Here is a 53,479-nt window from a genome sequence, read left to right on the forward strand (position 1 = left end):
TTTGCTCCAAAACGTCCCGGGACGCCTGAAAACGCCTGGAACATTGCCCCGAAAGGCGTTCTAGAGAGAGAAAGAGGGTGTGGCGTTAAAAAGTTGAAGCTCCATTTGAAGAAGAAAAAAGCAGTTGGAAATGTGGCCACCTGCAAAAAGTACTCCTTTTATCTTTACTCACCTGCAACAAGTACTCCTTTTGTTTACTTTTTTGTCCTATTTAATATATAATATTATATTTATAAGTAAGGAACACCTATAAGAAATAGAAGTCTTTGCTCCGTTGAAAAGTGAGAAACTCCTTTTAACCACGTATCACTAGGAAAAGTAAAAAACGATTCATAAGAAGAGCTTGCTCCAGAAAGCCTGAAACCACTTCAACTAACTCAATAGTATTAAAATCAAAATCTTGTATTCATAAGAAAAAATCATTAGTCGGTCAAAAAAGAAATGGCTGATAAGGCTCCAACAGGCCGTTCATCTATATTTTGCTTAAAATGGCCATGGGATTCAAACCAAAACCCTAACACCAATTCATCTCCATGTTCATCAGGAGGACCTCCTTGGCTATTCAAATCCTTCCAAACCATCACTTCACTCGCTTCATCCCTCGTCTTAAACCCCCAACCCAAAATCAACCTTTTGAGTTCACAAGACCAAGGGGAGTTAGAACAAAGGGCGTTGGCTTGTGCTCTATCCAATGGAAAAGACGCCACAGTCATCGAATTCTATTCACCCAAATGTAGTCTTTGTAATTCCATGGTGGAGTTTGTTAATCATTTTGAGAATAAGAATTCTGATTGGCTTAATGTTGTTATGGCTGATGCCGAAAATGATAAATGGTTGCCCGAGGTATATATGCACTCTACCTGTTTGATGAATTGTCTGTGATGAATACTTCTTTACTAATTTGGATTTTGATTTATATCTTTTTTTGCAGCTTCTACATTATGATATAAAGTATGTTCCGTGTTTTGTATTGTTGGACAAGGATGGAAATGCTCTTGCTAAGACCGGCGTTCCAAGTAGCCGGCTTCATGTTGTTGCAGGCGTTTCTCATCTTCTTAAGATGAAGCGTTCACCTCAAAGATAAACCGTTTACAATGCTTGTTGAGTTTTTCTGTTTTGTAGATTTTTTTAGTGTTACTCGAATGTGTGAAATTGAATTACAAGACATATTGTTGACGATAATCTCTTTTTTCATACTTCAAATTACTTGATCATTGGGTTCAATATACATATTGTAATTTGTTTTTCTATATACATTGCCTATTGGAATATATAGATATACCCTGATCCAAAACTTTGCACATTAAACATGTCAAAAAGAGCTTAAGAGTTCTTGAAGGATGCTTCTTGCTTCATTCAAGGTATCCATATGAGAAACTTCGGATGCCCATATGTTTTGCATTTGCGGCATTGTCATGTCCAACCTTCGTAAGCGTCCATCTATCTGTCTCGCAGTTTCTGAATCCAACATGGTACCAACAACGTTCTGCAAATAGAGATATAAAGATTTGTTGTCAGATACTAGTTTTAACTTAGAATTTTAGGCTTTACATATATAATAGTTCACAAACCCAAGTGTTGATGGAGCAAGCTTGGAGTGCTAAGGACTTGAGAAACTGCTCATCTGATCCGCTGACAAAACTGTCTGGATTGCTCGAGAGTGCTATATCTAGACATGAATAATCAGACACAGATCCATTGTTCTTCATTACAACTGTGCCATGTTGTTTTAAAATTTTGCTAATGCGAGACATACTGTCTATATCCTTGTTTGATTTATGTAAACTTTTCCTGGGACGTTTATGTGGCAACGATTCATGTAACCCCAATAAAGTCAACGCTCTCTCATTATCAGTCCAGCAACAGCATGAAGATGATCCATCGTCTATACCGAATAAAAACTCATAAATATGAGTGTATGACAGTGGACTGATGATATATAAACTTCAGTAGGCAGATCAAATATGATCTATATATATAACATAAACAAAAGCATACCGATTATGAAGCCGGCAACTGGGATTTTCACAGAATGTATTTCTGAGTTAACTGCAGAGAAGGATCGTAGGTGTGTATCGTTCTTTTCAACTACCAGCATATAAACTGCCTCAACCTGCAACAAAAATGTTACTGGATTATACATTGTATATTGTATAAGTTTCCCCTAGGCAATTAGAGAGAACATTTACTAAAAGACCATGTCATGACCTACCTTGCAATGGAGTCGCATCTGTTTATGGTCTGGGAGCCGCTTAACTTCGGAAATTAAAGCTGCTGGACCAGTTGCTAACGAAATAGCAGTCCCGGCAACTGGTTTATCAAACATAACATCCCACTCATTGCTACACTGCTTGTCATCAGCAACTATGGAATTGATTTCGATGAAAGATACTGGTGTTAACTTTAGCACATCCCCTTCACTATATTACATGATATAGAAAACATCAAAGATAAGAAACACATATCAGATAGAAACATGTTAGTTGCTAGAAAATGGCATACGCTGTTAAAAGAACACGGTGAAAGCTTGCATTGACTCCAGGTCCAAATCCAATTGGATAACTGTATTCACTTAAGCTGCTATATATCTTCACCTGAAATAACCAAAACTATTAGAAAACAATGTTAAGAACCCATAAAGAGAATAAATGAAAAGAAGAAAGTAGACCTTACAAGGTTATGGTTGACTAAAATATGAATACACACACTGTTTGTCACTCCAGGAACAATATGATGATGATAATGCTCATGACAAACTCGATGGCCTAAACGGGTAGCAAGATGACTCTGATCAGACCTATGAACTGCCTCCACATGTCCTTGCACGGATAACAAATTCCCTGCAGGCAAATTTACACCAATGTCCCCAGATGGTGATGATTCATGCATCATGGTTCGTGGACGCCAGGAATCGTTCAGTAATCCTTTGATCGTGTCTCTTGGCTGGATAAGATCTTGTTTTAGTTCTCTGAGTTTGACCTCTAAGAAGCTTAAATGGTCATCTGAAAGATGTAAATTAATATCTGGGCATATCTCACAGCATCTATCAACGGATCCAGCATTGGTGAGACCAGCCTTATCAGCAATGAAGGAGACATTCCAGAAATTTAATTTAGAATTCACAAGGGCAGTAGAGTTCTTTGCAGTACATACAAGATCTTTATCATGATGCTTTAGCAAACAATGACTACCAATTCTCAATGACTGCAATAAAATTCGTATCAGAAGTCATCTTGGACAAAAATATTTTCCCTAAATAGACAAGTATAATGGATATGAATGACTCACCTCATACTTCCAAAAGCTATCAGACTTGAACTCCAGGAGCAACTTCCTTGCAGCTTTTTTGTAGGAAGAATCTTCCTGCATATTGGCTACTGTGCAATTTAACTCATGAAGATGATCTACCTCGCACCATTTTTCATTGCAAAGATGTGAGCTATCACTATTTGAGCATTTCAAGTGGTCAGATAGATTACAATCTGCAGCATGAAAGCCTGAGCTGAGAACTAAAGTCGATGCTTCTTGTTTTGTACACTTTCTTAAGATTGCACTATCCTGAATAGCTACCCCAGCAGATGCCTCGACCGTATGTCCCGTTTTATTGTGAATAACTAAACTCCATGGAAGAACAATGACCTCTGCATATATGCTTGAATTGTTTGCAACAGCATGATTACCTGACAGCTGAGAAAAAATTGAGCTTATATGATACAAGAAAACTCATTAGTGGTTGATTTCATCCCATTTCACTAAACTCCTATTAGATAAGAAGACGGGTGGGTTAGACAGGTTAGATACTAGTTAAAGCAGGTTGTGATGGACCATTTGTTGGTACAGGTCAAATGAACAGGGTCACATTGACCTTTAACACTTTTTTGTCCAATTTTAAATGTATATAAATGTGTTTAATAAGATACAAAATACATAATTATTACTACAACAATTTAGGAGGTCATATAGAACTAAAATACTAAACTGTATGACAATTAATCCATTTGACCCCTTCCTTTCAGCTATTATTTTTTTTGGCTGTTTAAGATGATAACACCCAAATCGAATCGTGCCGTAATTTGTGCTATAAAACACACCTTTTGTTGTACTGGGAATTTGTGCACTACAGTAAGTAGGTGGAATCTTCCGTGTTCAAGTTCCTTGAAGTTCTCCTTCATATCCATGCTAGGGCATAAGATATGATTTCTTGATTTCACATCTTTCATGTAGAAATGAGCATAAATGCTGATCCTTTTCTTCCCTGCTAAATGAAAATGGTTGAAAATATGTTCACATGAAAACGGTTCCTCATTGAGTAATTCCAAATGTTCAAGTTGTCGAGGGAATCCTTCCATTACAACACTGAAGTCGTTTATCTATACAAATGAGAGAAAACAGAACTGTATATAATGACACAAAATAACACATGGATACATGAAAACAGCCATCTAGATACGAAAGCAGCCATCTGGAAAATATAGAACAGATCATAAGAAAGTATACTACCTCATATATGTCCTTGACACTCCAAACAGATGGAAGATCGGGTATAACAACATCAATGCTGCCAGTTGCATCAACGAATTGCAACCTTCCAGAGTATTTGCAAATCTATATACAAATACACTACCATAATTACAAATGTGAACGGAGCAGGTCACTAAAGATGGAGAAATCATATTTCCCTCATTGGATAAACTACCTAGAATTTAATTAGCTACACGAGATTTGTTACTTTACTAACCTTTAAATTTCCGAGTAAAACAGCATTTAGATCTTTACTTTTCAAGATTTTCCTAATCGGCTGATCATGAGACTTCCCTCCACAAATTAAACTACTGCATTGATGGTTCATATCAATATCTGTCTTACTTGCATATAAACTTTCTATGCACATGGACTCACATTGACTGATGAGATTAATAACGGGCACAACCTAAAAGAATCAGAATCATTTCATTACTACAGACCGGTTAAATACAATAAAAATACAAGAGATCTATAATTGCCAAATTATACCAAATTTGGAGGATTGTACTCTGGTTCTTTGCCACAGCCCGATAACTCATGCAGACAATATTCTAAGAGAACTCCATGCTGCCAAACCAAATATGCTATTAAACATTGATACATATTAATTACATATTTACATCTAGGATGTTTCCCATGACAGAATTCGAAATGGCGATACCCGGAATCGGAACACTGATAAAGGCAAACATGAACTGGAATACCTTTGAACTAATCCTTCCACCTACAAAACAAAATAAATGCTGGTTTCAGCATAGCACAAATCTGAAGTAATAAATCTCATAGCAGTGTATTATTGAATAACTCGCAATAGATTACATGTTTTGATCCTAAGATCTCCATCTCGGATAATATTCCAGTGAACTTTTTCCTTAATGATGAAACTACAAGTAGCACCCTAAGATAAAAGCTTATGAGTAAAAAATCACATACGAAATGCTAAGAAAGCCATATAAACAATAATGCTAAAATCTCATGATGTTACTACCATAATCTGGCTGAAAGTGTGAGTGACTCAATAAACTTCCTAAGAAGACTTCGAGATTGTAAGGCTTGGTAGCATCTACAGCAAAGTAGACAATACATCTGTTAAATACACAAGATTTCTAAATAGCTGCAACAATAGTATTACAAAGTAATATACTTTAGCAGCAATAACCTGCTTTCCATTGGAGAAAATACATTAACACGGATGCTAGTCTTATAGCACACTCCAAATACTTTGACTTTAGCCCAAGCAAATTTCGGATCCCCCACATGAAAATTTCTCACAGTTATCTATAGCAGCAAACAAAAATCCATATATTAGAAAACTAAAACCTCCATATGCACAAAAATAAGCTACTTTACATACAAGTGCACCGATTCTAAGGCTATGCGGCATTGAAATCTGATGATCAGTAAGCAACAGCAACACGTTTTTATCCAACTCAATCACCATTCCCTGCATATAAACCGCGGTAATACTTCCAGTATAAACATTGCATTCCCCTTTCCTTCTAATAACAGCTCTATTACTCGTACACGCTGGAAAATGAATAACAGATTTCTCTGTAGTCACGTACATCATCAACGACTTCCCTTCTTCAAGAAAAACCATCTTTTTCTTCATACCCGAAATCGTCACAACACCTCCCACCATCCTAGAAACCGCAGGATACCAAACCGAAGCAGACCCACAAAAATAAACAATCACAGATTTTGTAAAACAATGATCATTATTCTGTACATCTCCTATTATATTTTCTAACAACATTACCTTATTTTTACAGCGACACAATTTACACTCGCAGACAATAATCTCAGCAAGAAACCCATCAATATTTTTCGTTCCATCTTTATTAGCAGTACAGGGGACATTCGTAACAGGACTAACCGATACCAAGAACCCGGAAACTAAATACTTATAAACTAAACTTTCTGAACAAACATTAACTACGGAATTTAAATAATACCCATTATAATTCTTTACCAAAAGATGCAAACTTTGATCATTTTGATCAAAATTATCAAAACCCCATTTGATAATTTCAAGAAACCCGGTGTTCGGGTTAAGCGGGATAAAATTCCAGGCAAAAACATTGAGTCTCCGGCAAATGATTCGGATATCGAAATCGAGTATATCGCAACAAATAGTGGCGGTGTGATCGGTGAATTGGAGGCAAGCTGGGTTTGAGCAAGATTTTGATTGTGGGGCTAGGGTTACGGTTCCGGTGAGGAAAGAAGGGTGGTTTAAGGGTTTTAGGATTTTGGTGGGGTTTTGTGTGGTGGGTAGTTGGGAGTGGTTAGTGGGTGGTGTGGTGGGACTGTGGATTGTGGTGGTGGTGGTTGAGAGAGATGATGCGCCGGCGGTGAAGTGGCGACGGTGGAGTAGGTCAGAAAGTGAAATGGGTTTGATTGAAGGTTCAGCTTCCATTTGGGAGAAGGAGCGGGAAAACAAAAATGTAGTTCTTATTTCTTAACCTTTATTTCCATATGGTTTGAAAGTCATTTATGATGTTCAAAATTCAAATCACTTTCTATCGGAAAATAATGTTTGGTCAGTAATCAAATCCAAAGAAATGTTCATAATGAAAGATAAGAGTGTTTCTAATGATGTTTGTGTGGATAAGGTAGAAAACTTATGTTTCGGAATTGTTAAAGTCGTTCATTACAAGAATTGGTATGTATACGAGTTAGATGGTGGTGATGTGGTTAATTAATTAATTTATTTTGTTTTTTATTAGTTGTTATAATATTGTAAGGTATAGTTTTTGGGGTTATTGTTATGAAAGTTGTGTTGTTGTGGTGGAGTGATTATGTGGCATTATCACCTTAGGGCGTTGGCATCGGACGCAATAAGGACAAGTGGTGGCTGCGGCACTACCACTCAACACTGCCGCCAACATACAAAAAATGAGTGGTGGTATGAAATGCGTGGTGTGACCACGTGGTCGACCATCCGTTTTCTTCCAATCATTATCATGTGATTTGACTTTTTTTTTGTTTTTAAGTTACTTTTTTTAAATAGTAGTGAGTGGTCGGATGCCAACAAAATTTGGATGAGTGGTGAGTGAGTGGTGGAGTTGAGGTGATCTAAGGTGATTGGTTAGAAGTGAGTAGTGGGAAAAAAAATGGGAAATGGGATGCCATCCCCCTTAGTGTGGTAACATCATTATTAATGCTCTAAAGTAACCAATGAATAATTGAAGATGGGAGAAAAAAAATATGTGTAACCATGTGTAAAGATTTGAAATGGAATATGCATATTTTAGTTATGGTAATTAAGCTTTATATTTAACTTGTTTGGAAAAAAAAAACAAGGTTTTATTCTTGGTCGTGCTCGGGTGTCTGAATTCACGTTTTTAATAAGACAATACAAGAAGTGTGTAACGGCTGATGTGGGGAGAAGTGGAGGATAGGGGAAGAAAGGGTTATCATTGGGAGAGGGAGTCCTTAGGTTTGTAAGAGAAAAACTGATGTGACAATTAAGAGAACGTCATAATAGAGAAAGACCTAACAGTGTACAAAAATCCATATATCAAACAATACGCATATATAATTAGGTTTAACTCAAATAAAACAAGTATTAAAGTAAAATAAATAAAACAATAGGGTTTTTCATCATTGAAAATCACCATACATCATGAAAATCATCGTGCATTAATTGCTTTGTGAATCTTCGTGCATCAATTTAATCATCATCTAAAAGTCAAGATCTTGTCCTATTTATTTCATTTTAATATACGTTGTAATTTTAAAAAACTTGCCAGTTATTACTAAAGCCAGATAATTACTGTACAAAATAGTTTGCGTAAAAAACTAATCCAAATAGGCAAATGTATTAGACTTAATAATCCTGATGATTATGTTCAAACTTCAAAGACTAAATGGATCAATTGGGTAGGAAGTGGCACGAAACGTATTCAGAACTTACGAAATACTGAATTCATATAATGAATTTGCATAGTACATTATGATTAAACTAAAAATTTATGTGCAGAGCAACAAAGAGGAGAAACGAGTCAATAAAATTCAAACTTTATTGCAATCCAAATTACATCCTAATTTGAATTTACTATTTAACCAAAGTTAAAATATCAAATAATTTAACGTATCTGTAGTTCAACATAGTTGTAAATAACCAAAACATACTCAAACTTGACTCAACTGGATTCAACAATCAAAATCAAACATATCAAAGTTTTAACGATATACCTATAACCCAAGTTTATACCATTCAGACTAATGAAAAACATTATAGCAGAAAATCTACATCGGCTACTTATAAAAGTAACAAGAATGAATGACTTCATCCAAAGATCCTGCCATCTTTTTGGTGAAACTCAGTTGGCAGGTGCAGGAGTACCACCTAGACCCATCTTTTGTCCCAGCAGAGCAAGCTGGTCAACGAACTCACCACCTGTAAGGATTTCTGTTGATCCATATATTATATGCTTAGCTGGTTGTAGACGTTGTGCAAGCTCTTGTAAGCTTCCATACTCCACATAATTTCCACCACCAATCATAAACACAATAGCTTCTTTAAACGGCCCTTTCATATGACTGCCAGTTGCTCCAGAGCTTGACTTTGGAGCACGCGGGTCAAACATGAGGTAAGATTCAATCTCGGGGTTAGGTTTTCCTTCCATTAGAGCTTCAACTGTTCTTGAAATTGCTAACTGATGATCACTGGACAACAAATTCTTCACACCTGCAGTTACAGCACTGATAGATTGACCATAAAGTTTTTCGGCCCAATCAACAATGTTGCTTCTGCTAGCCGAATTTGCTGATGCTAACGATACATTCAATAATGATTTTATCTTTTTAACATACTGAAACGCACTTGGGTCCACCTCAGCTTCTCTTAAGGCACTTTCAACTGTTTCAACTTCTAACTGTGGAATGGTTTCGTTCGAAATCAAGAACATGATAGCAAACCGAAGCTTATCCATTTTAGTACCCTTTCCTTTTAGAACAGCAAGAAGTTCACCACGATCAATCCCACCTCTTATCATCATTTCATATTCTTTTTTAGCAAATGAATCAAGAGACCGATTCTTAATTTCACCAAGCAAAACAGTTGCAATGTTTGTGTGTTTATCAATCACTTTTTTTCGTTCAGTCAACTCAGGTAATGAGTTGACTGCATTCATCAAATGCTTTGTGTTGCCAATTAGATCGGTTCCATCGAATTCAGCTCCATCATTACCACCAGTTCGTCTATTCACTTCATCTACGTCTTTTTTATATTTGTTTAACTGTGTCTCTATCTCAACAGCAACTTCAGGGAACTCCAAAGACCCATTAGCTACCCAGAAAGGATCTAAACCGTCCAATTCATATGATATCATCCCACCTTTCTCTCCTTGTACATTAAGTCTATTCAGTCTCAACCCAAGTACATCATGAACAAGTGGTCGATATCTAAAGTCATGCTGAATAGCAACCGATAACTCGAGATTCCTATCAAACAAACATAAAACAGGCCTTTGAAACGAACTAGTAAAGTTACCACTTTCTGAAAACAAGTTATTCTTAACCAGTAAGTGATCACGTAACCGCTGATCCAACAACGATGCAACCATCTCAGCTGGGCCCCCACGTGGGCACCTAATGATTGGAACTACGGCTAGTGTAGCCAACACACAAAATAACCCGCTCACTATCTTTTCAATTATCTCTTCAATCTCACGGTCTGTTGCTTTAGGATCATTTAGTTGCACATAACAAGACTTGTCTGCTAAAGTAAACAGGTTATCCTCCAGGGTTACAAACTCCAAATACTGATCATGCACCTTATTAATCCGTTGAATAGAGTCGGAATTCAGGGTCCCGGATGCAAGATCTTCAAGAAGAGGACGGGGTATCGATGATGAGAAGTTTAAGTGGAAATAATCATAGAGGGAATTAGATACATCGGATATAATCCTTTTAATATTGTGATGAGTCGGTTTCACAAAGTAAACAGCAGGAACATCAGCAACAGGCTCGCGGTTTTTATCAATAAGATAATAGAGGGTTACACCATGCTTACGAAGATCCTTAACATGGGCCAAAGGGGATAAAATGTCTTGACAGAACTTGTCGTAAATCAGTATCTTGTAAACTTCTTCGTTTGCAGTTCCACTAGCATTTATAGGCTGATTCAGATTCAGCATCCGAGCTATGCACTCTGAAAGTATAACAAATTTTCATAATGAAGTATCAAACTTTTTAATAAATTAGCTAAATGGCTATACAGTGGTTCGAATATCCCATTACTCCATATCACTACTATCTATCTGTACTTATATATAAAGCAAAATGCCGACCCCTCATTTTAAGTTTAAGATTGAGCAACACCATTAAGAAACGCCACATCACCTGTTTTCCGAATCCAATGAAAACAAACACCGGATCACCAATTCTCAAACACAATAAACAGAAAAACGACACGTAAGCTCTCTCCTTACACCATCAGAAGCTGGTTGCCTCCACTACGAACAGAATTTTTATCTTTTTAACTGCCTAAAACTATCTATTGGCACTGCATCGCACGGACACTATTCTAGTTACAAAAGGCAACTACTTTGGGGTTCAATATCCTTGTAATCAAACATCTCCTTAACAAACACAACCCACAAAAGTTTTATTCTTTCTACTTCATTGCACAGTACAATCCTAGGGTTATATATATATATACTTCAATATGCAGATAACTATCAATATACAAAAATAAATTCAAACTCACATAACTAATAATCTTAATAAATCACAGACATGTAATTGTGAGGCAATATGTTTAAACGTTTAATTAAGTATAAGAAAAATAAAAGGCATTGATTTACATGATAAAGATTCAAACCCACACCAATTGTGAGATCTAATTTCGCAAAGATTAATTATTGGGAATAAAAATAAAAATAAGAGTTACTGAATAAATCTCGATTGGAATAATAATACATGAAATTGAATTGGGGGAAACATAACGAAATGGAGTTTAATTACCTGTTTGTTTTTGACGAAGATTTAGCGCCATTGATAATATTAATCTGAGATCTACAAAGAAAGATCGAACTTCAAATCAAATGAAATAAAAAAGAATTGAGAAAATAAATATATAGATATGTTCCATGCGTCTTATATACAGGGTTAAAGCCATTTTGTTTAAGGTTTGGGCTGAGGCTGTAGTTAACGGTTTGGGCTGGAATTTAACGTTGGGGTTAGGGGTTTAGGTTTTTTTTTTTTTAACTCTCTTATTACGAGCTTTTATTTTAAAGACCTTTTGCGGTTTTTAGGAGTTTTTTGGGTTTGAGGCTTTTGATTCCTAATGTATTGTCAAACAGGGTTATAATTTTCAAATTAGCTTATTTTTAAAAGCTAAGGGCTTTTAAGCCCTTAAAAACCCTTAAAATACCCTTGCCAAACAGTCTCTTTATTTAAAATAAAAAATCTCCTGTTAAAAAAAAAAAAACAAATTAAATTTCTATTATACTCATAAACAAACAAATTAAAGGATTTTAATTAGAGTATTGCTTTTTCGGACATCCATTAGTGAGTGTTTTAATGAACTCTGAGTTTCACACTAACTAATGTCTCAAACTAATATCTCAAGGCACTAGTTAGCAAATCCTTTTAAACTATTAGTTTATCACTAATCATTGTATGCACGCATTGTCACGGGCTCAAGAAATATAATTTTTATGTAACCAAATATGCAGTGGCGGATCCAGGAATTTGGAAGGATGGGGGCAAAAATTTTACGTTGGAAACAACAGAACTATCACACTTGCCAAACATCTATCGAACAATTTTTTACTACTAAATATTTACCCAGAGCCAATCCTGAGTTTTAATGCCCATGACGAAAGAAAAATATACACTATTAAATTTATAGACAAACAAGATATGTATTAAGATGTTATAATTTATTAAAACTAGCTGCCCTATCGTGATCATGATTTTTCATGTAAAACAAGACTTACAAACCTCATCTATTTTTATTTTTATCTAAAAACAATAAGAAAAAAACATATCCCAAATTCCTTATAAGAATATAATTAATTAGGACTCAAAATATTAGACTTTGAGGGTTTTTGTTTTTTGTTTTTAATAAATGAAGCGTTATTTAAACATAGTAAATAAATAACTTAGATCATCCTTTAAAGTTTAAACTTTAAAAGTCCGTGACTCCCTTCCATATCAAAAAGACTAGGCCCACTTTACTACAAAGAAATGTTATTTGTCTACTTCCCAATTGAATTTTACAAGTAAAAAATACCGAAACCAGAGGGTATAATATATATTTTCAGAAACTATCGGGGGTAAATAACAAATTGTACAAAACATGTTATCATCTTCTAGAAAAAACCTGCAATTTTCTTTCTTCCATTGAAATCTACAAAAACTTTTGCTACACTATAACACACGAGAGATTGTTTTTGAACATTGCTAAATTTTTCGCGAGTTGGGTTCTTTTCCATTTATCGGTTGGGTTCTTTTTATGTTTAAGGTCTTAAATCTAAATAAATACACTATTAAATTGTCTATGATGTGCTAACTTGGATGGGGTCGGTCTCCCCCTCCCTAATGCTTTGCATCCGCCCTGCAAATATGTATGAATAACAATAAAAAAAAAATAACAGAGTAATAACATATATAAAAACAAAAACAATAACTATATTAATACTTTAAATGTGACATGAAAGTAAGACGCAACGATAATGAAAATGATCATATATTAAAATGCTATATATCTATGAACGGATGAAAGTAATCAAAACCGAATGTTTATAAGTAAAAGTGTAAACTGTAACTATGTGAAAGTTGTTTAATATAAACATGATAACTAAAAAGTTTAGTGTCAAGAATATGAAAACGAAAACCTTGATGTGGGACAAAAGTTAAAAGATAAAAACTGTGAGGGTTAAAATAAAAATTGGTAAAAACTATTACGAGTTATAAGAACATATACATTTCATGCATAAATAAATTATAAATTTATATAGGTTTATATATATATAATATAATGAGTAATATATTAATTTGATTTTTTTTTTCAATAGAATATTATCCTGGATATTTTACAAGAAACTTTTAAAAAAGTTTTCATGAAAGTGTTTCAATTGGTTCGATAAATGTAATTAAGATTTGGATTATAATATTGTACTAGATTTTAGACCCGTGTCCAACACTGGACACAAGGTTTACGATATTATCAATATTAGATTTTCATACATTTAAGTCATAAAAGCTTATAATTTTGAAGATATAGGGTTCTAAGCGTTATACTTTGCAACTTGTAGTACAATAATCATATGTTCGTCACTGTTATTATTAGCTGACACATATTGATAAAATTGTTCGTCGTATTCATTCCACAAGGCACATGTTATAATAATCTCTCTATTATATAACTTTTTGAAACTGATATTATTATGAAAGATAATTAAAAATTAAAATATAAACATACATTTGATTATGTATTTGACATTCAAGTATATGTATTTGATTATGGTGCGGACCCATAACACGTATAGGTTTATTTTCAATCACCTGTCCCATGATAATTAGATAACAATTAGGATTGTTTTCATATTCTTTGATAATAATCGGGACTCTTGATTTGAGTGACAATTGTAACTTTAAACATTAATACGCAAACCTAATATACATAAAAAGAGAAAATTATGTACCTTTTTGATTTGAGAGATATAATGAATCTTGAATAGAGTTCATATTGACTTCGATTTAGTATTCAAGTAACCCTCTATTGTAAATCGTGTTTTTTTCTTTGACCGTCTAATGTTTTGTGATTCTTATTGTGTTTAGGATAAAGATGTTGTATATCGTCATTTGTTATTATGTTTTGGATATGTATCTAGAGTTCAAATTGTAAGTAAGTAACTGCTCAGAGCCGCCTTCTGCGGGTTTTGAGCCCCAATACCTCGACGGTGTATGGGAGAGGTTAAGATGTAGGCAGACCTTACCTCTACCTAAGTATAGAGGTTGCTTTCAGTTTCTACCTAAATGGTAGAAAAGGCCCTCCAACCTTTGCATAGGATGAGGATCGAACTCATGACCTCTGTCTCCAGAGGCAAGGGTGCTTACCACTGATCCAACCTTTGAATTTTTAGAGTTCAAATTGTGTTTATATTAAATATTAAACTAAATATTAATATTTATAGTTTATAAAAATCTAATCTTATATTTGTTAATATGTCATTAGGTTTTGAAATAATTTTTTGTAGACAATATTTAATATATTGAGATTTTTTTAAACTAATTAAATGATTATAAATTTTAAAAAAAATTCTCAAGTTCATGACTAAAAATAAATATAAATTAAGTAACCAGGGCTAAAAAGTGTAAATTATTGATGAAAAATAAAAAAGTGTAAATTAATGAGGCTTTTTTTATAAAATAATATAAATACTAATTTAATAATACATTTGGCTAATTATTATTAGGATTTTTAATTTGTATTTAATCTAAAAGATGACATAAGTGAAAATCAATTTGATGAAATTGAGCGATTTGATTGATTAATAAATCATTAGTTGAACTGACGTATAGTATATACTAGATTTTAGACCCGTGTCCAACACTGGACACGGGGTTTACAATGTTATTAATATTAGATCTTCATACATTAAACTAATAAAAGTTTATAATTTTAAAGGTGAAGATATACATAAAAATTAACTATTCAATTCAAATGTAAAGAAGGTTATGAAATAAAAACAAAATAATATAATAAACAAACAGTCGTACCAACAAACTGGGTGGTTGTTTCAATCTCAGTAATTGAACTTTTTCCCCAAACAACATAATAAATATGATATTTTTTTAAGTTCTATAAAAAATAATAGTTACTCTTAAAATATTAATATACTTACATTAAATTTTATTTATTTTTAGTTAATTAATTTTATATCTATAAGATAGAACATTTTTGGGGTTTGCTAAATATAGCCCTAAGGGGCTATATTTAGCAAAAAACTTGTACCTTCCGTATTAAAAGTCTGCCCCCTGATTTTCATTGTAAATGTACAAACAATCTATGCACTCTAAACACAGCCCTAAGGGCTGTATTTAGCAAACCCCAAAAATCTATAATAAGTTGTAGATATTTTGTGAAATAGGAAAGTTCAATTTTAGGTAAATTGAGTATAAATTAAAAATTTTAAGCTGTTTAAAATTCAATTTTAAGTAAGTTGAGTTCAAATTAACTTTGATAATTGTAAAGATTCTTAAATTGATTTTTTTTTATAGGTAAATGAAGTTTTTATAAGTTCCCTAAAAAAATTTAAAACTTACTAGCATTGTACCCGCGCGATGCGGCGATGGTCGTGAAGACGACGGTGTGGTGGTGGAGGCGAGTGTTGTTGGTGGATGCGACGTCGAGTGCCGTAGATAATTCATATAAAAGTAATTGATTTAAAAGCTTAATGAAGATATTTTAGAAAAATAAAGGATTGATAGTGTAATTTAATTATTAATGTTAAGAGAATAGTGTATGTGAAAAATTTTTAAAAGGTTGTAGCCTTGTAGGTGAAAATTTTACATAGGAGGACATTTTAGATATTTAACCCCATGTAACTTTCAACATGAGGGTATTTTCTTTAATATAGAGTATAGATTTAATTAAATGAACTTACAAAATGATTCTATTTTTTTTAATTATACATTAATTAAATTAACATATTTTTAACAAACCAAAATATGGAGTAGATTGTTACCAAAAAATTATGTCACCAAGCAAATTATAGTCGGTAGGCTAATTATATATAAACGAATTAAAATATATATGATTTTAAAAAGGAAAAGATTTACGAGATCGATATATATATATATATAACCGATAGATCTCTCGCATAAGTAAATTTTTTTGTTACTAGAAGAGTACCCGTGCGTTGCAGCGGTGTCTCGAAAAACGCTGGTTGTTAAATGTGGCGGTACCTTTCTGTTGCGTGAATTTACAAACAAACTCATGGGTTGTATGTAACATGATACACACGCGATGTAACGAAATCATACAAAAACAATTTCACAATCTTAACAATGTAGTATTCAACAATGGTAGCAAATACATAACACAATTTTTGTTGGAGGAAAAAGAAAACCGACATTGCAAGTTGACCCACAAAAAGAACGACTATTTACTCAATTTTTGTCGGAGGAAAAAGAAAACCGATATTGCAAGTTGACTCACAAAAAGAAGAACGACTATTTACTGACGGTTTTCCATCTATAATAGGCTCTTCTTGTTGTCTCCCCACAAACCGCTGCAACCATACACCCTGCCCAGGTCATGCTTGCACATCAGTCAAATTACCAGTTGCATCATGGTTTGTAGCTATGAAAATTGCCTCTTGGATTGTCACGAATGCAAGGAGTTCCATGCATGATAACACATTTTTCACAAGTTCAATTTGTGAGTATTTCAAACTGAAGCAAAAATCACTTAAATAGTACCTATAAGAGTAGATCAAAAATCACTTAAATAGTACCTATAAGAGTAGATCAAGTAGGATATGTCACTCTGGTATTATGATATGCCACTGTAGTTGTAGTAATTAATATACGATCAATTCTAAACAAAACCGCTCCAACCTACCATTATAAATTAAAACGCTAGCATTCACCAATATTAAGCAAGAAAAAGTATTAAAAAATATGCAAACAAACACGTTACATTACATGCTTATCCTGCTCGAGAAGACTTAATGACCTGTTCCTAGGACCACAGAAAAGTCTAGTCCCTCATACACTCCAGTCCATCCTCGGATCCTCCAACATGTTAGTCTGGACACATATTAGCCACTTAAAATTGCTTCTTGAAGAACGAAAAAACGAAACGTTTTAATCAATATTTAAGCATCTTAATTTGGAACCTGGCTCTCAAGTACCATGGTGTCTTAACCATGAGATTGAGTTTAACCAGCTCAATGAAGTCCGGGTGACAGTACTCAGTACAACCGAATCTGTGTCACCACTTTGTTATAACATGAGATCCCTATAGTTTTTAGATATCTATAATGCATATGCTACATATGGAGTTGTCAAGATTAGCGGGTCGGGTGGGTTATGTAACATGTGAATTTTGGTATGCGTCGAAACAGATAAACCCAGGTTGACCCGAACCACCTTTTATTGAAAAACTTTATTTTTTAAATCAATGGATGTAAGAGGTTTAGTCCATGAGTCTTTTCCTTTTAGTTGATTTTGTGACATGTCTGACCCATTGACGACAGAACATTACGTACTCGAGTGGTCCCATTCATAAGCAAACGGGCCAAAACCGATATGTCTAGTTACAATTTTACAGTGAAAGCAATCTACTTTTTTAAAATGCTTGACCCATTAAAGAGAAAACACTACTCGAATCATTCCATTCATAAGCAAACGGTCGAAACAGAGACCTCCTGTTACAATTAAATACTCGTAAAATAAAGTAATTTACCTAAACATCTATAATCGATAACCATTCTTGATTACTTTCCTGTACGTTGTTAACATTGAAAACTGCAGTCCTTGAGAAGTTCATCACTGCAAAAACAATCAAGAAGTAAATCTTGTTAACATCGCATAATTCTTGCAAATCAAACCTCAAACCATAATCTATACAAATCTTTAACAATTAGGGATGTATACTCATTTCTTTAATAGCCTTGCTATGTTGGAGTGCTAATCTCACAATAATAACGAAACAAAACTTGGTAACTTGGAGTGAGGTATCTTGGCAAATCTTCCTTTACTTTTACATGTCGAGCATTCAGCAACCATATCTACATTTTCTGTGTGATAAGAAAGAAAATTGATGAAGTCGAAAGAAAGATGACAATGTCTAAAGGTGCAAAGCTATGACAACTCATGTTACATGGTTTCAAGACTTGAGCTGTTGTCCAAATCTCTTATAAAAACTCTTCAAGAACTCAAAGATTCATTGCATCATCATAGTTCCTATTGTAACAAAGAGAAACATAAAAACGATAATTACATAATATAAAGCTAATAGTAATCAAACATCTCTAAAACAACATAATACATCTATCTATATTACTATATATGTATCCAAGAAATGTTTAAATTGCACCTGCCTTTCTTAAATTCAACGCTTTCCACTTTCCCCACCTTAATGACAAAGGAAACACCTACACAAAATGTGATATATAATTCATCAGGGGCATTTATTCAAAAATTGACCTCATATAAAACTAAGCACTTAATTGAACCACTCGTATATTAGGTGTTAAAAAATAACTACATAATGGAACATCATAGTACAATGTCGTCTAGGCCTCTAGAATAACCAACATTCAGATGTTAAAAAATAAATGTTTTTTAACTTTAAAAGAGGCTAAAACACTCATCGTCATAAATTGAACCCAATGTCGTCAATGACCACATGATCTCCAAATGATTTGTTGGATCATCAAATAGAAGGTTAGCAGAAACAGGTGCTGGGTAGGCAACAGGGGAAGAATAACATAAGGGATTGAGATAGCAGGATAGTTCATAAAGAAAGAACATTTACCACAAGCACCACAAATTTATTTAAAGAGTTAAACAAAAAGAGGATTAATAATGGCAACAGCAATATATACATTGATAAAACGATGCTTCTATTCGAAAGTTCAAGGTATGATGAAGTGGTTCCTACATCAGTTATGTTATGGCAAAAAAATAAAATAAAAAAGTAAATGTATATTCATCATACTGAAAATTATAACCTGTTTATAATTACATCTGTCCTCGCCCCATCTTTAGGATCTGGTTATATATGTATCTCCACTCCCTAATAATCATGAATATAAGACTAATTTTCAGAAAAGGAAGATTGAAGTAGACTAATGCGAAAAAAACTAAATATATCATAAAATAAGAAGAAATCAAAACAAACCCATAATTTATGCATTTAGGTTTAGGGTGGTGATGATAGGCGGATGGTGATGACAGAAGTTGTTGTTGGTGGTGATGATGATAGGCGGATCTAGTGGTGGTGATAATGGGCGGATTTGGTGGTGGTAATGATAGGAGGGTCCGGTGGTGGTGATGATAGGCGAATCTGGTGGTGGTGGTGATGAATTGGGCAACGATTATAAAAAAAAGAAAACCATAAATCCGGCAAGGTGATAAACGTTGCAGCAGATCAATAATTTAGTAGATGGATGGCGATTTGGTTCCAAGGTGCGTGTTGGTTGTTGGCCGCAATTTGATTTTATGCGAGATGCTTGCCGACGGGGAGAAGGCTGTGGTGGTGGTGATGATTATTGCGGCGCTTCATGGCGGTGGATGATGCTGAGAGAATAGACGGGTTAAACAATAGTGTGTGTGTGTGTTTGGTTTAGGGGGAGGAGAATTTGGTTTAAGGGCATGTATGGTATTTTGGTGTGCATTGTATGTAAGCAGTATAGAAAGTCCAAGGATAATTACGGTATATTAAAGACAGAATGTCTAAAAATAAAAAGAGAGCTTTTGGGTTATAAGGTAGTAGAGATATAATAAATTAACCCCTAGGATACGGAAACATATATTGGTTCCCTAAGAAGATGGCCGGAGAACGCAACAATGAATCAGTAGAATATCGAGAAAAGCTTATCTCCAGTAGCACCTTATTATCATCCAAAACCAACACCGTATGTAACCGAGTTCTATATATATTAATTTATTTACGCAGCATGCTGATTTCCTTTTTTCTTTTACTGTATTTATCATTCAATTTATACATGATAATAATTAAGGGGGAATTTTATGAACTGTATGCAGGTTGCCACAAGAATTTTACTTGATGACGCCCGCAACGGTTTCAAGCATGGGAATTTTGTTTGTTCGCCGTTTTCACTTGAGACCGTGCTGGGAATGCTTGCTGCTGGAGCCCAAGGCAAAACTTTGAAACAATTGTTGGAGTTCCTTGGACATGAAACTATTGACCAACTTCTTTCCGAGACGCCAAGTGCCAAACTTGTTGTACAGCTTTTATCAAACCAAGGCTGTGGCGGAAAAGGTCCTGATATCGGTCTAGCAAATGGTATTTGGTTGGACAAGAAACTGATCGATCGTGTTCAATCTGGTTACAAAGAGGTTCTGCAAGGTGTTTACAAAACAGAACCCAGTTTTGTAGACTTTGAAAACAAGGTACGTACATGCTTTTACGTTCAAAACTTGAAGTTATTAACTTTATATATATATATATATATATATATGCAGTTGTATATTTATATTAAGTATTATATTCATTGAACTTGTTTTATGTGTGAAGACCGATCAATCAGCAGGAATAATAAATTCGTGGGTAAACGAGAAAACTAGAGGTTTGATCCCTACTTTTGTTGGTGGCGGAGATTTGAAAGATTCGGTGATTGCCCTTGTGAATGCCTTGTATTTTAAAGGATTGTGGTCTAAACCGTGACAAAGGAGAAAGACTTTCATCTCATGAATGGGGAGACTGTTTCGGTCCCCTTTATGACCAGCTTAAAGAGATTCAACTATGGTTGTTTTGAAGGTTGCAAGATCCTCCAAGTTCCATACAAAAGTAAAGGCCGCATATCGAACAGATACTCCATGTATATTTTCCTCCCTGATAGAAAAGATGGATTGAAGGAACTACTACAAGTTTTCCATTCTGATCCTGCTTTATTCCATGAGGATTTTTACCTTGAACCACGGTTTCTGGAAGAGCTATGGATACCCAAGTTCAAGATATCTTTTAAATTTGAGGCTGATAATGTTGTGAAACAAATGGGACTGACATTGCCTTTCGAACTTACGAATGAGGAGTTTAGCCGGATAGTGGAGCCAAGTGGACCTAAAGATAATATTTATGTCTCAAAAATACTTCAGAAATCTGTTATTGAAATTGATGAGACGGGAACAGAAGCTGCTGCCGCTTCTTTTGTAGGCATGCGGCTGGGGTGTCCAGCAAAGCGTCCACCTCCACCTCCACCGGCAAGGTTTGTGGCAGACCATCCGTTCATGTTCATGATAAGAGAAGACACTTCTCAAGCTGTTTTCTTCATCGGTGTGGTTCTCAATCCCCATGCACCAAATTGATTATAAATGATTGTTTAGGCTTTATTTCAGCTTTTTGGATATTTTGTGTTTCTGTTGAGCCTTTATGGTAATCTCTTGAACAATATTTAACTTATATTTGTGATGTGTACGTTTTCTAATTTGTTTCTTTGCTAGTTCATCTTGAAATCTGATTAGATAAGTTCTACTTTGGAATCTAATATTTGGGATCCTGTACCTTGACATTTTTTTGTGATCATCTCTTTATGATTTATATATTTGTTTTCGATTGATGTCATGATGAGTTAGTATGAGTCTTTAAGCTCGCTCTGCATTTTATTACAATACCTTAATCCCCTGTATCTTATACCTCTATCACTGATTTTGGGCTGTTCTAATTTACAATGCTTAAGGTGTTATAAGGATTCCTTTTAAGTAAGGATGTCTTAAGGTGAAGGATAAATCAAATTATATGGTTCTATTTACTACATGTTTATGCAAATACTCATCCCACAATCCCGTCTAATGGCAATGAGTAATCCAGATATGTGTTATTAGGACCTAGTCATAAACAAGTAAGGTAAGAGATGGATTTTGATTACTAAAAAGCAATGAGCCTGTAAAAGTATTATATGTAACTGAACAGTAGTATGTTCATGTTTGATATATATATATATATATATATATATATTGTAGATAATTAATTGAAAAGGACAGTGAAGGTTTGCTCTGTATACTCATCAGTTTACTTGAGGTTCTAAGTTTCCCTGATCGAAAAAAAACCAAAATCCAACTACCAGCTCGTAAAGTAACCCAATATGGTACATACATTGACTTGAACACATACAAATCAATTACTAACAACATTTATGAAGTAGTAGACCAGATGCAGAACGAATATATTAATTAATTATGGCTAGACTTTTTCTAGTTGCCCCCTAAATTTATCTTGGTTATGTAATCTGAAGTTAAGAGTGAAGGAAATTTCATTTTACAATCGGTAGGCGTCCTCAAGGGATTTAACAATACAAAATATACATGAAATGGAGCATTAGATGTTATAGAAAACCTTTTGAGTCACACTTGCTATTTCGGTTCTATATTGTTTCTGTCATGGATTTGCTGTCACAGTTGAGTTTCTGTCATGGACCATTCGGGCCTGGTCACAGCTTGTGATGGTCATTAATAGCCTACGCCATGGACATTTTGATGCAGTACCAACCGAAAATGTTTGATTTTTCTTTGCGCAGGTGCTTTTATTTTCTGCCCTTGTTGGAACCGACCGAATATATATGTTCACATATAATTATAAAACCACACAAGTCATAGAAGATGAATATATAATCTGTTTGTTTCGTATTGTTATTGTGTTTTGACTTCTAAATATAGTTCTTGTGTGTGGCAGCAGATGAGGGCAAAGGCAAGTTGGGAAGGTACGCACTGGGACCTTGTTTTCACTTTGTTTTGACTCAACTCGTACTAGTCAACTCGTAACTCCTACAAGTATGACAACTATAAAAACACCCAAAGTGAAAACTCTCACCTTGTCCATCGTACACAATGCCTTTTCAAAAAGAAAACAAAAAAAGATATAAAATTAAAACGAACAACCTTTCCATTCCATCAAAACTCATATGCTGGTTGTCACCATCACATTGAGTGGTTGGGCTACCAACTTGTCTACCTAAGTTACTAAATTCAACTTCTATTATCTAATATCCTTACTAAAATTGTTCAAACTTGTTAAATTATTCAATACCAAGATATACAAAATACTTTTTACCTTTATATGTCAAATAAATTTATGGTAAATTGGTATTTATCTATATTACTATATAAATAAATGTTAGGACCCTATTATTTGCACCCCTCTTTACAATTATATTTAGATACCGGACCACAAAACAAATCTGATTGTGTAATACACTATTGTATATAACTCTTGTTGACTAAACTCAACTTACTTTAACTTTTATGCTTTTTATGAAAATTCCAATGTAACAAAAAACCACCACCACCACCAAGCCCTAATCTGGGTCGGCTTATCTTTTCCTAGTTCAAAGAAAACCCGCCGAAGCCGCCATTGGAGCTACCAGTAAACCGCCAGCGGCCGTACCTGGCACCGTATCTTCATCGGGGTCGGGTTATCTTCCATCTAGATTTAAAACCCAAATTTTTTATTTTAAGTGATAAGTTTCTTGGAATGTAACAAACTTTGGATGAATGTCTATAGTAATAAATAACTAAAGTTTTGTGTATTGTATGTAAACAACTTTAAAAAATGTTTATTGTATGTAAGAAAACATACGTGACAACCATATAGAGGTGCCACTTGTTTGATTTTAATTGATTAAATACATTTTCTTACATACAATAAATATTATTTTCGAGTTGTTTACATACAATACACACAATTTTAATTATTTACTACTATAGACATTCATTCAAAGTTTGTTATCTCTTATTTTAAATGTCATTACTTTTTAAATTTTAACAAATTAATTCTAAGAAACTAAAACAGTTGATTTCACAGTGGAGAAAAAATCGAACACACGTACTGACGTACACCCAATTATAAATATTTCCCTTATAAATGTCCTTCCTGATTCCTCGTCTGATAATTAAAAACAACAATTCCTACGGTGGAGTCAGTTTTCTCCCAAATGGCTGAAGATGAAGAACACCATCATAACAAAAAGCAAAAAAAACTTACCCCCACAACTTCTCCATCTAAAATCGCCACTGTATGTAACTTTTCTTTTCTTTATCTATATATTTTTTTGTTTATATATGTACTTATGATTCAAGGGAACCCATTAACGTCAGTTTCATATATGTAGTTTCACCTGTTCTATTTTTAGTTCTATTATTTTTATTTGTAATATATATGTACTTATGATTCAAAGTTTGGTGTTCATTTTGTTAAAATTAAGCCATTTTGGAACCTGAAAAACGAATTTTTAAGATGTGGCATTAGCGATTAATATACATATATTTACACATCTACCAATATACTAATTGTGTATTTTTTTTTATCGATGCTTGGAGCATACCTTGGCGCATTCCTTACACGACATGCGTCACTTTTTATCTAATTAAAAATAGATTCTTAATTCAGAATTACCTAATTGTAATCTAATACTATTCTTTCTTTAGATTTAAATATAAAAAAGATTTTTGATTGACACTTGGCACATTCCTTAGATGTGTCACTTGGTGTAACTAAAAAAATATTTCTAATTCATAATTACCTAATTAGCTAATTGTAATCAAATACTAATCTTTATATATATATATATATATATATATATTAAAACAGTAGTTAACCGAGCCTTCTGAATCACTCTTCAAAGCCAAAGCTATGCTAAAAATTTGCCACGTAAGATTTATCCTATGTGGCATATCCATATATTTTTTAACAATATTTATATCTTAATAATAATAATAATAATAATAATAATTAATAATAATGTATTATGATTCACATAACGTAAAAGAAAATCAAATATGTTTATGTAATTAAAAGATAGTATCTTATCTCATACGTGTGACAATATATTTAATTACATCTTTGAAATAAGTAATAAATCTTCTAATTTGATAAATAATATCTTCTTCTAAATTGGAAAACTAAACGTAATCAAGATTTTTAAAAAAGTCATACATATATTTTGTTTTATCTTATTAATTTTTTTTCCTAGACTTAATATATGATGAAAATTGAAAAGAGAGCAACAAATTAATATGAATCATTTTTTCTACAACAACATTTTAAAAAAAAAAGAAAACTTTGGTTTTTATATAATGATATTTCGTGATTAAGTATTTTTCGTGTGGTATATGTTTTATATCATTCTAAAATGTGTGTATATATATAGATATATATATTAAAAACATTTTTTTCATTTTACATAATCATTCATTATTATATCAAACATTAGATTATCTTTTTCTCAATAACAACATTACCCTATTGACTAAATCCATCGCTACTGTGTTACTAACGATCGTTTTAAGCTTTGATAAAATTCTATTCTTCTAATGAGTATGTTTTGGCCAATTACTTAGTGAGATACAAAACATAACAACCTTTTCACCATCTCATCGATACTCAACAATCCCATAGTTTTAACTGTAGAAGCAAAATCACCTACTTCCACTGCACCCTTCACAGTTTCTGATTCATTGGCTACTATATCATCAAAACAAGGTAGGCTTAACGATTGATTGTATAATTCATCACATAATACACTATTAACTAGAAAAACAATTATCATTAATTGTTGACATCTAAATTATAAATTTTTAGCAACACTTAACTGTATTTTTATATAACCGCGCATCGCGCGGGAAAAAAACCTAGTAATATAAATATATATCTAATTATATATTAAGTTTTCATGATTTATAAAAAAAAATTAATAATGTTAACAACTTAACATCATATACAGAATACAACTATCTTAAAAGATAAGATATATGCTAAGTTTTAAACATCTAATTAAACAAATATATTATCCAACTCATATGGGTTTCATATAATATGTGAATGTATGGTATCAAAACTTAGATATATAACAACCACGTATTCTCTGTATCATCAATTATTATATAATCCGTACATTGTACGGGTATTAAGACTAGTAATGTATATATAGTTTTAGGGCTTAATTGGCTTTATACACAAAGTATGGATTTATTGCCTTAAATTTGGAGGTCTTGAAGTTCAACATTTGGCAATGTTGGTGCATACATTTTTCAAAACACAATTTTTAATGCACTGTTTAGTTTTGATGAGTGAAATTAGTATGTTAAATACAATTGATCATGCATATGCATATTTACATTCTTAAAACGTCAACTGCAGCTTGTACTTACAAGCAGCTTTACTATTGAGACACCCGTGGCCCATGGTTCGGTTTTCCGGTTCAGTTTTTGCTTACTTCCACCCGTGGGCTTGAGACGCCCACAGTGATGGTTATATAAGGTTGTTAGGTACCTAAGATAAGGTGTGAAACACTCACATACTAATTTTTTAACCCATAAAATTCATGGGGGCTCAAACATTTATTTATTAAACAAAAAATATAAAAAAAAATAGTATGTGAGGGGTTCCACACCTAAGCTTAGGTGCTGGACAACCTTATAGGCTTATATTCACTTTTCCCTATATGTGTATATATACTATGTTCATTTGGGTTAGTGTACCATTATAAGTTTTAAATGTTGAGTGTTGACTAAACTGACATAAATCATTCATTTAGATCAATGTGCTCCTTGTGAATTTTGAAAGAATAAATGGTAACTGCATTTAAGTGTGAAAAAAATATAAAAGTGTGTCACAGTGCTTTGACAATTACTAATACACTTTGGAAACCAATGGTAAACAAAGAGATATAGAAGTGAGGCAGTGAGTTAATTGCATTTAAGTTTATAAACTATGACTAGTGTTAAAGATTCAGAGAATAACAAACTGTTGTTGAAATTATTGTTTGTTTTTTTTGTTTTTAAGTTCTGTTTCTGTATATATGTCGGGCAGGATTCGGTATTGTTGTTGCTGTTGTATTTTCTTACATTATGTTGATTTTGCAGAGATGGACATGATTTTGGCCTTTGTATCTGTATTAAGGGGACTTGTTTTGGCTGGTTACAAATTTAGTGGTCCTGTTAAGGTTATATGAATGGGGGCATTGGGTATTATAGATGAAGACTTAATGTTCGAGGTTGCTGATTTATGAACACTATTAGATTTATGAGATTTGGATAGCTACAATGGATTGGTTGTAATGTTGGGATAGTCATACAATGTCAAATCGTTGGCATATGTTATGGCTATATTACAAGTGATAATTTTATTATATGACATGAAAACTCATTGGTGGATAACTAAAAATAACATACTTAATATTATTGTTCTGTATCTGTGTGCTGATTATATGAAGATGGCAGTACTTTTTTTGGCTACGCCCTTGGGTAGTATGGCTTGGTGATCATGAACTTTGTATGCAGGTTGCCACCAAGTTTCTACTACATGATGCCCAACATGGATTCAAGAATGGTAATTTTGTTTGCTCGCCAATCTCACTTGAGATCTTATTGGGAATGCTTGCTGCTGGAGCTGAAGGCAAAACTTTGAAACAGTTATTGGGATTTCTTGGAAATGAAACCTTGGATCAATTTCATTCCAAGTCTCGTAGTTCCAATGTTCTAGATAAGATCTTATCCAACCTGCATGATGACAGAGAAGGTCTTGATATCTGTTTAGCGAATGCAATTTGGGTAGACAAGAAGCTGCCAATGATTCAATCTTGTTACAAAGAGATTCTCAGGACTGTGTACAGAACAGAAGCCAAACTTGTTGACTTAAATGATAAGGTAAAATTATATTATGCTTTCTTTAACTAAAACTGAATTAGTTTGAATATAGTTTTATTAATTACTATTTGGTTATGGATGAAGCCTGATCAAGCAGCCAAAGAAATAAATTCATGGATAAACAAAAAAACTAACGGCTTGATCCCGACTATTGTTGCTGAGGAGGATTTGAAAGATGAGGCAATTCTCCTTGCAAATGCTGTTTATTTTAACGGATTCTGGTCTAATCCATTTTCTAAATATATGACAACGGATAATGACTTTCATCTCATCAACGGGAAGACTGTGTCAGTTCCCTTCATGACCAGTTATAAGCAGTTCAACTATGGCTCTGTTAAAGACTTCAAGATCCTCCAGATTCCATATAAAAGTGAAGGTCAGTCATATCAGTTTTCCATGTATATCTTTCTTCCAGATAGCAAAGGTGGATTGGGGGATCTGCTGCAAGTTTTTCATTCTAATCCTGCTCAATTTCATGAAAAGTTTGACCTTGATCCATTGTATCTGTATAAGATAAAGATACCCAAGTTCAAGATATCTTGTAAATTTGATCCTCAAGATGTTATGAAACAAATGGGTTTGACATTGCCTTTCAACCCTATGAATATGGAGCTTAGGCGGATCGTAGAACCTGGATGTCCTGTTGGAGATACGCTTTATGTCTCGAATGTACTTCAGCAATCTGTTATTAAAGTTGACGAAACAGGAACTGAAGCCACTTCCCTAAGTAATATTACTCTGAGGGGAGGGGGCCCTGCAGAATGTCCGCGTTATTTTGTGGCCGATCATCCTTTCATGTTCATGATCAGAGAAGAGACTTCTCTTGCTGTTTTGTTTACAGGTGTGGTGTTAAATCCCCTTGCAGAATAGCCTTTTTTCAATATGGGTATGATACTCAATCCCCCAGTTGTTTTCTCTGGCTGTAGCTCCATCTATCTTTAGGTTGTAGCTCTATCTATTTATATATCTTGCAGAATAGATGTTCTTGTTATGGATATGGTGCTTAATCCCTCTAGTTGTTATTTCCTATGGTTGTATATCTATCTAACTTTCATTATGATAAAGGATGATGTTTTTAGTTTGGATTTGGGTAATTTGGTTTTCTATCTAACCTCCTTTGAAACATTTTTTATCATTCTAACAATCGTTTAGAATCTTCCATTTCTAAGCATGATTTAATTTTATTTTTACTACATTGTTATTCCGTCCCCCAGTATGCTATGATCTTTATGTTGGCAAATAATATACTATCAAATTATCAACACAATATTCTGATTATCCCTAATTAAGCCGGGTTGGGCTTAAGACCATTGAAAAAATCTAGATGAGAACCAATTATATATACTTCGGGACCTTTGGCACATACATTTTGGTATAGCATTATGCAAAATTGCAGAATATCAACATCACAATATGACGGTGCTCAAGGGATTTGACAGTACCTAAATGTACATGAAGTGGAGCATTAAGTTTTTTAAAAAAGCTTGTGGTTCAATCACTATAGTTCATGGACAGAAAAACTAAATAAAATCGTAGGAGAAAAATCTAAATCTGTCTAAATCACGATTTACTATAAATGTTTGTATATAAACAGCATCACATATAAGTTTGTCCTTGCACGATAAGGAGCTACAATTCTGCACAAGTCATGGAAGATGAACATACATAACTTAAAAGGATTAGTTTACTGAAATGTAACTATCTTTGACCGAATGTCTATAGTAGGAAAAAACTAAAGTTATGTGTATTGTATGTAAGCAACTTGAAAAAATGCTTATTGTATGTAAGAAAACATACGTGGCAACCATATACAGGTGCCACTTGTCATATTTTAATTGGTTGAAACAAAATTCTTACATACAATAAACATTATTTCAAAGTTGTTTACATACGATACTCACAACTTTAGTTATTTCCTACTATAAACATTCGTTCAAAGTTTCTTACATTCGAGTAAACTAATCCCTAACTTAAAACATATGCATGCACACACAAAAAACACAATGATCCACATGCATTATAGAATGTGGGGTGGTGAAATGGGCAGGTCAAGCTAGTTGGGTAATGGGTCAAAACGGGTAATTTTTTGTTTGGTCAAAAAACAGAACATGTTGGGCAGACCAATTCACAAACACTTTATATTCTTATTAACTTCTCGGATAACTATTGTGTTAAAGATTAGTATAAATCTATATTGATAGGATAACGAAATGAACTCATTCTAGATAAAGCAATTACTTGTATGCGTTTGGTTGCATGGTAGATGATTTTCAACCAGTTTGACCTCCTCGATCCATTTGACTATTCCCTGTTTAGTTAAGCCATTGTTTCAATCCCTTTAGAGATAAAACATATCCCACATTGGCCCATATCTATATACGTGGCTGCCAAATTGCCATATTCTCGAAAGAGCATTATTTAGATAGTTCCTTGTCTTTATCCAGATAGTTCCTTGTCTTTATCCAGAATGTCGACCATAAAATATAAAGAAGTGAAATGGGTCAGAAGAATAACCTGCTCCAACTGCCTTACACATTAAGGGTCAACGGAAATGACATTGACTTCTTTCAAAGCACACAAACATAAAACACACTGCAACAAAATTACAAAGAGAATATTCAAATTATTGCTCATTCCTTATGACATCCCAATAGGTTGCTTCATATATATACAGTATCATAAGTACCCCATCCTAAACATTAATTTCCCTTTTTGCCATGGACCTTTTATAAGCTTTCAAATTTTTGTCAAAAATTTTTGTCAAAAATTTGAAGGTGACCCATAGGTTGCTTCAAATTTTTGTCAAAAATTTGGGGTTGAGAAACAGGTTTTAAAGGTGATGAACGTTGCATTGTTAGTTTCGGTTTTACAATTCAAGTAAGGACTTTGCAATGGTGGACTGTGCCACCTTCTTGTAGGAGGTGACAAATTGCATTCTTGATGAATAGTATATACAGAATCGAATATATCGACAGTACTAGATCACTACAAGAATTGTGGCTTTGACTTTTTTAATCAAAGTCTCGATTTTTAGTCGTTTAGTGGCTTTTAGGGACCACTTTGGTGTCGTCCCAAAACTTTCGTCACCAAAAACCAACATTCTTGTAGTGAATCTTTTGGGTGATGACATACATCAGCAATATTTTATGATAATAATAATAATAATAAGCTTATTTTATTATTAGAGACGAATAAAACTCTAATCTATTAAATCGTTCTTTGAATGTGATTACTCTATGCAGGTGTGGAAACGTGTTTATATAAAAGCGGGCTTGCATAAACAACCCTCTGATTGGAATATGATTTTAAATCGTTTGCTTCCAAGAGCTCGCAAAAAATCTATGAAAAATGTTCTTGACAAGCTTCTTCTTGCGGCATCAGTTTACTTTCTATGGCAAGAATGAAACGCCAGGCTTTTCATGAATATCTCAAGAACTGTGAATGGGGTGGCCGAGATAATCTTAACTTTCAGATACAAGAGAAGTGCCAATGTCGAAAGGTTTCTAGCTATATGGGACCTTCCAGTGTTATTAGCTGAGTCTAATTAAACTTTGTATGAGTCATTTTATTTTATCTAGCATTGGTTAGGGCTATGGCTTTTTTCTGATTCATTGTATTGCACTATGGTGCATGGACGTTTTGTAAGTCAACTAGCATTATGCTATGTTGCCTGTTTTTTTTGCTATAAATGAAAATCGAACCAGGGTAATCCCTTTTACCCAAAAGAAAAAAACTCCTATTCTTTTTAATTCAATATTAGAGATAACATCAACATATTAAATAAAATTCTTCCAATATTTTAAGATTATCTTATATTCCAAAAAAGAGTCCATATATAATAGGAAAAGATTGGCACAATATCCTATATATATAAGCCTTGCAAAACCCTATATTTAACCCTACACTTTATATACGAAAAATATTGGCACGCTAAAAAACACGTTCGTACATACGTAATCGATCGAATCCCCTAAGAAGATGAGTGGGGAAAGCTGCGCTAAGAAAATATCATCCAAAACCAACACCGTACGTAATCGATCAAATTCCTTTTTCTTTATTGCGTGCCTCTTTTTTTTTTTTTGGTTATTATTATATATTCTTGTTGTATGTAGCAGTGTCATAAGTTTATAAATGATGATAAATAAGGAGAATTTTATGAACTGCATGCTGCAGGTTGCCACAAGAATTTTACTTGATGATGCCCGCAACGGTTTCAGGAATGGAAACTTTGTTTGTTCGCCGTTTTGTCTTGAGGCTTTGATGGGAATGCTTGCTGCTCGAGCCGAAGGCAAAACTTTGCAACAGTTGTTGGAATTCCTTGGACATGAAACTCTTGACCAGGTTCTTTACGAGTCGCCAAGTGCCAAACTCCTTGCACAACTTTTATCAAACCAAGGCCGTGGAGGAGATGCTGGTCCTGATATTGGCTTTGCAAATGGTGCTTGGTTAGACAAGAAACTGATGGATCAAGTTCTATCTTGTTATAAAGAGGTTATGCAAAGTGTTTACAAAACAGAACCCAGTTTTGTAGACTTTAAAAACAAGGTACATGCTTTAATCCATATATTGCTTTCTTTCTTTTCTATTAAATATATATACATATATAATTAAACCAAAGTTATTTTAGTTATTATATTATTAAACTCAACTTCTTATTGGATAATAATCTATTAATCCATGTGTCAATGATTACGTATATAAATTTAGGGGTCTAATGTGTCAAGAATAAAGTGTATAACCGAATGGAAGTTATTTTCGGTTATAGGCAGTTAGGATTATGAAAGGACATGTCTGTTAGAAAAGAAGTGTCTGTTAGAAAGTTACCCTTTAGTGAAAGGGTGTGTTGTTTCGTATGTGTCTATTGGGTAATTATAAATACCCATGTAAAGTCCATTTGTAAGAATGTGAAGAACAAGAAGAACGCGTCGTGCGTTCAAGTGTTGTGTAATAAGAAGATAAGTTTAGTGTGTATTGTTCTGTGTTCGTGAGACAAGAGGGACGAGGGACCAACAGTGGCATCAGAGCCAAGGTCGTTCGAATCAGAGAGAAGAGAGAAACCAACGATTCAAGAGGAATCATTTTAGAGAAGAAAGACAGAGAAGAAAATTGATTCAGAGGAATCGATGAGAAAGCCGATCAAGTGAAGATCGAATTTGAAGAAGAAACCGCCGCCACACTGTGTGTTGCCGGAGAAGAAAGGGTAACCGCCATAGAAACCGATTAGCCACCAACGCAAGAGAAAGAAAGGAAAGACTGATTATCAGAAAAGTTGCAAACCCTAAGTTTGTGAGTGAAACGTTGATTAACCACCATTTGATTCGAAGATCAAAAGAAAAAAGAAGGAGGATTGGATTTTGCCCTAATTTACCTACTGAAGAAGAAAAGGGAAGAAGCAACAGTTATATTGGGAAAGGAAAAAAGGAACGAGCAGTTTTTTGGATTAAAGGGCGTGACATTTGTTTTGAAGAGAAGCCCACCATAAGTGAAAGCCCAAGGAATAAACATTAACAGGTTTTATTGTTACCTTTTTCAATACTTGTTAATTTTATTTCTATTAGAAGAATAAGATAAAGGAAAATATAGAATTTTTCTATTACAATTCGCGTTAGGAAAACGTTGAAATTGTTTGAAGAAAAATTGTGGTTAGACGAAAGTTAAGTTCAACGATTGTTAGAATTATTTTGGTTTTAGAAGAAAACTAAATTGAAATAATATGGCGGGAGATAAAAATGGAAACAACAATCATGTTGTTGCCATACCGTTATCATCCTATCAATGTCCAATTCTAAACAGTACGAACTATACGTTATGGGCCATAAAAATGAAGAAGATACTTGTAGCAAATGGAATTTGGGATTTACTAGAAGGAACGAGTACATCAAAAGAGATAGATATAAAAAGGGATAGTTCTGCATCTGCATATCTATTCCAAGGATTGCCCGAAGATTTGCAAATGCAAGTTGCGGGATGTGAAACAACAAAACAAATTTGGGACTCGTTAAAGTCCAGATTTGTTGGGACAGAAGATGTTCAACAAGCGCACTCGCAACAATTGAAGTCAGAATTTGAGAGACTCGTGATGAAAGAAGATGAATCAATAGATTCATTTGCCGGAAAATTGATGACCATTGTTACAAAGGCTGCTACATGTGAATTGACATTTGATAAACAAACGAAAGTACGGAAATTACTCAACGCAGTACCAGATAAGTTTATACCAATAGTAGCAACCATTGAAATGGTTGTTGATTTTAAGGAAGCGAAACTGGAGGAGGTTATTGGGAAACTTAAGACTTACGAAGAAAGGCTTGAGTTTAGAAAAGAAAGTGGAGAAGACAATAGTGAAAAGTTGTTGTTCACACGTCAAGGGAATGGCAGAAATTATGAACGCAACTATGGGAACAATAGAGGAAGGGGTGGTAATCAGACACGAGGAAGAGGCCAAGGAAGATTCATGAGAGATAATAGAAATGAAGATAGTTTCGATCGATGGAAGAAAAGCCCTGGAGATCAAAACTATCCAAGAAGACAACTTAAGGACATACAATGTTATAATTGTCAAGATTTTGGACACTTTGCTGCAAATTGTCCAAAACCAAACCATAGAGAAGATAAGGCAAACCTTGTGTTCGAAGATGACGAACCAGCGCTATTGATGGTTACTACTAAGGATGAAAAAGAGACAACGTCCTTAAAACAAGAGAAGCGAAGAAATGAAATTCTCATTAAGGAAGATGAAATTCCAAAAGGAAAGTTCGAAGAGATGAGATCAGAAATAGAAAGTGACTTAAGAAGTAAACTAGAGTTTTGGAAGTTTGAATTACTCCAAGACTTTGAGATGGAGAAACAAGAGTTCGAGAAAAAAATGAAAGATAGAGAGATAGCATTTGAGAAACAAATGTGAAAAAAGATAGAGAACCTGAAGAAGATAAGAGATTGCACAAGCAAAGAGATAAAAGAGTTAAAGACAAAAAGAGAAACGTTTGAGAAAGAAAACCATGGAGTTTTTTTCGGATAAGAAACTCCTAGAAGAAGAACCAAGAATTGACGATGGTGAATGCAAGAAGCATCAAGAGACGCCATCAAGATTTCAAAAGGAAAGCAAGATTGAGAAAGACATCAAGTCAAGAACCAAGAAAGTTGAATACGAAGATCGTGATAAAGGAAACATATTGTTGGAGATTCAAGACTATGAGATAATACAAATGATGGAAGATACCGAAAAAGTTAACAACAATGATCTAGACGAGATTGAAGACAAGGAAGAAAGTAGCCAAATCAAGGAAGAAATTCAAGACATACTTCGTATTAAAGATCAAGACAAAGAAAGTGGAAACAAGCCAAAGTTCAAGGATAAAAACAATGAAGCACTTGAAGAAGTGAAGTCATGGATTAATAAATTAGGGGGGAGTATTGGATAATAATCTATTAATCCATGTGTCAATAATTACGTATATAAGTTTAGGGGTCTAATGTGTCAAGAATAAAGTGTATAACCGAATGGAAGTTATTTTCGGTTATAGGCAGTTAAGATTATGAAAGGACATGTCTGTTAGAAAAGAAGTGTATGTTAGAAAGTTACCCTTTAGTGAAAGGGTGTGTTGTTTCGTATGTGTCTATTGGGTAATTATAAATTCCCATGTAAAGTCCATTTGTAAGAACGTGAAGAACAAGAAGAACGCGTCGTGCGTTCAAGTGTTGTGTAATAAGAAGATAAGTTTAGTGTGTATTGTTCTGTGTTCGTGAGACAAGAGGGACGAGGGACCAACACTTCTTTTATATGTAAAGATTGAAGCAGCCAGAATAATAAATTCATGGGTAAACGAGAAAACTAGGGGTTTGATCCCCGCTATGATGATTTGGAACGTGTGGCGGTTGTCCATGCGAACGCTCTATATTTCAAAGGATTGTGGCATGATGATCCCTTTGATGCAACACGTACAAAGGAGAAAGACTTTCATCTCATTAACGACGGAGAGACGACTGTTTCAATCCCCTTCATGACTAGCCGTCACTCGTTCAGTTATGGATCTTTTAGAAGTTGCAAGATCCTTCAAATTCCATAAAAAAGTGATGAAGGCGAATCGAAGAAATTTTCCATGTATATCTTTCTCCCAGACAGGAAAGATGGGTTGCAGGAACTACTAGAAGCTTTTCATTCTGATCCTGCTTTATTTCATCGTAATTTTAACCTTAAAGCCGAGTCATTTGATGAGCTCTGGATACCCAAATTCAAGATATCTTATAGATTTGAAGCTCAAGATGTTATGAAACAGTTGGGACTGATTTTGCCTTTTGATCCTTATAATATGGCCGGGGCTTACCAGGATGATAGAAGTTGTGAATCCGGGAGATGATTTGCTATATGTCAAGAAAGTAATTCAGAAGTGTTTTATAGAAGTTGACGAAACAGGAACAAAAGCTGCTGCTTGTGAAGAAAGTGACGAAGACATGGGATATAGTATTTGGGATCCTCCGCCTCCAAACCCAAGGTTTGTGGCAGACCATCCGTTCATGTTCATGATAAGGGAAGACACTTCTCAAGCTGTTTTCTTCATGGGAGTGGTACTCGATCCCCGTGCCACGGATCAATTATAAATGGTTGTTTAGACTTTATTTTAAACTTTTTGGATATTTCATGTTTCCGTCCATGAGGTGTGCGTTGTTTAGACTTTATTCTCTTTCTGTTTTATACAGTATTTGTTTCATTGATGTCATGATGAGTTAGTATGAGTCGTTTAAACATAACTTAAATTTGCCACTCTGATATTTTTTGAAATACCTTCATCCCCTGTGGTGATACTAAGATTTTTTTGTTTCCCTTTAATCTAATCCGAGTTGTGTTTTAAAATATCCCCTTTTTGTTTCAAGTCGTGGTTAATAATTTGCCTAGCTCAGTCCTTTTTGGATTGGTCTAATTTGTCTAGTTCTGTCTGGTTCGTCATTCATGTTACATTGTCTGATTGTCATCAAAACGGTTGGTGAAATATTGATTGGATACAGGGTACAGAAACAATCATACTGAAAATTATTTAGATGAGAGTAAACATGATTACTATGAAAATTATTTTATCTCAATAATATATATATACTGGTTTGTCCACTCGGAAACAACCCACTGAAGAGATGTATCTAGAAAGAACGCAGTAAAGATCCCAGGATTGGTGCAGACTATTATTATGATTTTGTTTGCACAATCAACTATCAGATGGATGTTAAGGCACAGTTAAGAAAAGATAAAATGAAGTTATGGTATCTCGTTTTTGGTTTTATTTAGACGAGAGTAAACCATGAGCTTTGCTATTTGTCATGAAGCTCTTTCCTGTTGGGGAATTTCAAGTTACAAGGGTAAGAAATCAATAACCAGATATCTCTTTGTATTGTGATATCACTTTCCGAAAACAACAATTCGACCCTATCTGCCTGGGTTACACGAATTTTGTTTTGGGATAATACAAAGAGTAATGTTCTAGATTTTGGCAGATTTCTAGAACCCGTTCGCTAGAGAGTATTTCGTGTTTTTTATATATTTTCTCACATATCTTTCTCTTTCTGAGACACCCAAAGAATGTTATATTCAAAGAGAGAACAAAAGTTCACAACGTTGAGTTGTTACTCGTACTTCTTCCATGCAGCTCATGCATGCATATATGCATATATATATATATATATATATATATATAATATGGCAAGCTCTAGTAATAGCATTGATGGCATAGTTCATCAAATAAGACTTTTTATATGTTAACTGGAAAATGAAATTGTTCTAGAAATGAAATGTGTGAAGACTTTCCAAATCACTATTGATTTTTCCATTCTAGTATTGCACATGATGACTTTATTTCCAAAACAAGTAAAAGTTATTTTTTCATCATGTCAAATTTGTCTAACACTATTGCCATTTCATTTTCACATTCACAATCATTTTCAAAGTTTTCATGCTTGTAAATTTCATGTAGAAAAACGTTTTTATTATGTTATCAAAGATTGTCAATCAATTATTAAAAAATCAATACTAGCCATCAATTATTATAATGCTTTTGGGTCCGGGATGTCATTCACTTAATGGGCGTACACCTCGTACCTCCAAACTCATATCCAAGTGTCATAACCAAATCCCTCAATTACACTAAATTAATTACATTTCCTATCATTATCGATGAGTCTTTTAAACTTAAGTTAAATTTGCCGCCCTGATTTTTATAAAAATACCTTCATACCCTGTATATCATACCTCTGTCACTGATTTTGGGCCATTTTAAGATGCTTTAAGGTGTTGGTATTAATTTAACAAAAAGTTAAACTTCACAAGTTTATTAGAAGAATAAAAACTACCCACTACTTGCAAAAAAAAAAAAAAGGACACAAACCTTCTTTGACTAAAATTAAAGAACTACTCATGGACTTCATGCTAAATTGTTGGCTCCGCTTGCACTATAACAACCATGCTTGGTTGTCTTGGGCCGACTCCTTCTGCTTGATGTGCTGTTGTGGATCAACATGTGGGCTTGGGTTTCTTTGGCTAACATCCTCCCCTTCTTCAGGAAAGTATAAATCTTGTATGCATTATCATTGACCTTAGCAAGGACACAAAAAAGGACACAAACCTTCTTTGAAGGAAGTCGTGCCTATCGTCAGTGTACCCAAACTAAATCACCCGGCTGGAAGTCTGGAATAAGATGTGTTTGCGTCCCTTAATTATATCGACGATATTTCAGCAGTTCATTTTGCTTTGTAATTCGATCATGTACCTGCTAATGGATTCTTTTAATATCAGCTACCACTTTGCATCTCCCTCTGTACTAAATTTGGTAAAAGGTCTTCCCACTGTTTACAGTTAGACCTGAGAAGAGCACGTAATAATGAACCAAGAGTACGATTCTTACCTCTGTCTGGCTGTTGGTTTGGGGATTATGAGAAGGGCTAAACTTTAGTGTGGTACCCAATTTACGCCATGAACTGTACAAGGTTTAATTTGGATGCTCCTAGTTTTTTAGAACTCTTATATCCAGAAACAAATTGAAACTTTGAGTCTTAGAAATAATGCTAATACTTTAACATACTACATTTAGGCTTTAAGTCATTCACCTTCATTATGAATATTAGAGAAAATAAATAAATGATGAAAGTGGCCATGAACACAAACATTTATGGTTATTTCGGGTCCTTTTGTGCATATATTCTGGTATAGCATTATGCAGAAACTACTAACTATCAACATCACATATGTCGGCTCCCAAGGAATTGGCAATAAATAAATGCATATGAAATAGACATTAAACGTTTTAGAGAAGCTTTTTGTGGTGAAATCACTATTTTTAATGGACTGAAAAAACAAATAGAATCGCATGAGAAAGATCTGAATGTGTCTAACTCAAGGTGTACTATACATGTTTGCATATAAACAGCATCACATATAAGTTTGTGCTTGCATGATAACGAGTTACTATTCTGAACTAGTCATGAAAGATGAATATGCATTACGCATGCACACACAAAACAGACAATGATCCACATGCATGAAAGAAAGAGGGGTGTACGTTGAAATGGGCAGGTCAAGCAAGATGGATAACGGGTCAGTCAAAATGGGTAATCTTTTTGTTTGGTCAAAACAGAACATGTTGGGCAGACCAATCCACGAACAATTTATATTCTTATTAACTTCATGGATAATTTATATTCTTATTAACTTGATGGATAAGTAATAGTATAATGAAATAAACACATTCTTAATAAAGCGATTAGTTTGTTGCGTTTGATTACCTTCTGACTTTCAACCAGTTTGACCGGCCTCCTTGATCCAGTTTAGTTAAAACATTGGTTCAATTCATTGGCCCCTTCAGAGATACTGTACAACATATCCTCTAAACACATTGTCCCATTGTTCCATCATTGGTGAGTGGTGACAAATTGCATTATTTTATATGATAACTAGTCATAATACCCGTACGATGTACGGTAGTTATATAGATAGTATCATAAAGAAATTCATATGTCTCATAAATGATTCGTGAGTATGGAATAAGTTGTAGTTAAAGTAAATCGATGATCGAAGCTCAATTATAACAAACAGTAATGATAAATATAATATATGTTTAATTAGTTAAATCTTATTTTAGTTTATTGGTAGATTTTGGTATTATAATGGTCACAACAACGCATAAAAAACGTTATATGCTATATACAATACAACGGTTTGATATAATAATATGTCATGCATTACTATATTTGTTAATGTTAGTGTAATATGTCTCAAAGTATCATAAAGAAATTTCATATATTTTTACTATACATAACTCTAATGTTATTTTAATTTGATCTATAAAATATAAAAGAATACAAAAGCCAATGTTGTGCAGTGATAATAAATCAAATATCAATCATAATAACGATTTTGGATAAGAACCCTATACAATCAAAAACATATATATTAAACTATGTAATACAGTATAATTTACAACCAAGGGAGACCTACGTGATAATGGCTGCAAACATAGAAAGCAGCAGCCGAATAGATAAGGTTAATCAATATCGAATTCAAGAATTTGGATATATAATAATTCATATATAGTAATAGACATATTTTATAGGTAAATATATAATATTATATTAATTAATTATTAAGTATGAGTATTTGATAATTATAAGGAAATTATAAATTAGAGGATATTAAGAATGTTAGATACAATGTAGTGCTAGATTTGTTAGTGTGGATGTAATTATTATTAAGGTAAGGTGAGGGGTCAAGATGTAACTTGTTATTTTAGACTAGTATAAATACCCCCTACCTTCTTCTCTATTGGAACCTTTGACACTATTCTATTAAAACACCTTTTTCTCTCATATTTTCTCAGAACACATACTACACACATATATTCTTACATATGCATACTAACATGAATTTCCATGTTTTACAAATAATTTAAAAGGGACACATGTCACCTAAAGAATGAGCCAAGTGTCTATAAAAGAAAACCTATTGGTAGTTAATAATAATAAGATTAAGTGTTCAATTTTAGGAAGGGCCGAATAGAAAACTATTTTTTTAATTCAATATCCGACATCAATCAACATCAACATATGATATAAAATTCTTCCAATATTTTAAGATTATATTGTATTCCAAAAGAAACGTCCGTATAATAGGAAAAGATTACGAGATTAACATATTCTACTTAGAAAAAATATGTCAGAAATTTCCTATATAAAATAATTTTAAATCCGCTATATATTTATTTACGAAAAATATTGAGACAAAATTCCCTAAGAAGATGGGTGGAGAACGCAGCAGTAAGAAACTAAAGACGGAAGATCGGAAAAAGCTTATCTCCACAAGCATTTTTTCAGCCAAAACCAGTACAGTACGTAATCAGATTCTATTTTTTTATGCATGCCTTTATATATATATATATATATATAATTCTTGTTGTACGTATGTAGAAAAATTTGTACGGATGGGACAAAAACTACTTCAATTGGTATAACTAGGAACAAGACTCAATATATTTGTAAAACTAGGAAGTCCGGTGTTGAAGACACCGAACTTGCCCACGTGGACAAAAACTACCTCAATTGGCATCAAACCGCACATGCTTTCTGAGTGCCACCTAGACCAAGTTCGGTGTCTACAACACCGGACTTCAATGTACGTGGACAAGTTCGGTGTCTACAACACCGGACTTCCTAGTTTTACAAATATATTGGGAGAAGTTCCTAGTTACACCAATGGCGGAAAATATAGTCCTATCCGTACAAAAAATTCGTTGTATGTAGGGTTAGTTTATATGCATGATGATGATCAGGAGAATTTCATGAAGTGCAGGTTGCCACAAGAATTTTACTTGATGATGCCCACAACGGTTTCAAGGATGGGAATTTCGTTTGTTCCCCGTTTTCACTTGAGACCGTGTTGGGAATGCTTGCTGCTGGAGCCGAAGGCGAAACTTTGGAACAGTTGTTGGAGTTCCTTGGACATGAAACTGTTGACCACCTTCTTTCCGACTCACCAAGTGCCAAACTTCTTGCACAACTTTTCTCTGACACAGACTCTCGAGAAGCAGGTCTTGAAATCGTCTTAGCAAATGGTATTTGGGTAGACAAGAAACTCATCACTCGTGTTCAATCTCGTTACAAAGAGGTTCTGCAATGTGTTTACAAAACAGAAGCCAAGTTTGTGGACTTTGAAAACATGGTACATGCTTTTATGTTCACATCTTCTTTCTTTCTATATATATAAACCCAATTTATATTTAAAACTAGTTTTATGTGTGAAGCCTCATGGATCAGCAAAAAATATAAATTCATGGGTAAACGAGAAAACTAGAGGTTTGATCCCCACTATTGTTGATGGCGGAGATTTGAAAGACGATGTGGTGATTGCACTGGTGAATGCCTTGTATTTTAAAGGATTGTGGTCTAAACCGTTTGATGCAAAAAAGACTAAGGTGAAAGACTTTCATCTCGTTAATGGGGAGACTGTTTCGATCCCCTTTATGACTAGCCAAAAGCAATTCAACTATGGTTGTTTTGAAGGTTGCAAGATCCTCCAAATTCCATATGAAAGTGAAGGCCAATCCAATGAATTCTCTATGTATATTTTCCTCCCTGATAGGAAAGATGGATTGCAGGAACTACTCAAAGTTTTCCATTCTGATCCTGCTTTATTCCATGAAGATTTTTACCTTGAACCACGCTTTTTAGAAAAGCTTTGGATACCCAAGTTCAAGATATCGTGTGCTTTTGAAGCTGATAATGCTGTGAAACAAATGGGACTGACATTGCCTTTCAAACGTACAAATAAGGAGTTTAGACGGATAGTGCAGCCAACTGGGCCAGAAGATAATATTTATGTCTCAAAAATACTTCATAAATCTTTTATTGAAATTGATGAGACAGGAACAGAAGCTGCTGCCGTTTCTTGCCTATTCATGGGATTACCCGGGTGTACAGCATACTGTCCACCTCCGCCTCCACCGGCAAGGTTTGTGGCAGACCATCCGTTCTTGTTCATGATAAGGGAAGTCACTTCTCAAGCTGTTTTCTTCATCGGTGTGGTACTCAATCCCCATGCTACGGATTGATTATAAATGATTGTTTAGGCTTTATTTCAAACCTTTTTGGATATCTCGTGTTTCCATTGATTGCCTTTATGGCAATTGATGTCATGATAAGTTAGTATTGAGTCTTTTAGTGTTACTTAAAATTTGCCTCTAAATTTTATAACAATACCTTAATCCCCTGTATATTAAACCTCTATCCCTGATTTTGGGCTAGTTTAAGATGCTTTAAGGTGTTATAATGATTCCTACTAATCTAGGATGCCATAAGGTGCAGTAACAGGGTTTTGTACTGGCTGATGATAACTCGAAAAAGGTTACTCTTTACTACTCGTACATGTTTATGTAAATATACTAGCCCAGTATTCCTCATAACTTTTTTTTAAAAGAAGTTAATTATCGATGCAACATCTCATTTAATGGCAAAAAGTAAATCCAAATATGTTATGCGTGTTATTTATGACCAAGTCATGTAACAAATTGAAGGTAAGAGATGGTATCGATTCAAATGCTAAAGAAAGGGAATTGTTTCTTTACAACAAGGCTGCATCACTAAAAGCGATTGGCTCTTCTTGTGACGCTGGTTGCCGGCAATAATTTAGATGAGCCTGTAGAGGGATAGTAATTAACTTGTATTCTTATGTGATTGAAAAGGACAGTGAAAGTGCAATAACAGCTTTGTATGTTTTGCTGTACAACATTTGTGTTTTTTTTTTTTGGTAGAGTTTCACTGCTCGAAAAAAAAAAAACTAAAATTCATCCACCAATTCGTAAAAAAACCCCAAATTTGTTACAATGACTTTACATGGAAAGAAAGGTCTAGGATCATATTTATATATACACACAATATACATGGTTAAAGTGCTATTCAAATATAAGCACATACAAATAAATTACTAACAACAGTACAACATCTATGAAATAGTAGACCAGAAGCAGAACCAATATACTAACTAATTATGGCTAAAGTGTTTCTAGTTCCTTAAATTTCTATTTGTTATGTAATCTGACATTAAGAGTGAAGGAAAAAACATTTTAAAACAGGTAGGTTTCCCTGCTAGGAGTCGTTGGAAGAGAATATGTTCTGGCACCCACGGATGTTGAAGGTAAACGGCTATGAACTTGTGAAATCCCATAATGGTGTGTCCTAAAGTTGACGTCGGAAGCATCAAGGGTTGACCGAGGTGAAAGGCGAGTGGCTTTTGAAGTTTTGGTCTCTGAATAAGGTTGTTTCGGTGTTCCGCTGCAGAAGAAAAATATATTTCAAGTATAAATTTTGACCTCGAAAATAAAGAATATTGCACCACTTCTCAAGCGAGGAAGATGAAAAGCTTACCATTTAAACTGTAATCTTCCACGTTTAGGCAACGTGCATTGTGAGGATTGCGCCGTATCTTTGGGGTGAGCTGGAGAGTCTCTTGGATTATGAAATATTTCCTGAAATACCACAGAAGAACACTAAAATAAGGATTTGGAAAATTAAGAATGATAAATTTTAAAATAGCAATCTATAACGTACATTCAATCTCAGACTAGAAAACTCTTGTTTGCAGAGTGAAATATTGTGATCGAATGAATTACACACAAAAGGATGTTCAAGTAGCATAGCAGCCGATGAGCGATTTTCTGGATTCCTCTGCAAGCACCGATTGAGGAAATCCTTCCCTTCCGCTGATAAAGTTTCCGGTATAGGTGGTGATCTATGCAACACATTGAACATTGCTTGCACCTAATAATGCATGAATAAAAACTATTAACTTAATTGGAACACAATCATGAAACAACACTATAGCCACAATGTTAACTTAATTACCCCATTAAATTCGCTCCATGGAGGTTTCCCAGTCACCATCTCAATGACTGTACATCCCAAACTCCATATATCCATGGTAAATGTATGTTCTGGGTTTGAATCTTTTCGCATAACTGCTTGCAGAACCTGCACAAACAAGATGATGATTTCACAGGCCCGTTTTGAATGTGATCCTTATTTTTGTAATTATTAGATATACCTCTGGAGCCATCCAATGTGGACTGCCCTTTAAAGAAAGATCAGTTACGTGTGCAGAAAGCTATAAAAACACACGGAGAAGAGTATTAGAGAACACCATAGCCTGGACAAAGATGCAATGAAAACAAACTAATAGCGCGCCAACTTTGATGGTAGGACTGGCTAGAGTAGGTGGTTAAGATGAGCGTAACATAGAGAAACAATTACTAATTTTCAGCTTACATGTTTCGCCAACCCAAAGTCTGCAAGCTTCACCACTCCATATGCATCAACAAGCAAATTTGCTCCTTTAATGTCCCTGTTTAATGGGCATGAATAAATAATTATTATAACTCATAAGCACCAATAAATTTATATGTGCAAATCTTTTTCATTTTACTTATTCTAACTACAAGTTAATTATAGTTTAGATTATCGGTTTTTGCGATGAATAAATATACCTGTGAACAGTCTTCTTGCTATGCAAATAGGCCAACCCTGAAAGAATGTGACGTGTAAAATTTCGAATTACAGATTCTGTTACAGCTGCACAGTGTTCCCGGATATATTTATTTATCGGCCCAGGATGAACATACTCCAAATATATACAAAACCGGTCCTCTACCTGTATACAAGACAGACTTCTATCAATAAGCATTTTTTGTTATGTTAGAACAAACCAACATATAAAAGAGACTTACAAAAACTCACCACTTCTGAACCCATATACTGTACAATGTTTGGATGCTCTAAATTTTTTAGTACTCTTATTTCCTGAAATATATTGAAACTTCCTGTCTTAGAAATAATACTAATATTTAAATATACTAAGTTTAATCTTCAGTCAACCATATTCATTGTGACATTTATAGCAAATAAATAAATGATGATAGTGGCCATGAACATGAAAAACAATTGTATATACTTCGGGACATTTGGCACATACATTCTGGTATAGCATTATGCAAAAACTACAAACAGTCAACTTACATTATGACACCCAAGGGATTTGACAATATATAATTATACATGAAAGGGAGCATCAAGTGTTTTAGAGAAGCTTTCTGGTAAGATCACTATAGTTCATGGACTGACAAATTAATAAAATCGTAAGAGAAAGATCTAAATTTGTCCAACCCACGGTTTACTATATATGCTTGCATATAAACAGCATCACATGAAGTTTTCCCTTGCACTATAGCCGGTTACCATTCTGCACTAGTCATGCAATATAAAGATGCATTACTTAAAACATATGCATGCACACACACAACAGACAATGATCCAGTATCGACATGCATGAGAGAAAGTGGGATATGGGTGGGGTAGAAGGAGCATGTTAAGCAGGGTAACGGGTCAAAACGGGAAAAAAATTTTGTTTGGTCAAAACAGACCGTGTTGGGCAGACCAATCCACAAACACTTTATATTCTTATTAACTTCATGGACAGCTAATGTGATAAGAGATTAGTATAAACCGACATCACTAATATAATGAAATGAACTCATTCTCAATAAAGCTACTAGTTTTATGCGTTTGACTACATTCTAGATGACTTTTAATTAGTTTCACCTGCTCAATCCATTTGAACATTTTCTTTTTATGTTAAAACATTAGTTCAATTCACTGCCCCTGTAGAGATAAAACGTATCCCACATTGACCCATTTCTATATACATGGGTTGAAATTGTCATATCCTCTAAACAGCAATATTCAGATATTTCCTTCTATTTATCTAGAGATTAGACCAGAAAACATGAAGTGAACTGAGTCAGAAGAATAACCTGCTCCAGCTGCCTTACACATTCAGATGATTTAGGGTCATCACATATGACATCGACTTCTTTCAAGGCACATAAACTCCCAGTCTCACTACAAGAAAGAAAAAATTAAACATAAACACACTGCAACAAAGGATATTTCAAATTATTCCTTGACATACCGATTGGTTGCTTCATAAACAGTACCAAAAGTACCCCGTCCCAAAAGTTTCCCTTTTTGCCATTGACCTTTTATTGGCTGCCCATCTGGTTTGTCAAAACTTTGGCGATGAGAAACAGGTTTTGAAGGTGCCGGTGCAGGTGGAGGTGGAAGCGGAAGTGGAAGTGGGTGAACATTGGCATTATTAGTTTCAGTTTTACAATTCAAGTAAGGACTTTGTAACGGTGGACTGTGTAGTTGACAACCTCTTCTTGACGTTGTTGACAAATGGCATTCTTGAGGAATGGTAAATGCAGAATCAAAAATATCGACTGTGCTAAATCTTTTGGGGCTTAGAGTAGGACTAGTCAAGGTGGTTGATGGAGCACTCCTAGCAGGAACATCCAACCTGATGTCATCATGAACCTTTTCACCATTGTCTTGAGGACGACCTCTCCGACGATGATAAGTTGAGGTTTTAGGCGATACTGGGACACCACGACCCTTTGTTTTTATCCTATCAGATCTGCAACTACAGTTTTTTATGAGTACATCTAAGGGCTGTATTTATGGTAAGTCTGCAACTATTTTATGTACCTTAACTACAACACCTAGCGTTGTATTTAGCAAGACCCTTTTAACAAAGAAGATGAAAGTTACCGTTTATCATACTTTTACTGAGTGCACAGATCTTACCAATATGAAAATCAAATCTTGGTAAGATTTGTGCACTCAAGAGAACTATAATCTCCCTTTAAAAATCGTAACTTTCATCTTATTTGTTAAAAATCAATAAGTATGAAGTTGATAATTAAATGGTTTGAAATGTAGTGTCAAATTGCACCTCTCTTTTGGATATGAATCAAATATTTGCAATGTCAAATTTTTACTAATGTAAATTAAAGTTCAATTCATAGAAATAGAAGGAAGCGGGCAAAAAGTTTCACGGCTAGTCCTTTTATAATGTCAAATTGTCTTTCATTTTACAATGTAGTTCCAAACATATATATTCTAATCTAATAATTCCCGTTCAAAAAAAATAATAATACGGAGTAATAAATAATCCCTAACATAAACAGGCAAAATAAGTATTGATTGTACTAATAAACTTACCGGTCATTTCCTCCTTCCGCCTGAAGCCGCAGCTCGTCAATAGGAAGCGGCAACCGTTGCGGCACGGCAAACACCGACCAATGTTCCGGCAACTGCGGCGACGGAGACGGCGACTCCAAAATCACAGAATCCGAAACCGGAGTGTGCGGCAACGATTTCGACCGAACACCATCACCTTCTTCCGGCGCAGAATATTCCTCCGCCGACACATACCGGAGCTTCCTCTGCCTAGTCAATCTCTTCTTCAATTGCGGTGAATACAGCCCTCCGTTAGCCGAACTCCGGCACGATTCCGGCGAAGATTTCGACGAATTATTATTATTATTATTGTAATTAAAAAAGTTACTAGGTATCAAATTAGCAGGTGAAGATGAATGAAATCTTCTTTTACTAAAGAATTTACTCATGATTTATTTATATTATATTACAAAATTTTGATCAACAAATATGATGAATTTGAAGTGGTGGAAATATATAAACCGGAGAAGAAATGAAGTCTTTGCATTGACTTAATTCGGTCAACATTTTTGAATTTTGGAAATTTAGATGTTAGTTTCTTTATAAAAAGTTAAATACTCGAATTTATGAAGTGAAGAACACGATTAATTGTATATACTCGTATGAAAAGCCTTATCATCATTAATATCATATATTCTTGTTGTGTTGTGTAAATTGAAAGAAGTGAAAGTTCAAAAGTCAATGCTCGTGGGCATACTGGGTCGTACCTATACGTATAGTTATTCTGTATATTAATGAAGGTGGAAGGAGGGAACAAGAAAATATAGTACTCGTAGTAGTGTTTGAATTTTCAAAAGCTGGCCAACTACAACGTACGTCCACGTACAATTACAATCGAAAAGAAAGTCATATAAATTAAAAATATACCATTATTTTAATGCGACGTCGATGAGATTTTGATATGTACGTAACAAAAGATAGTAGTGTGTACACCGGAAACAAAAGGTACTAGTATAAAAAAAGGATGAGTAAATTTTCCCAAAATGAATAGATTAATCAAGATATTATTAAGTAGTTCAAGCGAAGTCCGATTTTGTTTCTTGAATGTAAGAAATTAACTACGAGTAGTATTGTACACAATATTTTCTTGTAAAAGATCGAGTTCGTACGTAGTAGGCAAGTAAAGTATGGATGGACCTTCATATGTCTTCCCAACGCTAAGACGGAAGGATATGGACAACCACCTATGATATTGATGCTTAATTTGGACACGTTTTGTGTCCCTTAGTTTGCATATCGCTCCAAGCTACCTATCCATTAATTCATCAAGTTTTTGGCTGCATATGCTTAATTACATCTCTATATAATTAACAACAAGATCCGTTTATAAGCCGAAATACAAACCAAATTCTTTATTTCCTGGTTGTACTTCTTATTTTGGTAATTATGGATGTCATGTTCGCTTTATTTTGGTAACTATGTTTAAACCTCCTGGGTCCTGCTAATTTATCCATAAACTAACATTAATTAATATTTTTTATTACAAATCCACTCATTAAGATTTGTGGTACGTACCGCACTTGCCTTGATAGTAACGATATGTCTTTGCTGTTAAACTATTAAGTATCAACCCACTTCGACTTGAAGGTGGGGTAAATAAACAAAATGAACAATTTTAAAAGTGGGTGATTAGGCAAAGGCAAAAACTACGTACGTGGGTTTGAAAATATTTACTGAATAAATAGTACGGAGTAAGTAACTAACGCTCAATGCGTTTTTCATGGGTTTTAGGTCTCAATACCTCGACAGTGTATGGAGGAGGTTAAGATGTAGACAGTCTTACTCCTACCACGACGGGGTAGAGAGGCTGCTTCCAGATTGTATCTAAAGATAGAAAAGGACATTCAGCCTTGCAAAGAATGAGGATAGAACTTATGACCTCTGTCTCCAAAGGCAAGAGTATTAACTACTTGATCTAACCTTGTTGATTATAAATAGTGACTGTCTGAAATCTTCAACACAGACACGCGTACTATTGTTGTTAGTATATATCTATTTGGTCATTCGGAGATAAGTGGCTTTCTGCCGGCTGCCTTCACCGTTGTAGTGAAAATGGACCGTTGTCTATATATACGCCCAAATACGTCACCAACCCAATTTTTTTTAATTATGTTTTTCTTAAGATTTAATTTTGTTAATATATATAATATCAAAGACGGTGTGACGGTTACAAAAAAGGCCGGCCATAACTTAGATTCTCTTTGTTTTACGTGTAATTGTGTTTATTAAAGTTATGACATACCGTCGGTTCATTGGGGTAGTTAAATAATCATAAATTATTTATTTTAAAAGTGAATTTCACTTAAAGATTTGAGTCCTAATTTGACGGTGGATAGTTTAACATTGTTTTAATCGAGTTAACGCTAGAAAGTTCCTTCGAAGCAGAAATGTCTGATAGAGAGAAAATCTCCTATTAATCCGTCTGAAAACACGACGATTAATATGTCCATCAAAGTTGTAAATTGTGACATACTTAGCTATATTTGAACATTAAAAAAATCAGAATATGTCACTATCATTTTATTTGCTTTATTGTTAGACATGGTGTATTACATTTTAATTTTACACTATTAGGAATAATATCTTTTCTTTAAATGAAAGATGTATCTATATGATAGAACATATTATTACTGTAGTATATTATTTATTATTCTATTTGATATATACCAGTTATTATTTTATTATATAAATATTAGATATTATTCTATCGGATATATATTAGCTATAATTATTTATTTATTATATTAAAGTTATTGGGTAAAAAGTGTAAATTTGTGATGGAAAACAAAAAATATAAATTAAAGTCAAAATTGAAAATGAAAGTCAACTTTAAAAAATCGAGAGTTGTGATTGGTCGATAAGTTATTAGGACAACTATGCTTTAGTATAATAAAAAATATTGATAATATTATAAAACTCGTGTATTTGATACGGGTCTAAAATCTAGTTATTCATTAAATTAATTAATTTCTATCATTATAAAATGTGGAGATTAATTTCTATAATTAATGATCATTATTTATTAATCTAAAATTAAATATAAAAAAAAATATATTGGTATCATCATTTTAATCTATCCGTATTATCTCTTTAGTAAAAATAAGAAGCTACTAAATAATTATTTGACTAATATGCAATGATTTTTCTGGTAAAAATTAACAATCTTTGAAAAAGAAAAAAACTTTATTGTTACAACATGACGTATGGAAACCCCACGACAACGTGTGGACTTTCATTTTCTACAAAATTAAAAATTTGTATTTTAATGATGTAAAGTGACTGATTACTAGCTTTGCTAGTTGAAACTTTCTTTAATGGCAACCTAAAGTGTACACTTCATCATATCATTTTAGGAATTTTGATAATGAATGACAATGAAATCATGTACTTAATTGTGATTTCGATGGTTGTTTTGTGTATTTTTCTTATACAAAGTTTAAAGTCGCATTTGAAGTTTTCTTTCCTATTAAGCTATAACAAAAGGTCTTTGCTTAAACTTTAAAGTCAAACACAAGAATTCTATATTTATTAAGTTCTTTTTTTAAAAAGAGATGTTTATTATAAGTTAAACTAGCTAATAGTCTTAGGTTCAACCCGGACATATTAAAAAAAGTTTTATAAACATATATCTTCGTCATTGAATTTGCGGCATAATCTTGAAATAGTATTTATGATTAGCTTATTAACCCGCATTATACATATAATTAAAAGATCTTGTATGACAAAATTATTAATTTAGATGAAGAAACTTAAAAAAAAATGTATAAATTATTAGAGTTTCTGAAAGAAAATAAAAATACTTTTATTAAAAAAATTAACATCATAAAGTAACAAAAATAAAAATGCAATAAGTTTTAAGAAAGAAAGTGTTTATGATATCATAAATAAATTTAAAAAACAACAAAACTCTTAGAAAGCATTTGGTGGAAACAAATAAGTTACTTTCATAAAATAATGATGTCATAACAATCATTTTTTATTTAATATAATATAATACTCTTTTATAAAGTATATTGGTTTTTTATTTTTAGAAATTAAGCATTTTTTCTGTATTTTCATAATACCCCTTACACCCCTACTTAAACATAAAACTTTTATATACCATTCTTTCTTCATTCTTTTTAATCATTACACGCTATCGTCGACCTTCTATCACCCTCCGCCTCCCTCGATCTCCACCACCGCCTCCCTTTTATATTGTCCTCACAGTCTAGTTGTCGTAACGCGCGAGCATTATGCTCGTATACAAAGATAGAGATGTAATTGATTTTTTATGTTCAATAATTGTGTGTGTATTTTTTATATATGTTATAGCATAATAATAATCGATTGCATGATAATTCTGGTAGTTTAGACAATGGTTAATGCCTTTTATTTAACTGGTTATCTACACACATCAATTGTTCCCAAAAAATACATTTAAAACGTCCCGTTTTATATAAAACGTAATGTTTATCACCCCGTTTTATATAAAATGGAAGCGGTTATCTACACACACATCAACTGTTCCCAGGAAACACATCCGAAACGCCTCGTTTTATATAAAACGCTGCGTTTGGCCGGTGTGTAGATAGTAAAAGTTATAAGGAGAATTACACGTGGTCTGACACACATGTCAGTCATTCCCCGTTTTAGGTACCGTTTTATATAAAACGGGGCGATAAACACGGCGTTTTACATAAAACGATGGCGTTTCAGATGTGTTTTTATGAACAGTTGACGGTGTATTTACAGTATCACCCTTTATTACGTATAAAATATATGACCAATTATAAGCTTGTAAATTGATGATCTGACACAATGTGTCTAAGGTTATATGAATGACACATATATACTTGATATATATAATAATAATATTTAAAAGTCCATTACATAAGAAAACATACATATTATAAATTCCAAATTGTGGTTAAAATATGAGAAATGATATTGGTATCACCATTTTTTATGTATGTACCACAATATATAAGTTATATAACTGACTGTACAAGTCAGTAATGCACAATTATGGTACAATCATCAAATAAAGTGGTACGAAAATCACTTCCCTTAAAATATAGGTAATCTCAATCTAAAAAGAAGAAAATGTAAAGTAAAGCATTTTGGACAAAGTCTTTTTGCAGATTAAGCAAATTCAAACCCCAAAAAGTATTAGTTTATCTTTATATGTTGAAAATTTATGATCCCTAAAGTGACATTGGCATGTGTAGATGTCTATATACGAAATGGAAGTATAGCGACACATCGAGTCTACCACCAGCTAGCTGTTCACACTTGTTGGGTTTATCTTTTCCTCTTTTCGACGCAGCAATTCCTATTGAACGTTATGTGAAACAAAATGGACTCTTAATCGATGAAATTGAATTGATTATACACTGATAACGGATAGAAATGGAGAGAACTAATAGAGAGATATATTGGAATTTTTTTTGCTCTGATACCAATTGTGAAGTTCAATGTTAAGAAGAAAATTGACAGAGTTGAAAAAATTGAATGTGGAGAGAGA

The 53,479-nt window shown here is 33.7% G+C and overlaps 7 protein-coding genes across 8 annotated transcripts; 4 read left to right on the forward strand and 3 right to left on the reverse strand.

Annotated features, from left to right (window-relative positions):
* Nucleotides 1–354: 354 nt before the first annotated feature.
* Nucleotides 355–1,224, forward strand: LOC122590242 (thiol:disulfide interchange protein TxlA homolog). The gene is made up of 2 exons (XM_043762573.1): nucleotides 355–843; nucleotides 932–1,224. The coding sequence occupies exons 1-2, from the start codon at nucleotides 442–444 to the stop codon at nucleotides 1,082–1,084; spliced, it is 555 nt and encodes a 184-aa protein (XP_043618508.1). The 5' UTR covers nucleotides 355–441; the 3' UTR covers nucleotides 1,085–1,224.
* Nucleotides 1,170–6,940, reverse strand: LOC122588238 (CST complex subunit CTC1). The gene is made up of 16 exons (XM_043760359.1): nucleotides 5,879–6,940; nucleotides 5,684–5,802; nucleotides 5,513–5,587; nucleotides 5,344–5,422; nucleotides 5,186–5,248; nucleotides 5,014–5,091; nucleotides 4,739–4,930; nucleotides 4,501–4,605; nucleotides 4,092–4,370; nucleotides 3,289–3,687; nucleotides 2,674–3,204; nucleotides 2,503–2,594; nucleotides 2,213–2,420; nucleotides 1,999–2,113; nucleotides 1,572–1,885; nucleotides 1,170–1,486 (listed from the first exon to the last, which is right to left on the reverse strand). The coding sequence occupies exons 1-16, from the start codon at nucleotides 6,938–6,940 to the stop codon at nucleotides 1,313–1,315; spliced, it is 3,885 nt and encodes a 1,294-aa protein (XP_043616294.1). The 3' UTR covers nucleotides 1,170–1,312.
* Nucleotides 6,941–8,655: 1,715 nt separating this feature from the next.
* On the reverse strand, nucleotides 8,656–11,614 carry LOC122588887 (SEC1 family transport protein SLY1). The gene is made up of 2 exons (XM_043761107.1): nucleotides 11,497–11,614; nucleotides 8,656–10,681 (listed from the first exon to the last, which is right to left on the reverse strand). The coding sequence occupies exons 1-2, from the start codon at nucleotides 11,525–11,527 to the stop codon at nucleotides 8,850–8,852; spliced, it is 1,863 nt and encodes a 620-aa protein (XP_043617042.1). The 5' UTR covers nucleotides 11,528–11,614; the 3' UTR covers nucleotides 8,656–8,849.
* An 8,428-nt stretch (nucleotides 11,615–20,042) lies between these two features.
* On the forward strand, nucleotides 20,043–21,543 carry LOC122588239 (serpin-Z1-like). The gene is made up of 4 exons (XM_043760360.1): nucleotides 20,043–20,129; nucleotides 20,260–20,628; nucleotides 20,753–20,871; nucleotides 20,964–21,543. Exons 1-4 carry the CDS (start codon nucleotides 20,043–20,045, stop codon nucleotides 21,541–21,543), a joined length of 1,155 nt encoding a protein of 384 aa, XP_043616295.1.
* A 2,583-nt stretch (nucleotides 21,544–24,126) lies between these two features.
* Nucleotides 24,127–28,970, forward strand: LOC122589239 (serpin-Z10-like). Its single transcript, XM_043761501.1, has 3 exons — nucleotides 24,127–24,245; nucleotides 27,511–27,876; nucleotides 27,961–28,970. The coding sequence occupies exons 1-3, from the start codon at nucleotides 24,165–24,167 to the stop codon at nucleotides 28,744–28,746; spliced, it is 1,233 nt and encodes a 410-aa protein (XP_043617436.1). The 5' UTR covers nucleotides 24,127–24,164; the 3' UTR covers nucleotides 28,747–28,970.
* Nucleotides 28,971–36,204: 7,234 nt separating this feature from the next.
* On the forward strand, nucleotides 36,205–42,956 carry LOC122588241 (serpin-Z3-like). The gene is made up of 3 exons (XM_043760361.1): nucleotides 36,205–36,441; nucleotides 41,699–42,067; nucleotides 42,150–42,956. The coding sequence occupies exons 1-3, from the start codon at nucleotides 36,205–36,207 to the stop codon at nucleotides 42,954–42,956; spliced, it is 1,413 nt and encodes a 470-aa protein (XP_043616296.1).
* An 825-nt stretch (nucleotides 42,957–43,781) lies between these two features.
* Nucleotides 43,782–48,445, reverse strand: LOC122588741 (mitogen-activated protein kinase kinase kinase 5-like). Of its 2 annotated transcripts, none has more exons than XM_043760916.1 (11): nucleotides 47,956–48,445; nucleotides 46,865–47,374; nucleotides 46,707–46,794; nucleotides 45,634–45,696; nucleotides 45,384–45,547; nucleotides 45,166–45,241; nucleotides 44,945–45,004; nucleotides 44,746–44,871; nucleotides 44,452–44,661; nucleotides 44,269–44,369; nucleotides 43,782–44,175 (listed from the first exon to the last, which is right to left on the reverse strand). In XM_043760916.1, exons 1-11 carry the CDS (start codon nucleotides 48,360–48,362, stop codon nucleotides 43,968–43,970), a joined length of 2,013 nt encoding a protein of 670 aa, XP_043616851.1. In that variant the 5' UTR covers nucleotides 48,363–48,445; the 3' UTR covers nucleotides 43,782–43,967. The 2 variants fall into 2 exon arrangements, with proteins under 2 accessions (XP_043616851.1, XP_043616852.1); XM_043760917.1 differs by having other exon boundaries at nucleotides 46,865–47,368; nucleotides 47,956–48,444.
* Nucleotides 48,446–53,479: the final 5,034 nt, after the last annotated feature.

Source organism: Erigeron canadensis, chromosome 2 (genome assembly GCF_010389155.1).
Source record: "Erigeron canadensis isolate Cc75 chromosome 2, C_canadensis_v1, whole genome shotgun sequence".
Classification (NCBI taxonomy): Eukaryota; Viridiplantae; Streptophyta; class Magnoliopsida; order Asterales; family Asteraceae; genus Erigeron; species Erigeron canadensis.

Bases quoted from the DNA above. Each gene is read 5' to 3' on its own strand.
- LOC122588741 (XM_043760916.1), bottom strand. From the start codon at position 48,362: ATGAGTAAATTCTTTAGTAAAAGAAGATTTCATTCATCTTCACCTGCT. The intron at 44,662-44,745 runs GTAATTAAGTTA...ATGCATTATTAG, and splicing joins CATGGAGCGAATTTAATGGG to GTGCAAGCAATGTTCAATGT. The intron at 44,370-44,451 runs GTACGTTATAGA...GTGGTATTTCAG, and splicing joins TTTCTAGTCTGAGATTGAAT to GAAATATTTCATAATCCAAG.
- LOC122589239 (XM_043761501.1), top strand. From the start codon at position 24,165: ATGGCTGAAGATGAAGAACACCATCATAACAAAAAGCAAAAAAAACTT. The intron at 24,246-27,510 runs GTATGTAACTTT...CTTTGTATGCAG, and splicing joins CTCCATCTAAAATCGCCACT to GTTGCCACCAAGTTTCTACT. The intron at 27,877-27,960 runs GTAAAATTATAT...TTATGGATGAAG, and splicing joins TTGTTGACTTAAATGATAAG to CCTGATCAAGCAGCCAAAGA.
- LOC122588238 (XM_043760359.1), bottom strand. From the start codon at position 6,940: ATGGAAGCTGAACCTTCAATCAAACCCATTTCACTTTCTGACCTACTC. The intron at 5,803-5,878 runs GTATGTAAAGTA...TTGCTGCTATAG, and splicing joins GCCTTAGAATCGGTGCACTT to ATAACTGTGAGAAATTTTCA. The intron at 5,588-5,683 runs GTTATTGCTGCT...ACTTTGCTGTAG, and splicing joins TTTTCTCCAATGGAAAGCAG to ATGCTACCAAGCCTTACAAT.
- LOC122588239 (XM_043760360.1), top strand. From the start codon at position 20,043: ATGGCCGGAGAACGCAACAATGAATCAGTAGAATATCGAGAAAAGCTT. The intron at 20,130-20,259 runs GTATGTAACCGA...AACTGTATGCAG, and splicing joins TATCATCCAAAACCAACACC to GTTGCCACAAGAATTTTACT. The intron at 20,872-20,963 runs GTATTTTAAAGG...CTTTATGACCAG, and splicing joins ATTGCCCTTGTGAATGCCTT to CTTAAAGAGATTCAACTATG.
- LOC122588887 (XM_043761107.1), bottom strand. From the start codon at position 11,527: ATGGCGCTAAATCTTCGTCAAAAACAAACAG. The intron at 10,682-11,496 runs GTAATTAAACTC...TTATACTTTCAG, and splicing joins TCTTCGTCAAAAACAAACAG to AGTGCATAGCTCGGATGCTG.
- LOC122590242 (XM_043762573.1), top strand. From the start codon at position 442: ATGGCTGATAAGGCTCCAACAGGCCGTTCATCTATATTTTGCTTAAAA. The intron at 844-931 runs GTATATATGCAC...CTTTTTTTGCAG, and splicing joins ATGATAAATGGTTGCCCGAG to CTTCTACATTATGATATAAA.
- LOC122588241 (XM_043760361.1), top strand. From the start codon at position 36,205: ATGATAGAAGTTGTGAATCCGGGAGATGATTTGCTATATGTCAAGAAA. The intron at 36,442-41,698 runs GTACTCGATCCC...CATGAAGTGCAG, and splicing joins CTGTTTTCTTCATGGGAGTG to GTTGCCACAAGAATTTTACT. The intron at 42,068-42,149 runs GTACATGCTTTT...TTATGTGTGAAG, and splicing joins TTGTGGACTTTGAAAACATG to CCTCATGGATCAGCAAAAAA.